This window comes from Terrapene carolina, unplaced genomic scaffold (genome assembly GCF_002925995.2).
Source record: "Terrapene carolina triunguis isolate 2854851 unplaced genomic scaffold, T_m_triunguis-2.0 Scaffold84, whole genome shotgun sequence".
In the NCBI taxonomy this organism is placed as follows: Eukaryota; Metazoa; Chordata; order Testudines; family Emydidae; genus Terrapene; species Terrapene triunguis.
Window position 1 is genome coordinate 37,342,540 of NW_020664435.1, and position 72,089 is coordinate 37,414,628.

General features: G+C 40.6%; 1 protein-coding gene across 1 annotated transcript; it reads left to right on the forward strand.

The window, feature by feature from the left end:
* Window positions 1-4,353: 4,353 nt before the first annotated feature.
* On the forward strand, window positions 4,354-39,245 carry SLC39A12 (solute carrier family 39 member 12). Its single transcript, XM_024193326.1, has 12 exons — window positions 4,354-4,626; window positions 9,297-9,578; window positions 12,245-12,452; window positions 17,941-18,128; window positions 22,829-23,000; window positions 25,756-25,928; window positions 27,645-27,797; window positions 29,061-29,171; window positions 31,458-31,518; window positions 35,410-35,568; window positions 37,564-37,751; window positions 39,027-39,245. Exons 1-12 carry the CDS (start codon window positions 4,354-4,356, stop codon window positions 39,153-39,155), a joined length of 2,097 nt encoding a protein of 698 aa, XP_024049094.1. The 3' UTR covers window positions 39,156-39,245.
* The last annotated feature ends 32,844 nt before the right edge of the window (window positions 39,246-72,089 follow it).

Genomic DNA, 72,089 nt, shown 5'->3' on the forward strand with positions numbered 1-72,089 from the left:
TTGATCCATAAGTGACATTGCCGCAACACTAGTGCAAAATTTATTTAATAAGCAGTATGACTTGCGATAGGAGTTGACTGTTCCTTTGAAAATCCCAGTCTCCATTGCCTATAACATTTATTATCCATTACTCTTTAACATATAGTAAATTTAGTCTTAGTAGCCCAATGCAAATGTTAATATAATACATTACCAGTATCTTTCTCCACATCTCCTTTCAACACCTCTCTGCTGTTATAGTTTGTCAGATCTATACCTCTAAAAATACTGGCTTCTCTGAAAGAGTTAAAAAAAATCACCCTTTGTGTGTATACTCTTATCTGGACAAAACACATTCTCAATTTTAGTTTTTAAAATATGTTCAGAACATCTGAGATCACTGAGATTTCTATGGACAAATTTGACACCTTTTCCATGTTTACTCTCCATGTGAGACTTTCCTAATATTACATTATGCAGGCTATTTACTTGTTAGCTTGTTATAGCATAGAATCATAGAACTGGAAGGGACCTTGAGAGGTCATCTAGTCCAGTCCCCTGCACTCATGGCAGGGCTAATTATCTAGACCAGGGGTCGGCAACGTTCGGCACGAGGCTCGCCAGGATAAGCACCGTAGCGGGCCGGGCCAGTTTATTTACCTGCTGACGTGGCAGGTTCGGCCGATCGCGGCCCCCACTGGCCGCAGTTCGCCGTCCCGGGCCAATGGGGGCGGCAGGAAGCCGCGGCGAGCACATCCCTCAGCAAGCGCCGCTTCCCGCCGCCCCCATTGGCCCGGAACGGCGAACCGCGGCGAGTGGGGGCCGCGATCGGCCGAACCTGCCGCGTCTGCAGGTAAATAAACTAGTCCGGCCCGCTAGGGTGCTTACCCTGGCGAGCCGCGTGCCGAACGTTGCCGACCCCTGATCTAGACCATTCCTGACAGGTGTTTGCCTAACCTGCTCTTAAAAATCTCCAATGATGGAGATTCCACAACCTCCCTAGGCAATTTAGTCCATTGCTTAATCACCCTGACAGTTAGGAAGTTTTTCCTAATGTCCAAACTAAACTTCCCTTGCTGCAATTTAAGCCCATTGCTTCTTGTCCTATCCTCAGTGGTTAAGAAAAACAATTTTTCTTCCTCCTCCTTGTAACAACCTTTTATATACTTGAAGACTGTTATCATGTCCCCTCTCAGTCTTCTTTTTTCCAAACTAAACAAATCCAATTTTTTCAATCTTCCCTCATAGGCCATGTTTTCTAGACCTTTAATCATTTTTGTTGCTCTTCTTGGACTCTCTCCAATTTGTCCACATCCTTCCTGAAATGTGGTGCCCAGAATTAGACACTATACTCCAGTTGAGGCCTAATCAAAGTTGAGTAGAGCAGAAAAATTACTTTTTGTGTCTTGCTTACAACACTCCTGCTAATACATCCCAGAATGATGTTTGCTTTTTTTGCAACAGCGTTACACTGTTGACTCATATTTAGCTTGTGGTCCACTATGACTCCAAGATCCCTTTCTGCACTAATCCTTCCTAGGCAGTCATTTCCCATTTTGTATGTGTGCAACTGATTGTTCCTTCCTAAATGGAGTATTTTCCTAAATGGAGCATCATAGTGATGATGCTGTAGGAAAGCACTGAAGGTAGAGGAAGCACTTAAAATTGTGAGTCCTTGTTTTCAGTTACTTATAAATTTCTGAAAAAAAATCTCTTTGGGTTGAAATTTCCGTTTGTTCTGAGCACACAGATGAATGTTTGTGGGTGTATGGTATAAATCTGTTCATTCATTTGTGATTTATCAAGCTTAAAATAAAATGTACTTTAATAAAAATGTCAGATATCTTTGCATTTGAATAACTAAAAATTAGGTCTGTTTTTAAAATATTAAAATGTCTAGTGAGCACACAAGTATTTGTGCATGCTCTTGTTTGCCATTACTTTATCTTATTGAAGTGGTTTGTTTGTATTTTGCTTTTCACTCAGGTTCAACTGGCCAGTTTCACTTTTGTTTATAGTTGATTTCACTTGCAGGTTCTCAGGAACTTTCACAGTGCTGTTGTTAGCTGCTTAGATACTATAGTGATAAGCACAGTATAAGAACCAATATAGAATAGAATAGAATTGTCTTTGTGTAGGAGAGGGTTTTCATTTAAAAACACATGCTTATCATTATTTATGGTAACATTTCTGTTCATATTAAGTTAAATCCATCCTCCTTCTCCAAAGGTTTTGGGGACCCTACTCAGGGAGTATGACTCACTCTACATCCCCACACAGCAGGTTTGGGAGATAGGACAAGGATGAGCTTGGTAGCTCTGCCCCTATGAAGATCCATTAGTCATTGACTTCTCCTACCCCTTTCTAGTGCAGGAACCCAGGAATGACTTGGGCTACTGAAACTGGAAGATTGCAGTTTCAGTCACAGAGCAGTGTAAGAAGGCAGGGAGGGTTTCTTTCGCCTTTTTTCCAGTTCACCATCTGCACCAAGCCCAGCTGTTCAAGTTTGGTGCAGGTGAGAGTTTTGATGCTCTCTGATTTTGTTTGTTTATTTTACCACAGATTCTGTTTGGGGCCCATTCTCCATGGAGAGAGTCCCTTTAAGAAAAAATGTGAGTTTCTACAGAGGTGCCAGAAAATATTTCTACTCTGATTTCACATTTGTGCCCAGAACAAAGATTTCAGTTAAAACAGAAATTCAGGTTTTCTTCAGATGTTATAAACCTCTTACATATTTTAATTTTGTAGAGAAAATGTTGTTCTCGTGTGTATTATCTACTATAATGAATATTGTTAAGCAGACACCATACATCCTGCCATCTGCTGATGTTAATTAGGGAATGTTTACATAAAATGATAACTACCAAAATAATTAGCTAAATACACTCAATAATGTGATGCCTAAAACCTGCCAAGAAGAACATGTACTAATTCCTATCCACCTCCATTGTTACCTTAAGAACAGCTCTCTCCATAGCAACTGAAAACTTTTCAAGGCAGCAATAAACTAATCCTCTCCAGCTTCCCGAGCACCATCAAGGAATTTTAAAAACATCGGACTTTCCAGCAGCTAAATACTTTTGGGGATTCAAAAGGCCACAAAGCTAGAGATACACAATCATTCATTTTTTTCTGCTGAAGGTAAGAACACGGTGTTAGAAATGGTTGTGTCCCTATAACTGTGATGCTTTTAAATGCTAACCTATTTCTAAATGTTAACTTAAAGCTAAAATAAATTTTGAAACATCAAAACCTTTCAGAGTGTGCTATCCCACGCTAACTTTTATCTGAATGCATGCCAAGTTATAACTCAGCAAAAGTTTTTAGTTTACTCTACTTTAGCAATCTGTTAGCACAGCATTTTTTAAAAGGAAATCAGATCTGTATTATTTTACAGTGAAAAGAAGCAGATGTTGCGTGTGGCTATTTAACATATGTATGTATATTTCCAAAGGCTTGCTCCTCAGTAAAGGGAGAACTCTTTAGTGGAAAACAAAAGTTAAACTCCTTTACAACTGGCATGCTCCTATATCAAGATAGATTACAGTAAGGACAGATCCTACAGTACGTTAGGAAAGATATGTCTAGGATAGTTTGCTTTTACTGTTTGGAACACTATCTTTGCATCTAGGATTATTGAAAGTGAGAACTAGTTACTTTTGAGACATTTCTACATTTTTCAAGTTGTATGAATGACATAATTACAGCAATTTTGCAGCTCTTTCCTCTGACCATAAAGCAGCATTAATTTCCGGTTAAAATGTTTTGGGTTTGTTTTTCCCCCCTGCTTTATAGCTAATGTTAATTAATTAAGATGAAAACTACTCTAAGTCATTGCTAGGCATCAGTACTACTGAACATGTATATCAGAATTCCTGCACAATGCTTTATTTGCTCCTCATATACAAGTACATCTACTAGCCCTTGGGAATCTGTTTCCTAATGGAGTAAAAGAGAAAGCAATTATATTTGTTCTTGTACTTACTAAAGGAGATTATAATCAAATATAGTAACATAACAGGGAAATGAAAAATGTGTATTATACTCAAAACTTTTAATGTGAAGGAAGGGCAGTCCGATTTAGCCACTTACCAGTAATTCTACAGAATTTTTAAGGCCACTGTCATCTTAGTTTCCTGCTGTTTCAGGCTGTAAAGTCCCTACAAACCCCCTGTTGTTCAGAAACAGCTTGTCACTGCAAATCAGCTTAGCCAACCAATTAATAAATCCTTTCAAACATATTGCAGTCACTCTAATTAAATGGTTTTTGTTTTTCTTTACCATACAAATTCCTCAGGGTTCAACTTTAAGCTGTGAACTACGAACCACCATTCAACTCTCAACACGGACACGCACTTACAGGAAGAAGAGGAAATGTGTTTTCTGACCAAGCATCCAGCTTTTTGGGTGGCATTTTCAGCTTTCATATTTGGTGTGGTCACTGCAGAAGCACAGTCTGGGAAAGAGCACAAGCAGGAAAGCAGCTACGCTCCCAGCCAAGGCTATCTGACGGAAGTTCTACGCATTCTCTCAGCTGACAACTACACTGAGCTCCACAAGAATCATTCAAGAAAACTTATCAAAATGTTATTGGAGAGAGCTGAATGTCCACAGTGGATTTATGGGATGCAGGAGGATTGTAATCTGGTTAGTGTATCAATTAATGAAGGGTACATTTAAAAGATGAGTTCAGAAATCATTTATTCAGGTGAAGCCATCCTAATGCATATCATGGGGACACACGACATTCATTCTTTCAAACAAAAATGAACTGCTACAATTATGTAATTGCTAATGATTTATATTGCTTATTTATTTTTGTAAAGAGGGCCCCCAAGTACTTCAAGTACACCTTAAAAACTTAGATCAATTTATCTTTCACTTATTGCCAGATATTTCAGATATTTATTTTCAAACTAATGTTTTCCTCGTTAGCTTGAATTTGAAACACAAAAAGAAATTTCCATTGTAGTTAGAGATGGATGGGGAGAAATAGGAATGGTTTTGTGAAACATCATCATTCTGGTTGTTATTTTGCAAAACTCAAACCCAACCCATGGTTTGTTCAGATCCATATGCCATTTCCCCCAAGCCTGCAAGGTTTAGGGGTGGTTTTGGAAAAAAATGTTCTGGTCAAGATAGATCAAGAGCAGATAAAGGATTCTGAAAATCCAGACTCTGGGATTGGAAGAATTCCAGGGTATTAAAATGTTTGGAATCACAGCTCCATGCGGGGGCTCAATCCCCTAGTAAATTCAGACTACTGACTGGGCTATTTCTTCCCACTGGTTTGACCATGGAAGGAAAAGGAGAATAGGATGCCAGATTCAGGTACGAGGGGGACTATGCTGTGGTCGAGGGCCCAGATGGAAGGAAATGTAGATTTGGAAGATGCTCCAAGTTTGGATTGGGACCCCAGAAAATTGATGGATTCTGGCTCCAATTAAGATTAATCCAGCTTGTTCTAGGTCTGGCTTATCTCTAACAGCAGGGCATTATACAGAGAGTATTGTGGCTTCATGTCAGAATCAAGAAGCAGCAGGTGGTGAAGGCTAATGATGGGGAAAGCTGACGTTTACTGTGAAAGTAAAATGCTCCCTGTATTCAACAGGACCAATGTGTTGGAGAGGAGATTTCAGTCCTCTGCTGTAGAGCACCTACTCATTTAAATAGCCATAGTAACAAATGCTGACATTTTTCATAACTGCCCCAGGGTGAATGAGCACTGGTAAACAATGTAGGGCTCCATGCTCTCCTACAGGGGTTATTCCTGCATAGAGGAGTGGGAACTTCCTGGGAATTCTTCCATCATGGGCCAAGGTTTTCCTTGTGTTTTGTGACCTATTTATAGAAAGCACAGGGATGATGGCAAAGGAAAGATTTTCTGAACTTTTCTCACAGTTTCAGCTAGGCTAGCCTGGGCAAATAGTAAGGTCCATGCAGTACAGTGGCTTTTTTATAAGCTTGAAATCCTGCAAGAGCTAACAAACGCCCAAAATGGAGAAAAACTCATGACAGCAATTGTTCTTGAAACATCTGCAGTCTTTAGAATTAGAAATTAGCCCTCCTCCTTGGCACTGGAGCTAACTTCCCAAACAGTGGGGATAGGGAAGCCCCAGCTCCCTCCTCCCCACCAACAAAACCAAAAAAATAGATCAATCAGACTCACATTTCCCTTCTGAATCTGGGATCCCAGCCATCACAAACCATTGCTTTTTCAGATTATTTAATTTGCAAACAAGACTCCATCCTGCATTTAAATCATTGCCCTGAAGTTCTATACCTTTATTAGACCCTTTCTTTTTTCTTTACTAATTGACCCTCCAAATCCATGGCCATGTGCTTGATGCTCCTTAAGCAGTATCTGGCATTACTCTATCTCCCAAGTGCACAAAAAAGGCATACCTTCTTCTGTATTGATGGAATCCTTACTAATAATCATTAAAAAATAGGGAGTTCAGTAAAAAACATTCTGCTCCCATATTCAGAAAGGGACTTGTTTGTTTTAGAAAATAAGCATTCTGAAAGTAAGGTCATGCAGGTGTTTGTGACTCTAACATGTTGATAACAGCAAAATAACTAGTGATGAATCAATCTATATTCCCCTGACACCTTCTTTAAGTACTCCCAGTGGAGGATCCCACATATTCTCCAATAATGGCAACTCTTTCAGTGCACCTGCTGCCCTCCCAGTAGCAATTTCCTTTTCAAACATCTTGCTTGCCAGCACCAACAACCTTAGTGATTTGAAGTTATCCTTACTAGACCTTGAGGTGTAATTATAGAAATCTCTGAAAAGCCTCCACCCCATATAGTATGTTTGTCTTATCGCCCACTGGGTAAATTTAAAAGGATAGATTGGCTTAACATGAGGCCTTTAGGGAAATGAGCTAGAAGAATTAAATGTATTCCTCCTAGTCCAAAACAATAATACAAAGACAGTCATGTTAATACATGTTATCAATTCTTTGTACACTTGGGAGATAGAGTAATGCCAGATGCTGCTTAAGGAGCATCAAGTACATGGCCATGGATTCTGAGGGTCAATTAGTAAAGACTAGTATTGTAGATGTTGAGAGCCATATTAGAAAGGAGACGGGGCCAGATCCTAATCTAATTTACTCACCAGTGTGAATGTTTAATTTGGCTATTGGCACCCACAGTGCATAACCTTTTCTAACATTCCTCTTGGTGTGGATTTAGGTTGGGAATATTTCTATTAAAATGTCTATGAAACGTCAACTCACTCACTTGCTTATAGTTGAGGGAGTATATGTAACCTGAGCTCCATAATCTGCATTTGATTCAAGTTTTTTGGGGGGTAAACATTCAAGGAATGGGTTTTGACATATACGGTGTACCAGATACACCAGTACACAATGTCTGTAGCCATAAACATAGTTTAACCCAGTAAACTAGGTTTTTTGGCTGCTTTGAATCATTGGAATGTGGCAAAATAGCTGAAGTGTGTTGGTGTATCTTGCCTAGTGACTATGATTTAGGTGCTTTTGTCTATTTTAGAGTCATAGGTACTGGAACTAGGGGCGCTGCCGCACCCCCTGGCTTGAAGTGGTTTCCATTATATACAGGGTTTAATGGCTCTCAGCACCCCTACTATGAAAATTGTTCAGCACCCCTGTTTATAGTCCTTATGATCTGCCAGGATAGTGGAGATCAACTCAAGTGCTCAAGATATGATTGGATTTAAACAGGAGGGAGCTATTAGCATCCTTCCAATGGGACTAGCTGGTATGGCCTACAAATCACAACAGGAACAGGATATTTTCAGGAAGGGACTTTCTGTTCTGGAACTTGCTCACCCACTTACCCTAGTCTGAGAGCACTTGCTGGTTTTCTAGGCCTATCTGCTCATAAAGCCTTTTGCCTGAGATGACATTGGAAGGGGTCTGAGTGTGAGGAGAGATGGTGCCTTATTGGCATTGAGCTATTTTGTTTTTAAAATATTATACCTGCCCTTAGGGGGGGAATTCACCCCTCTGTAGAGAGCAGCACAGACCCATGCATGACTTCTGTCTCTCTTGAGTCCCATTCTGACAACTTAATTGATGCAGAGGCTTTGTGCTGACCAAATGTTCTGATAGCACAATTAATAAATATAAGATACAGGGCCCAATTCTGCTCTGTTAGCCTGTAAATGTGGAGGAACTCTAGTGTTTCCTTTGACTGGGAGATGATCTAGATGACTTCTTGCAGTTCCTTCCAGCCCTACGTTTCTATGCTTTGTATGATTCTATTACTTACACTGGGATTTTTCAACCTGTGGTTCATGACCCAAAGTTGGGTCACCAGAATGTTTCAAAGGGTCATGTGGCAGCTTCTGTGGCTCTGGTCCCATGGGGCTTGCTAGGCTCAGTGCCCAGCTCCAGGCATTATGACCTCTGGGGTTGCAGTGCCAATCAGGTTTATTCCAACTGCCCCTCCATCATGATGATGGGGGACCTGACCAGGCTCAATTTGAGTAAGTGAACAAGGTCGCAACGCTACTCAGACAGATTTGGCCCAGCTGGCTCCTCATCAGGGGCTGCAGCACCACAGGATGAAAAGTCTGGAGTAGGGAGCCAAGCTGACCCCAGCCAGCCCCACAGGACCTAGCCTCTTCCAGGACTTCCCACTACCACCCCACACAGCCTATTTACTAGGTTGCAATAGGACATCACCCACCTCCCCACAACCCTCTGGAGCAGGACCCAACCCTGACCCTTGGCCTATTTACTGGGTCGTGACAGGCCATCAATGTTTACAAATAGATCCTGACCAAAAAGGTTGAGAACCACTGCCTCACACTGATATAACTCAGGTCCAAATTTGGCTTTTTCTGGCCTTCATTCTGCAAACCCACACAAATGCAAGTGGAGGCCTTGCAGCAGTTAAGGTAAGGTTAAGCGCTAGCTGTAGTCCTTTGAACTGAGGGCCAGAATTAATGCCTAGTGATGTCAATGGGGGTCTGTAAATGGACTACAACAGTCCCGAGTGGGAGTAAGTCTCAAATCCTTTGGGCATCTGCCCCCTTGCTCACAAGCAGGCACGGTTTATGAAAGGCAGCACGGAGAGTGATTTGTCAGCCATGCAGCAGCCCTCATTACTGCAAGATTGGATTTCCATGTGCTTCCCTTGCTGTCCCTATTGCTCATCACATTTTACCGTATACACACCCCACTCTGCATCTGTGTAGCCTCAAGACCAGTCTCTTCAACATAAAGTTGAATTCTCCTACTCTGTTCTCTAATCCTATTTTCAGTAGAATAATAGTGACATGTAATTTGAAATTAATTTCCATTTGTTTTAATTATTTGCAGTGCCTTGAACCAGATGCTTTGTTATTAATAGCTGGTGGAGATTTTGAAGACCATCTCAGTGAAGAAGTATTCCAGAGAATTTCCCTCATTCTTCTCTATTATATTATTCATCAAAGAGACATCTGTTCTTCAGAGCTCAGTCTGAGTAACAAGGATTATAAATTTTACCTACACAGTATGCTCAGTTTAAGGCGTGATGAAGACTGCTATTATTTCTCAAGGAATGAAACTGAAGACATTTTGGCTGCAATAAGGCACCATTTTAAAACTCCTGAAAGCCAGGTAAACACATACCCCCAGCACTCCAAAACACTTACCAAAGATCTAAAAGCTAAAACCTAGTTCTGCCATCAAATTGCAGTCAAATAATATGGTCCCTAGGGGACCATACCCGCTTGGGACAAATAAGAGCAGCCCCTTGGCTGATCTAACCTGCGCTGGAGCTGAAGCTGGAGAAGAGAATCAAGTTTCTGTAACCAGTTCCCTGCTGGTCCTTCACTGTGCTACATCCATCAGATACTGGATGTAGCAGGGACTCTGCCAAAAGATGTGGCTGTTTCTTTGACATGCCAGATACATCTGAAGCTAATCTACCTACCATAGTCAGTTCCTCCAGCAGAAAGAGTCATCCAAAGAAGACCAAACTTACGTTAGGAATGGCAAATAATGTATTCATTATATTTAGCTGTAAAGACCCTTTTAAAATCAGGAAATACATGGCAGGTATAACTCACCTAGTATTTATTGTTATTTATCTATGTCAGTGCCTAGGGACCAACCAAGAATAGGGCTCCATTGTGCCAGGCACTGTACAAACACAGAATGATAGACAGTCCCTGCCCCAAAATGTTTACAATCTAAATACATCTATTCTCCTTACAATGTACAGTAATCAAAACCACTTACCAGATTTTCAAAGTTAGAGACTTGTTATAATATATATATTGACCTGCTGTGAAAAGTTCATCAGCCCTTTGGATGCTACAGGATCAGACTCTGTCCTGGTCTGATGCTGACTCTCCAATTCTTCTTTTCTTTTCCATCTCACTGCTCTTTAATTTACACCACACAGTGGTAGCAGCAATCAAGGCAAATGAAAGATTGCTAGAAGCCACTAGCTATGCAGCATAAAGCAGAAGGCCTGCAATTCCTCTTTCTCTTCATGTGCTTTGTGTAATCTTTTCCCGTCATAAATTATTCATTGACTAGTACAGTTGGTTCTAAGTCTCACTGAAAGTGCCGATTTCCAGGAACTCAAACAGTATCTCGGCAGCTATAAAGAGGCATCGGTGGGTATTTGGCATGTCAACATGGAGTAACAATCCATACAGCGCTTTACAGTGTTGTCTATTTGTTTATACTGGCAGTGCACTCAGTATGTCTGTTTAGTGTCTGTGATTTCATCGTTCACAGAGAGGAGAGTGGGGAGACTCTTTGTCAAAGGTAGTGAAATCATTACAGCCTATCTAATGCTTTGAATCACAACATCTGTGGCTAGGAGAAAGGGTAGTGATCCAGGGGAAGAAAACCATTTTGGTCAGTTTTTAAATGTTATGATTGTTTAAAACTTGTTTCCTTCTCGCCATAGCAACTAATATATTCAATTTGGTAGGAAAGAAAAGTCTTCAGCTTGTATGGAGATATATTGGCAGTGAATTTGACATTAGAAATACTTGCTTTTCTTCATGGTGCACAGCGGGGTCCTGGTTCGGGATTGGGGCTCCTAGGTGCTATGATGATACAAATAAATAAATAATAATAATAATTAATAATAATACATGAATAATTAACCAGCTAGCCACTAGCCAAGGGGGGTTACATGTGTATGTGTCTATGGCTGCTGTCTATGTAAAATGGACACGCCACTCAGAATGGTGCGCTTATGAGGCTGCAGCACATTTAAGGCAAAATGAAAAACTGGCCTTAAAGGTCTCTCATTCACAGCTGGACATGAAGACCTGAGCTTCATGCACAAAAATGCTCACACATTTACAAAACTATGTCTGTGCACATCTCTACTGCAATGACACATGCAATTACTAGCATATTTTGATGGCTAAGTACACTTTTACTCATGCAACTGTGATAATTACATGTGCAGCTGAACTAAATGGACATGGAAACACAGGCACACAAGTGGACACTGGAAATCAATTTCTTAAAATTGATCTCATACATTTCTTCCTTCTTCATCTTCTTCTTCGATTACAGTAACTTAGAGGTCCCAGGCCAAGATCAGGGCCTCACTGTGCAAGGCACCATATACATGTGCTGTAAGAAACAGTCTCTGCCCCCAAGAGACTGCAGTGTAACTAGATAAAAGAGACAAAATGTCAGAGAAAGTGAATGTTATCACCCCTGTTCTACAGATGGGGAGCTGAAACACAAAGGTATTCGGGGAATTGCCCAAGGCTATACCTGAAAACTGTGGCAGAGCTGGGAATTAAATCTAGATCTGCAGTGTTGCAGTCCAGTGCCTTAACTACAACATCCACTTCTCTTCTTCCTCTTCTGCCACTTTTGGGGATTGTACTGGCTACACTCTAGGCAGCAAAAATCTTGAAGAAAAAAATTAAGCAGAAATTGCATGAAAACAAAAATAAATAAAAATAACTTAAAGTAGCTAATTGAATGTGGTGTTTTTAACTGTTGCCTCAAGTTCCTTCCCCTCCTTCCCAAACTGGCTTCCTCCCCATTACATGACTGAAACTGATCTCATGTTGGTCTCTAACCACCTCTTCATAGCATAATCTCAGGTCCTGCATTCCATTCTCATTCTCTTTGAGTCTCTTCTGCTTTTCATGCTGTTGATTATACACTCTGTCCTAACAACCTATCCACCCTGAGCTTCCGCAATACTGTGTTCTCTTGCTTCTTTTCCTGCCTATCTGATGATTTACACTAATGTGACCAAGAACCGCTTAACTAAATTTTTATTCTGTTTGCAGTGTGTTGATGTAACCGTTCTGGAGAAAGAAGCTGCCATATTGGACAGTGCCGGCGCTGATGAAAATACACTTCCTCGCCTGGCTGCTACAATCATTACTTTGGCTCTCCAAGGAGTCTGCCTCGGGAGAGCAAGTTTACCCACCCCAGAATTCTTTATAAAATATATTTTCAGTTCTCTAAACAGCACTAATGAACTCCAAGTAACAGGTAGGGCTCTGTATTTCAGGTTTGCCTTTTGTGTCAGTACATTTTAGGTATTCTGAAATCAGGGTTTGAATCACTATTTCATCATTTGTATTTGATAGGTAGAACTCTTCTAAATGTAAAAAGAAGGCTGTGAGACAAGCTCCTTCTTTATTTTGAAAATCATTTTGGGCACTATAAAATAAATAATAATAATCATATATAAAGTGACCTCAGTTTGCCTTCGACAGCCATTTTCTGGAGATTGTATCAGTAGATGTAGACTGGGACATGGAGAGCTTCTCAGGGCAGATGAAGTTTGTTCACCCTGTCTTGACTGGATGATTTCTGATCTTTACTCATAGCTCCTTTATGTATTATTTTTCCCTACCCACTTTCTGAAGTCACCAACCTCCAGTGAGACTGGGACATGTAAAGTCCATTTGGTATAGAAATTCCACTTCAGTTCTAAAAGATCTTTTGCCAGATGCAACTAAACTTAACTACAAATAAGTAGGCCCAAGATTTTTTTAACTGGGCCTAAAATTAAATAATCTAAACAAGTAGCCTCATTTTCAACAGTGTTGAGCATCCATCTCCCATTATGTTCACTGGGGAGCTGCAGGATGCTCAGCCCCTTTGAAAATCAAACCACTTATTTAAGTGCCTACCAGGGCTTTAGGAACTTAACTTTAGGCACCTAGTTTTCCTTGTTTGTGGTTCATTGACTAATAGTAGCTCTTTACAAGGATCTCAAAGTGCTTGAAAACATTAATTAATCTGTGTGATGCACCAGTGAGCTAAGTAAGAATTAATATCCCTATGATGTGTGTATTGAGTCACGAGGGGCCAAGTGATCCCAGGTATGGTAACACAAAAAACAAGCTGCGTGCATAAAAGAATTCAAGCATCTTGACTCTTAGACCTGTTCTCTAATTCATAGATCACACTCACTCCCATTAACCCTGGTTATGTAACAAACACTTTCCCTTAAAAAATGTCAGTGTAGAACTCATAAAATAATTGACTCATGACAATGAACAGAGCCAGTTAGAATGCAGAGAGGCACTGTGCTATTTAAGTAGCTATCAAGAGTGAAATCCAGATCGGGGCCACTGAAGTCAATCACAAAACTCCTGTTGACTTCAATGGAGTCAAAATGTCAACCACAGAATCCAGAGGATATATTTAACCAGATTGGAACAGTGCCAGCATATTTTAAACCAAAACTCATTGGCATTCCTCTTTTAAATATATTTACATTTCAAATATAAACTGGAAAAAAGGGCTAGAATTGGCAGCATATAGGAAAAAATGAAAATAAAGCTGATTACAGTGACAACTTTTAGAAAGAAGCTTTAGCTGACTTCAAAAGTATTTTCGCTCAAGAGAAAAGAAGTAAATAGAAATCTTAGCATACATTTTTCTTTAGGAAAAAGGTCTAAATTTCTTTTTTCAAGCACTGATGGGGACAATTGTTCTAAATAACAATGAAAGTTATAAAACAGGGGTCGGCAACCTCTGGCACGCGGCTCGCCAGGGTAAGCACCCTGGCGGGCTGGGCCAGTTTGTTTACCTGCCGCATCCGCAGGTTCGGCCGATCGTGGCTCCCACTGGCCGCGGTTCGCCACTCCAAGCCAATGGGGGCGGCAGGAAGCGGCGCGGGCCAAGGGATGTGCTGGCCGCGGCTTCCCACCGCCCCCATTGGCCTGGAGCGGCAAACCGCGGCCAGTGGGAGCCACAATCGGCCGAAACTGCGGACGTAGCAGGCAAACAAACTGGCCCGGGCCGCCAGGGTGCTTACCCTGGCGAGCCGCGTGCCAGAGGTTGCCGACCTCTGTCATAAAACAAAGTATTGCCATCATGTGGAAACATTCTTAACATCTGTTCGGTAGTGTGTAGCGGGGCAGTAACCCCGCTCCTGCCCTGAAGGGCTTAAACAGCCCTGGGAGAGGACTGTGGTAGGGGAAACCTGGGCTGATTGGGGAAGTAGCCACAGCTGGGCCACACCCCAATCAGGCTGCAGCTGGCCCTTATAAGAGGGCAGTGGACCAGGGAGTAGTCAGTCTCTCTCTGCTTTCAGAGAGAGAGAGGGGTGCCTAGAGTAAGACAGGGCTGGGGAAAGGCCAGAGGGGCTAGGGAGCTCCAGGCTGGCAACTCCCCAGGCTGCAGGGCCTTGTCCAAGGCCCCATAGAGGTACTGGGTTGCAGAGAAAGGCAGGAGGTCCAAAACACCCCTTGCCTGTGATGAGTGGCTTATACTGCAGTCTGCCCCAGGGAGCAGTGGCTAGTTGGTGACTGGCAGTAGCCTACGACTGAGGTGAGGTGGGGATAGGGGTTGGAGGTTCCCCGGGGAGGGGAGACCCTAAGAGTGAGGGGTTACTGTCAGGGGCAGCACCCCAGATAGCGGGGCACCGGAGTCCAGGGAGGGATGCGGGGGCCAAGCGGCAGCGGGACACCGGCCTGCCGAAGGCACTCCGGAGGCTGGAGAACTAATTCCCTGAGACGACCAGCAGGAGGAGCCACCGGGGTGAGTCCCGCACCGCTACATAGCTAAATACCCTATCTAAAATTAATTGGTGGGCTCAGCCCAGTTCTTAATGGACAAAGTCTCCATTTCACAAAAATCACCACAATGACCCTAATTCTGCAAGTTATTCCATGTTGGCCCATGGCATCCATCCACATACAATAACTTGCAGGATCATGGACACTATTTATCAGTACCTTGTTGATGATTTCAGGAGAGCTATCAATGATTATATGGCCACAAAGGGTGAACTGCCTTCTTATCTCTTAGAGATCGTCAAGAGGAAAACATTACTGTGGCAGTGTGGAGAAGTAACTGCTTACTGTATAGGTGACTTCATACTCTAGAGCTGTCAAGATGGGATCTTCGCATTTACTAGAGAAAAAAGTTATTTAAAAAATATTGTTAAATAAATCCACAATGCTGATTTTCAGTAAACATTACAGCACTGGGGAAGTTCAGAAGACTGGAAGAAAGCTAATGTGCCAATTTTTTAAAAGGGTAAATGGAATTACCCAGATAATTACAAGCCTGTCAGCAAGACCTGGGCAAGATAATGGAGCAGCTAATATGGGACGCAATTGATAACAAATTAAAGGAGTGTAATGTAATTAATGCATATTAGCGTAGGTTTATGAAAAATAGATCCTGTCAAACTAATTTGATATATTTTTTGATGAGATTACAAGTTTGGTTGATACCTTACAGAACTCTTAGTATTTTATTTTGAGTTGGTACCACACAACATTTTTTATTAAAAAAATAAAATGTATGTTAGGCAATATTTTGATTGGACCAACTTCTGTTGGTAAGAGACAAACTTTCAAGCTTACACAGAGCTCTTCTTCAGGTCTGGGAACCCGTACTCAGAGTGTCACAGCTAAATACAAGGTGGAACAGATTGTTTAGCATAACATATTTCAAGGGACCAGTCAAGGTGAAGTGGCCCATTAACACCACTCCAGTCATAGGGTGGAAAGAAAGGGAGGGGGGGAAAGGCAGCTCGGGGGATGGGATGGGGGCTACAAAAATAAACGAGCCTCTCCAAGCTCATCATTAGAAGCAAGCTCCCCAAAGACCCGGAGACACCACCTTAAAGCTGCACCAGACCCTGCCAGAATTATAGATGCAAAATCTGTAGACATATTTCCACTGGCATGATGATCAACACCCCCAACAACACACTTTCAAGATCCATGGCTCCTACACATGCCTATCATATATGGTGTACCTCATCCAGTGTGCTAAATGCCCCAATAACAACTATTTGGTCAAACCAGACAATCATTATGCTCTTGATTGAACTCACATAGGAAAATGATAAAAGACAAAAACTCCATCTCACCTGTGGGTGAACACTTTTCACAAAACATTCACTCTATATCTGACCTCTCAGTCCTCACTCTTGAAGGAACTCTGCATAAACCTTCAAATGATGAGCCTGGGAGTGTTGATTCATAACTTTGCTAGCCACTAAAAATCATGGAGTGAAGAGAGCCACTGGATTTATGGCTTATTACAACAGTGTATAACCCACTAACAGCCCCCCTGCCCTGCCTCCCAAGCTGTCTCCCTCTTTCCTCCATCTTGACAGACCTTCACTTTGAATGGTCCCTTGAAATATGTGGTAACTGCTTACGCTAAACAATCTGTTCCACCTTGTATTAGGTGTGACACTTTGAGTACATTTCCCAGATTTGAAGAAGAGCTCCGCAGAAGCTTGACAGCTTGTCTCTCTCACCAACCGAAGTTGGTCCAATCAAAGATATTACCTCACTTACCTTGTCTTTCTAATATCCTGGGACCAACATGCCTGCAACAACAATGCATGCATAAAATTTACATGGCACACAACAAATGGATTAAAAACTGGCTAAATGATAGGTCTCAAAATGTAATTGTAAATGGGGACTCATCATCAAGCAGATGTGTTTCCAATGCGGATCCACAGGGACTGATTCTTGGCACTACACTATTTAACATTTTTATCAATGACCTGGAAGAAAACACAAAATTGTCACTGACAAAGAGTGCAAATGACACAAAAATTGAGATAGTGGTAAAAATCACTCATTCAGAGCCATCTGGATTGCTAGGTAATCTGGGCACAAGCAAACAATATGTGTTTTAATATGGCTAAATAAATGTATATATCTGGGAACAATGAACGTATGCCCTATTTACAGAATGGTGGACTCTATCCCGGAAGCAGTGACTCTGAAAAAGATTTGAGCTGAACACAAACTCCCAATGTGATGCTGTGGCCAAAGAGGCTAACGTGACCCTGGTATATATAAACAGGGGAATCTTGAATAGGAGCAGAGCTATTATATTATCTCTGTATTTGGCACTGGTGCGACCACTACTGTAAAACTGTGTCCAGTTCTGGTACCACAATTCAAGAAGGACGTTAATTAATTGAAGAGGGTTCAGAGAAGAACTACAAGAATAATTAAAGGGTTGAAAAATATGCCTCACAGTGATAGACTCAAAGAGCTCAATCTATTTATTTTAACAAAGAGAAGGTTAAGGGGTGACTTGATTGCAGTCTGAAAGTATCTACATTGGGAACAAATATTTAATAATGGGCTCTTCAATCCGGCATAGGAAAGTATAACATGATCGAATGGTTGGAAGTTGAAGCTAGATAAATTCAGACTGGAAATAAGGTGTAAATTTTTGACAGTGAGGGTAATTAACTATTGGAACAATTCAGCAAGTGTCATGTTGGACTCTCCATCACTGACCATTTCGAAATCAAGATTGGGTTTTTTTTCTAAAAGATACACTCTAGGAATTTTGGGGGGAAAGTTCTATGGCCTGTGTTATACAGGAGCTCCAACTAGATGATCACAATGGTCCCTTCTGGCCTTGGAATCTATGAATATGCTATATTTTGACATTTTGAACAATTGCTATTTCATCTTTCTCTTTAATTTGTGTTTATAATGAGGTAACACCACATTTTCTAATAAATTCCTAGAAATAGACCAACTCCTAAGCATGCTGAGGGATGGAAAGACCTGCAACGCAAATGGACAAATGTACAGTCATGGCATGACAATCAGAGATGTTGGATATTTAAATATTCCACTCACATCGAGACAAAAGAATGGGGAATATACAAGTGGTTATCATGAAGATAATGAAAATACTGCTGATTGGGATCAGGTTAATTTATTTTTTACTATTCTTACCAACAGTTGGAATCGGATGTCAATTACAAAAGTTCAGGTTGGTTTGCAAATATATAGTACAAAGAATAAATCACTTCAACAGGTAACATTTATGAATTTTGTGAATTTCTAAAAGTCATATATATATATATGACTGGCCTTTGTGCTTTAGACTCAAGTCAAAGCAGCCAGGACATATCTGATGACTTAGGCTTTTCTTCTTCTTCTTTGTAACCCAGTCCTGAGGTATGGTTGCAGTCTTCTCCCTTTTCTCCTCTGGGGTTCCTGTGTTCACCTATAAGTGCACCGGGTGCCTCTACCCAAGGAAACCCCTCCTAGTGCAAAGAACACAGAGGGCCTGTTTGTTGGGAAAATTCCAACACCCAACTCACACAGAGCCATGTTAGTCACAGCACAATAAAATAAAATAGCTATCACAAATTCCACAATAATAAAACAGTAACTGGGGCTTTGTTAGGTATGGGTAACTCAAGTGAGAGGAAAATGGAAAAGAGGAGTAGGATAATAAAAGATAAAAACAACAATACATAAACTGTACCACCTTAACGTTTTTTGGACAATTTATTTAGGAAGTTTTAACAAGTTTATAAATCTTTGATATGTAAATATCAGAAACAAAATACCCCTCCTAACATTTACAGCCAATAAAAACCGCACTGTGCTCCCTCCTAGCACCTGCTTAGGCAAATAGTTTAGGCTCAGTCTTTTGGTGGGCAGTACAGCGCTGAAATCGGTGACCGGCTTAAAATGCAATATCAAATTAAATAAAGTCTTCACGCCAAGGATGGTAAGATTGTTCTTGTGGCTCTCTGGTCCAGATTCAAATGTGCAGTTAGATAGACTCTTGGTAGCTTGGCCCTGACTCTCCTCAGCCTTTTGGGTTTCTGGTCTCTACTGAGATGACACTGATCAATGTCCCAGAAATCCCAAAGTCTTTCCTTGGGAGGAATGTGGAGGGTCAAAGGGTCCTCCCTGGCTGTGTAGCTCCTTTCCCTACTACACTGTCTCCAAACAAAACCAAAAGTAATATTTCCATACTGAACCCTTTGTCTCTGATTGGTTCTCACAGTGTTCCTTTTGAGTTCTGTCTCTGGCCTGGACCCCAGGCAATCTGGGAAACGGAGTCTGAGCCTCTGTAGCCATTGCTGCTGTAGTACAGCTGCAAATCCCCTATAGGCTTAATGTGGTATTTCAGGAGTAGCCCTTCCAAAGGGGTTACATTTTTTAATAATACATTTTAAGATGATTCAAAGCCTGGTGGTTTTACTATCTTGAGTGGATAAAAGATGTACATCTGGCTTTCATTTAGTGTTCATTTTATGATATGAAGATGACACAATTGCCTTCGGAGTCAATGCCATCCTGACAGTTGTTTAGCTGAGTGATTTTATTTTTTTATTTTGAATTCATATCCCATCAGTATAATTATTTTCATTCTGGTGGACCGCAAAGGAGAGTCATGCCAATCAGCCAAGTAGATGTTTAAATCAAATGTGGCCCCAAAATAACTTAAATGAAGGTCATAGGACAGTAGTGATGCCAGGAGTACAAGGAATATAATTCCCCTGGGCAGAAGGCCAATTTACAAAACTGAGCACTTTTTTGAACTTTTCGACTTCCAAGACTGTCCTTGAATCAAAGGCTATGCATTATTCCAGGCATGGCAGTCAAGCTGAGAGCCAAAATATTTTTGTGTAGCCTTTGAAAGGTTATAAAGATACATTTGGAGAGAAGAGATTTGCCATCCTTTTCTGATATCTAGCTTCTATTTTTCATTCCATTTTTCTTCTTACTATTTACATTTTCCTTGACAGATCGTTCCTTTAGAAGAATTTGTATTTGAATGTTATTGCTAATTTTATCTTCTGTTTTCCACACGTCCCTAAGATAGCCATTGTGTTCCATTAGTAACAGATGCTGTTACGTGTAAGAAATGGACTGGTTTCTTGCTTGCTTCTGCCAGTTCAATTAAGGGCTGTAATTTAGTTTTTCAGATATTAGCTTCATATTTTGATATATAATGCCAGAAAAGTAGGTCACTGCAGTCTTTTTAAAAATCAGCTTTGTCTTCAATGATTTTTAAAGTGCATATAAAACTTAAGTAAATAGTAAGATGAACTAATAAGAGCTATAAAATTTAGTCACTTAAAACTATATAACTCATGTCTATATGTTAATGTATGGCTTCTCATTAAAGAAATCTATGTGAGGGGAAAGGAAAGTCATGCATCTATCTGGTGTTTCATAAGAGAAAATGTAAGCTCTATTTATCTTTTTCTGTATTATTCCCCTCAAAGACAGTATAGATTCCTTTCATTAATAACAAAGGCCCTTATCTTTTCGTCCTCATGTTAAAAGGCACAGAGAAGCTAGGGTTTATGGTAGAAGATTAAAAGGTTCTAGTCACCTATATTCATTTGGAAGGGATATAAACCCTCGTGCTTCAGGGCTTAAGACAACTTCTAATAAATGGGAGTTAATAAAAATTTCCCCATAGACAGGTTACGCCGGAACTGCCTGCTGCAAGGTTTCTTGTACCTTCCTCTGAAGCAGCTGGTGCTGACCACTGTCAGAGTCACCATACTAAACTAGATAGACCTCTGTTCACAGTGGGGCAGTTCCTGTATTCTCTTGGTGGCAGGACCACCTATGCTCATAGAAGACAAGGATCCTCAGGACTCGATTGATTGATTGATTGATAGTCCTTTATTCACTCAAACTGTCACTGAAGTCCAAAGAGAATGTTGCCTTGGTAAGGAATGAGCAAGGACAGAAGGATTTCTCCCATTATTTGTATTACTGAAGAATAACTAGAACCTTCTTTCATTTACATGGTAATTTTCTTCCTAAAAGAAGCCAAATAGTTTTATAAGTTTAACTTATAAATTTTAATTAATAAAACTTATATATAGGGATCATTTCATCATTAGTGATATGCAGCCACCTTTGGGGTGAAAAGAACAAGCATTTAACAATGCACAGCAATGGGGACAAGAAATGAAGAGTACCTTTACTCTCTTCAATTCGGGGTGTATATATGTAGTCAGAATACACTTTCTTGAGCTGGAATTTTGCCAAGATACTGGAATTAGCAACCATGTTCTTATGAAAAGTATCATGGGAACTTTAATAAGTACAAATGATCAGGACCTCCATTTAATGTCTCATCTGACCAATGGTGTGTTCCCCTAGCATTATACTGGGGGACTGGTTCAGTTCTTCTGCAAAATAAAGAGTGACATCAGCTAAGTAACATTTCTGCAGCATCTCATTCCCTGCCACACACAAACACAAAGTACTGACTCAGGCAGCAATATGGAAATCCATGTTGTACCTGAATTGATCCTTATTACTGTCATGTAATGAATGAGCATTAGAATGCAAAATCTTTAGTCATTGTATTAAAACATGCCCCTAAAAATAAATCTTAATACCAAAACTAGATTATCTCACTAATACTCGCCGGAGGTAAAAACAACAGGGCGTTTTCTAAAAGTAGTAGTAAACTCTATGCAATGCTTAGTATATCTGTGTTATGATTCAACTAGTAAAACTTTATAGCTTTAATTATCTCTATGTGTTATGAAGGGCACAGATATGCAGCACAAATACAGACTTCATTGCAATACTACCGCAAACTCTGGCTGCTAACTTCCAAACTTTGTTCCAAACATGCAAGTAGAAAGCCATGATGTAATGGGTGTGGTTTAATTAGGTTGCAATTTTATTCATGTAACCTATCTGGAAGTACCCAGCTATAAAACATACAGTGGGCAGGTCATCATTCCTGCCTCACTTGTTTCTACCTGTCTGGGAGAGCTGCCATCAGCTCTCCCCCTTCCCAGTTTGTCTCAGCCCGTTGCGGGGATCCTGCTGCCCTCCCCTCATATGAGGATAAAGGGAGGCTGGGGGGGGAAAGGGGGGCTATCTCCCTACTGTACCAGATGTTAGGAGCCCACACCCTTTTTCCAGCTTCTAAGTAAGGCTTTATAACTTCCATTAGCTCGATATGTAGGGTGACCAGACAGCAAGTGTGAAAAATCGGGACAGAGGATTTGGAGCCTATATAAGAAAAAGACCCCAAAATCAGGACTGTCTCAATAAAATCTGGACATCTGGTCACCCTACCTATATGTTAAGAAGGACACAGACACACAGCACAAATATAGACCTCACTGCAAATATCCGGCCTGCTAACTTCCTAACTTCTACTGACTCGTAAAGGGTCAGCAGGTGCCATCTTTGAATACTCAATAGCAGCAAATGCCCAGCTGCTGTTAATAGTTTTAGCACTAAAAATAGTCTTGGTTGAGAAATATGCTATACACATATTTAGATATAATAATGGGCCAGATCCTCAGGTGATGCAAACTGGCTTCAGTGGAAACTACACTGACTCACAGCAGCTGAGGATCTGGCCATTGAAATGTGGAAGTGAAGATGATGTATAAGGTTTTCATCAATAAATAAAAACTTCATTATCTTTTATTTTAAAAGATGTAACCAGGAAGCAGAAATGGAAAATGCAACTTTTCTTTGGATCCACTTTTCATTTTTTTTTAACGTTCATGATTCCATGTCATTTAAAAAGTCCTGCAAATCCGCATTTAACCTGAGCATCAGACACAGTTAATGGTATCTATATTTAGTAACCACATATCCTTTCCCACATAGGCTTGCTTCTCTGCCAGTGAGCTTGTGAAGATATTTTTACAAAACAGTCCTTCGTCCATTTCTAAGGAACATTTCAAGCAAATCAGCCCAGCGATCATTCAGCAACTACTGAGCTGTTCTTGTCAGCTTACAGAATCCAAGCAAACAAAGCTGCCACCAACAACTCTGGAAAGTGAGTTATGTTGCCATTGTGCAGTATTGCATTGTGCTAATTCAGCTGAAGGGTTGCAGGAGTTTAGCTTTCTGGAGCTTTTGTATTCATTAGTAACTAAAAAACAAAACACCCAGATGTTTATACACCAAAGAATTTCACCGTGTGCATGCTACACAGTACTATACAATGAGAAATTCAGGGATCCAGCTCCCAATAACTGTTTCACTCTCTTATCAAAAGAACTCTCATTTGGGCTGATTTTTCTTCCTTCTTAGATGCTTGTCAGAGATACAGACAGTAGGAATAATGGCTATGGTGCTATAAGAGGCCCTCCCAGTAGTAGAGACGGGAGCCTACTTTGACCCTGTTTCTCCAGTTTTACACTGGTATAACTTTATTGGTTTCAAGTGGGATGCTCTGGCATAAAACTGGAGTAACGCAATGATGAATCAGGCCTCGGTGCTGTAACATCTGTTATTTTACACCATGATATGCTGAATTAGTGGTGTTAAGATGCTCTCCAGAAAGTAAATGTGTATGAAAAGTGCAGATTTTCACTTTGTGAAATTTTCACAGCAAAAGTAAAGGTTTTTGTGAGATGTTGTTGTGCAAATAAAAAATAGCAGCTTTTCAAGATCATCTACTGTCCTGTGCCAAGCAAAAATGAGCTCCAGGCTTTGTACACTTTGGCCTGTAGAAAGAAACCAGTTAGAAAAATTTCTCAGGGCACATATCAATCCATTCAGTGCCTATGTCTATTGTATTGTGCCTTACTCACCTGGTAGCTTGCCAGATCCATTGGGGGCTAATAAATGTTCCGCATGCATCCTTCCAGCCAGTCATCTGTCTGGGATAGAGCTTTAACTCCCTGAACTACAATTGTTAGTCAAGATGGTCAAGGATGCAACCCCATGCTGTGGGTGTCCCTAAAGCTCTCATTGCCAGAAACTGGGACTGGATGGCAGGGGATACATCACTCGATAATGTCCCTGTTCTGTTCATTCCCTCGAAGCACCTGGCACTGGCTGCTGTCGGAAGACAGGATACTGGGCTAGATGGATCGCTGGTCTGACCCAGTATGGCCATTCTTAGGGTATGTCTTCACTACCCGCCGATCCGGCGGGTAGCAATCGGTCTATCGGGGATCGACTTACCGCGTCTCGTGAGGATGCGGTAAAATCGATCCCTGATCGCTCTGCCGTCGACTCCGGAAATCCACCTCGGCAAGAGGCGGCAGCGGAGTCGGCGGCAGCGCGGCAGCGGTCGGCTTTCCCCCGTCCTCACCGCCAGGTAAGCCGACCTAAAATACGCAACTTCAGCTACGGTATTCACGTAGCTGAAGTTGCGTATCTTAGGTCGGACCCCCGCTGTAGTGTAGACCTAGCCTTAGGTTCTTAAACTGGATTAATTAGGCTGCTGCTGGGAATGGACTGAACCACAGTTCCACATTGTACATTTGTACTATCAGTGTGCATTGATTAAACAACATGGTAGATCATTGGCTGGAAGGAGGTTTGTAGACATCCCACTAGTACTCAAAGGAGACAGGAACCTACAAAGTAGCAAGAAGTACTGAGACTCCCCAAAAAGAGTTATTTATTTTCTTCAAGCCCCTGTTACTGTAGTGTCTCACACTCTTTCAAGTATTCATCCTCAAAACATCTCCATGAGGTAGTGAAGTACTATCATCCACATTTTACAGCTGGGATACCAAGGCACAGAGGGGCTAACTGACTTTCTAAGGCCACACAGGAAGTCTTTCGCACAGCTGGGAATTGAACAACAGTCTTTTACAGCTCAGGCGAGCATCCGAACCACCAGATCATCCTTCCTCCTCTAATGGTGATCTCGTTGGAGTGAAAGAGACCATGTGTGAGAGATTAAGGCCTTTATGACCACATAGGTCTCTTTGCAGGATTAAGGCCTAAATTTGAGGAGTCTCCCAAAAGAGAAGACAGGCAAATGGCCTGATGTAAGACAAAAGTAGCCTAATGACCTGAACCTAGGACTGGGAGTTTCATTCCCAGATTTTCAGTTAGTTGCTGGTTGGTCTTGGGTAAGTCACTGAGGCCTAAGTTTTCAAAAGTGTCTGCTAATGTAGGGTGCCTTAGTGTTTGGGTATTTAACTGGCGTTACCTAGGATACGATGTTCTGAGGTGCTGAGCACTCTCCGCTCCTGGTGTGTGAAAAAAAACTTGATGCACCCAAATTAGTGGACACTTTTGAATATTTTATCTTTAATTTCTTTGTGTCTGTTCCCCATCTTGTGACTTACCTACCTCACAAGGGTGAAGGGTGTGGTATGGATTAGTTAGTTCATGTTGTACAGCAGCTTGAAAATGTAAGCGCATACATGTGAGTAACCTCCCAATCACTCTATTGAATTAGGAAAAAGAGGTTATCACTCCTGATTGCATCCCTAAAGGAAGTGTGTCCACACCACACAACAAATACAATTTGGAACAGTAAGCGTGGTGTGTTCACAGGAGGCCGATGACCTGTCTACTAAGAGCATAGTTATCTCTTTAAGGCATGAAATCCAGTGGATTGGGCTTTTTTACCTGCAGGTCCTTGGCCAATGAATGCTTTGCAGACCTTGAACCCCCTCTTCCTTCTGTTATGCTGTCTGTCCCTTATATATAGCAAGAGAATGTGGTACAACTCAAGAATTTCCCTCCTGTTTATTCACACAGTTCAGAATAAAGGGCCTCAAGTAATTAGACACTGAATTGCTAAAGCTGGACTTGGTTTTATTTTGATTCCTTTTCCGCAGAGTATGGCTACAGCACTGTTGCCGTTTTACTTATTACTATTGGATCTATGTTTGGTACAACCCTCATTTTCTTCAGCTCCTGTCAAGAAATCTATACACTCGTTTTACAGCTGTTTGTGGGTTTAGCTGTTGGGACGCTCTCTGGAGATGCTCTGCTACATCTTATTCCACAGGTAACACGCCAGTTTGTATTTTCAAAATGAAGTGTTCCTATATATATAAAGAAATGCGTACCTAGTGAAGCTGCATTCCTTTGATTCTCCCACAACTCTGATTGACAGGAGCTCAGGTGCTCTCATCTTTTTTTTTAAATAAAGCTGTCCATGAGATCTGAGAACCAGAGGGCCAGCACTCTAGTTATACTAGGAGCTGTGTAAAATCAGAAAGAGATTTCAGGTTGGGAAATAAAGCAGCAGAAGCCAAAGAATGATGAATGCTGAAGAAACACAGGTACTGTTTTAATACATAAGTACTCAGTGATTAAAAGAAATGGGGGGGAAGTATATGATAAACAAGTAAGACAGGGCTAGCTCTAGGTTTGTGTGGGGCTCTGTGTGAAGCCAATGGGTAAGGTCTCAGGCATGCTTCAGTAACCCACTCAACTGGGCTAGGGAACAATCAGGAGCAGGCTGGTAGATAGTTGGCTTGTGGTCACTTGTCAGTGGTAGGTGCCAGCGACTTTTCTCAGCTGGTGGAGTCAGGGAGGCTGGACTGTCAGGCCTCCCTCCTCCCGTCCCGGGGTTGTGGGAATGGAGTTCTGTAGCACAGAACCCATAGACAATACAGGGCCTTATGCAAGCTCCACACTCCACATATGCTTAAGGCAGGTCATGTAAGGAGAACTGATTCAGGAGAATGCTGTTCAAAGTTTTCCCTGAGCATCAGCAGCCCCACACCCAAGTTGTTCTAAAATTCCAGGGGCTTTCAGAGACATATAGTTCTGCTGTCATGAACTGCAATAAAAACGCCTCAGTGGTAGGATTTTCTTTTAAATTCAAATATATATTTTACATGCATGACAGTGTAAAAGAAAAGACAAGCCTTTGATTAGTTATTCATTTGGTTTTGCTGCTTTTTCTCTGCATTGCACAACTCGAAATAAGTAACTGAAGGGTTCTAACAAAAGGGGGTTTAACAATTTCATTTACTTGGTAAATTGGGCAAACACATTTCTGATGCTTCTCCATCTTAAAATGTTCATTCTGGATTAAGAGACAGTAAAAGTTCTTTGAGGTATTCCATATAACTAAAAATGGGAAAAACCATCAAAACCAGTAATATTTCAGGAACTAGAGCTGGGAGAGATTTTCAAAAGCACCAAAAGGATTTAGGAGCACTAGGTCTCATTAAAAGTCGGTAGAATTTGTGCTCCTAAATCCCATGTGTGCTTCTGAAATTCTCCCCCTCAACTTTTAAAGTGCTGTGTCCAGTATGTATCTCTTTTAAAGTGACAACTTTCAAATGAAGTCAGAACACTTCCAAGGAAGGTTATTATGTTCTTTCACAGCATAGAAACTGGAGCAAAGACCATGAGCAGAAGGGTTAATTGATTATTTTCTGTATGAATTTGACTTTTGAAGATGATCCGAACAATTTTTTAAACTGTAAAAGTCTAAACAAAATATACAAAGGAAAATCCTCTTGTCAATACAATTAAAGCTGCCTCTAGAAATAATATTACTTTTACCGGCAAGAGATGACAGAAGCATAATGGAGGCCATTAATAATTAATTTCATTAATCTATACTGGTTTTCCAGCACAGCAACTTAAAATACAATTAAAGTCTTGAGAGTGGTAATAAAAGGAAAGTTGAGAGATAAAGCTATTATAGCTTACTCTAGCAAAAGTCAAAACAATTTTTCCCCTTTTATTTCACCTCTTTATCTAGATTCTTGGTTTACATAAACATGAAGCTCAGGAGATGGAACACATCTATGAAGGGAAAGAATATGTTTGGAAAATGTTGGGAATGATTGGAGGAATTCATGGATTTTTTCTGATAGAAAAATGTTTCTTTCTTTTGGTATCACCAAGTGATCAGGTAGAACTTTCTTTTTACCCCTTTTAAAATCCTTTTTGTTTTTGAGATTATAAACTGCACAGTAAATTTTAAAAAAGTTTTTGGAAAAATAATTGCCTTGCTTACAAGTGAAATGAAGCATAAACTGCCTCTTCCCAAATTGCTCCCATCAGACTGATTTTGCTTTGTACCGTTTTGTTTTGGTGCATAGGTTTGATGTGTTTAACTGTAAAAAGGCCAGTTATTTTAATTATTGTATTCTATAAGCAGACTTCCGTGGCTGGCATGGGAACAGGTAAAGAGCATGTCTCTCTTTGAAAGAGTAATGAGAGTTTCTTTACCTAGGCACTGTTTGAAGAGCTCAAAGACTCACATGTTATCCAGGCTTTTTAAAATGACACTTTAAAGAATTATACTTTAAAATTTACCAAATTGCTTATAATTTTCTACCCCAAAGGATTTTGAAAATTAGTATAAATGTTGAGCTCCGTAGACTCCTGCATTATATGGGTACTGTCTCCTTGTTGGCTGCTCTGCTCTCAGTAATTCTATATTTTATCTCAGTGTGCCTTGTGTTTGAAAATGTCATTATCTACCAGATATAATGTAGCACAAAATGTGATGCTTCATTAAGTCTCTGAGCATGGGAGACTATCTTAATGCCACTTCAAATGGCATTTGCTGCTGCTGTTTTACAAAGGATGCTTAATCAGAGGCCTAATTTAGATATCTGGGTCCCAATCTTGTATTCTTCATGCACCCCAAATACCTACTACCTTTGAGGAATACAGGATTGAGCCATACAAATTATGTAAAATGAATGTAAAGTGAATATTTTGCTAACTATGTTATTATGTGGGTTTGCTTTTAAGATGTTAAGAGCAAAGTTGAAATCTACTATATAAAGAATAATGAATAAAGAGAAAGGGACTTTATAATTTTTTTGCAAGACTTTAATAAACCCATTCGGTTGGGGGCCATCTGAACACTAAACATTAAATAATTTGTTTATCCCAGCTTGTAACTCTAAAATTCAGCTTTACAAAAATAATTTCCTATAATACCCTCTGGTTCTCACATACTTTTCTGGTTCAGTTTGCAGTTTTCTGGGCTGAAAAGGCATTAGCAAATGTTTATCACAGCTAGCATTCTTTTCAATTGTTTTTATTCTCAAGTCAACAACTTTCATAGGTCAAATAAAAGCTAAATCTGAACATGAAACTGACAGAGGCTGCACCTGTGTTCATCTGGCTTCAGAACTAATTGCAAAGCATCTTCATCCAGCAGGGCCTTTCATTAGTTAATGGGCACTTGGGGCATTCCCATGATCTTCCAGTGGAATCTGAATTAAATGACCATTCAGGCAGAGGCAAATCTACTTCAACCATACAGTTGGTAGGTTACTGATATGAAATGCTTTACTGATTGATTTCCTTCTTTCTCTGTGTCTCAAAAAATAAACCCAATTAACTTCATAACTGAATAATATTTTTCAGTGTTTATTGATTTTTTCCTTACTCCATGACCTCAAAAAAGAATGTATTGTCAGAAATCTGTAGATTTGTTAGACCACAATAAGCATTTTCAGACATATTTTATTCACAAATATTTACAAAGCCAATCTATCGATATATGTCAGGTTGATGTAATAAACCTCCTTATACGCCATTTCCCCAGAAGATCTTTAAAACATCTACTGTCTTCCTGGTTTTCCAATGTAAATCACATCTCTGAGGAGCCAGATCCTTCAGTCCTTATACCAGCAATACTCCCTTCAATCTTCAAGTTGGAGTAAGGACTGCAAGATAGTGTCCAAAGAGATTACAGTGTATAAATTAGCTACCAGCTGAAAACTTGGACTATATGCAGTCATTTTTCCATTAACATGAATAATATGTAAACAAAACCAGATGGGCTGAAAATAGTGCTTTCCTATTAGCAATTCTGTAGGTTCCCATTAGACCTATGGAGAGTGCCCAAGCAGGATGTTCGATAGATACACACACACACATACTCAACTACATAAATTGATAGGTTTTAGCATTTTTGCAAGCACAGTTTGTTCTTTATATTATATGTAGTTTCAGGATATGCTAATTGTAGTCTTGTTATTTTAGTCAGAGAATCTCAAACTTTCCCATATTATGGTCCACATTTAATGAAGAGATGGTTATCAACAAAAGCAATATGAGCCAGTATTGGTTCACAGAACACAGTTTGGGAACTGTTGACTGAATGCCTGTAAGCAGACCAGTGAAGATAATTTACTAAATTTTGACCCATCTGGTCACTTCCTGTTTCTTCATTAAGTAATTAATCATTCCTTTCAGCTGACAAACTGCAAGATCATCCTAAAGTTACATATTGATAATATGAACTAGTGTGGCTTGGCTTGTTTGGATGAGAGCTACCCATTTTTTTCAGGATCATATGGGTAATAATGAGAGAAAACACTGGCTGACTATGAGGAGATATTAAAAAGACTGGGACTTTTTAGCTTGGAAAAGAGATGACTAAGGGGGGAGATAGAACAGAAGTCTATAAATCATGAATGGTGTGGATAAGGAAGTCAAATCCTCTGTCTAGACAAAGGCTGACAAAGCAGAGGAGACACTATGCCACAGTGAAGGAGATATATATCACTTCTCACTAATCATTTTATCTCCGCTTTTATTGTTTTTTGGAAGGGGTCAGGATGCTCTAGCAGTGACTGTGAATTCTGATGAAATAAAACTTGCTGTACTACAATTCTGATGCAATTAATGAATTGGATACAAGGGAGTATTCTATTTGCATCTCAAATAGGGTGACCAGATGTCCCGATTTTATAGGGACAGTCCCGATTTTGGGGTCTTTTTCCTATTTTTCACATTTGCTGTCTGGTCACCCTAATCTCAAACAGCCCTATTAGCACATTTTGAAGGATAGAAGGGGGAAATGGGAAGGGAAGAAATATGTGAGGAAGGGCTGGAAGAGGGAATAGAGTACTAAAATCAGGGACCTTTGTTACCTGATCATGTGTGCACATTTTTGCTACCTACTGTCTCAATATCCAGGTGGCCAACCATCTTAATATCTGCCTGGTTGCTATGTATTTGTTTTCATCTCCTCAAGTCTTGCAATTTCACAGAGAAACTAATAAGAATATCTTAGGCCTGGCCTACACCTAAAACTTTCTATATCACTCAGGAGTGTGAAAAATTCATTTGCCTCATGTGATGCTGTAGCATCTGTAGTGTAGACAAGCCCTTAGTTATGGACTCCAATCTTCACCAGTTTTCTTTCAAGATCCTGTAGCTGCATACACAGTCGTGCAATACAACAAAACCCATTATCCCATGAGAAACTGTACCAAAACGCTGAATTATAACTTAATCATTTTTCAGCTCTGCATTTCCAGCTCAAAAGTTTGTTTCATCCCTTGTTTCTCAGGGCACCACAATGCTACTGAATTGTTTTTGTTTGGGTCTGAATTAGACTGTAAGCTCCTGGGGGCAAGGACAATCTCTCGTGTGTGTGGAGTTCAGTAAATAATTCTAATGATAATAATGGTATATATTGTAGATGGCAGCAGCTAACTTTTCTTTAAAGAACAGTAAATCTATTTAAGTTGTCACTGTTTAATAACAGCAGATCAAAACAACCCCTCTATGCTGATCCAATATCTTTCCTTTTAATTAGAGAAGTCCCGAAGACTCTGAGTCTGAAGTTCCTCCAGACAGCAAGGCGACAAACAGAAAGAGTAAGTATTGATACAAAGATTAAACAAGCAGCATGAAAAACTTTAAGCCTGAGATGGGATTGAAAGTGTGAAACTGGCTCAGCTCTGTGTTTTCTATGTATTACGTCACCACATCTGATTCTGCCTGGCTACATAATTAAATCTCTGCTTAAAGACCTGTTTCCAGCCAACCAGACCCATAATTGTAAAGTTCATTAATCTTATACTGTCCTTGCTTCAACGTTTGTTTACCCACCCTTGCAAACTACTTTACTGAAGCCTTTTACTTAAAGGGAAACCCTCACATATTTACCACCAAACATCTTTTTATAATTGTAGATCTTGCTTGGGCCTTTCCTTATTGCAAAGATATTGAAATTGTCATCACTTCTCATTTTCTGGCTCTCCCGCCACACTATAATTTCCCTTCTGACTCTTTCTGTCTCCTTTATGGTAATGAAATCATGGTTATTAAAATCAGTGGTGACTTGTTCCTTATATGGGACTCTGGGCTCATAATACTTCTCAATCTATCAGTAGCTTTAGACTGAACTGATATCCCATTAAATAATTTTGAAATAGTTTTTACTTCTCTGCTCTGCTTTTCCTTATTTTAAAAAATAAGAAAAAATGGTGTGGACCTAATTCTGCTCTTGATTGCATGCATGTAACCCTGTTGAATTCAACAGAGCAGCAGGAATGCTACTGGGAAATAGCATTTTCCCTAAAATCTAGATATTTATCTTATTCTACTCCCCTTTGTCTAGTGACAATTAATTTCAGGACATGACCCTGAATTCTTGGTAGTCTCACTGTCTTCTGCCAGCCCTTTAGTGTTATTCTCTGATACTGTGGAATTCATTTCCATTTCAGGGCATAGATCTCATTTTTGGAAAACTGGATTTCCATTGCTTGAATCTGACCTTCCCTTCAGCATACAATCTAGTCCCAGTTTCACTGTCACTATCTACTCCATCTGTCATTGGTTCAGTGCTGTTCAGTCATCACTCTCTACTAATCATCTAAAACATATTCCACACAAGGTCAAGATTATCTGCTCCAAGTACAGCATGCCTGTATTTGGGGAAATTTCCCAATTATCTCTTTATCAGTATTCTCTGTTTGGTTTCATATTTTGGACATAACTATTAATTCTCCTCTGCATTAGAAGTTTAGGAGTAATAGTAGACTAAAAGTATGTTTTGAAAAATAACTAACTTTCAAAGGTTTTGTACTGATTTTTTTTATCATGGTCCCGTCTGTTAATATCAATAACCAATATTATGACTTTGTAGTTGTATTTCCTGATTCACATTAGACTAATCAGAAGTCCTATAGGCACTTAGTGTTAGCCCGGAAAACATTGAACTAGAGCCCTATGCATGAGCAAATGTAAGGTTTAAGCCATTACCTTGTTAGTCAGAACTTCAGAAGTGTGATCTATAGTAGAAATGCTACCCACCACTAGCTCTATGAAAATTAAAGAGCAAAATTCCAATCCTTGGTTTTATGCAAAGAATCAATTGAAATTTGCAAGTTAAATGCAAGGTTGCACAAAGAAGAAGAATTTGGATCCAAATACTCATTTTCTAAGAGGTAGTATAAGAAGTTTTACAGTCACAGCAGTAAAGTGCATTGATATAATTGCTAATAACATGATTTAGATTTAAAATAGAACTAAAATAAATGAGGTTAAAAGCACTCCAATTTTTTCATGTATGTATTTACTTAAATTTCTGTCAAGTGTGTTCACATAGGTTACATTTGCACAAGCTTTAAAATGCCTAGCACTTCATAAAGTTAACCTGACTCCCATTTTATATTATAGATAATAGGCTAGAATGAGTTCCAGCCATTATAGTATGTTTTTTTCAACAACTGTTACTTAAATAAAACAGGCTAATAACATCTTGTGCCGAGCCACAATTTCACCCTAGCCAGTGCAAATTACAAATCACAAACTTAATGTAGTGCAGCAATCTGTTATTTCTATATAATTCTTGTCCTGCACTATTGAGTATAAACTGCCTATAGTGTTTAGAAAGAGCTATGCAAGATGGGGACAGCCACGTCTGGCTCTGTGAGCTGGCAGGAAAATCTACCAAGCCTGCCAATATTACTGAATCCACAGAGCTTCCAGGCAACTGGAGAGGATTTTCTGAATACAGTTGTAAGACTTTATTTTCTGTGTGTTTTCTTTTATAATAGTTTTGAAGGCTTCAGTTCTAGCCAGTTTACGTAAGAAAAACATCTCTCCCATCTCCTTAAAAACAGTCTCCTCTACAAAAATACCACTGCAGTAAAACCTCATAATAACGACATTCAGCGGGGTCTGTGGAATGCCACATTACATCTCCAGGTTGTCATGCTGTAGCTGGGTGGGGGGAGGAAAAGTCAGGAAATAGATGAGTTTATAGGGGCAAACCCTGCCAGTGCCTTGACAGCTACAGAGGCAGACCTTGGCAGTGGGACAGAATCCGTAGAGTTCCACTCTATGTGCGGAGTGGAGGGGCAGTAGGCAGGATTCCTTGGAGGCATGCAGGTAAGCATTGTAGTCAATTGGGCAAAATGGATGTACCAAGGGAGGTGCAGGACTTGGGGAGCCAAGTATGGGTTGCAAAGTCCACTCACTAGTGGAGTAACCTCCATGGAGCAGTTCTGCAGCTGCTCTGCAGCTTGTGGAGATGGTTCCTTCCCTCATCCATCTGCTCAGCATGCAACCCAGCTACTTGGGTCAGGTGCTGGGAAGAGGATTTGCCCAACATTGCTTAACTGTATTTCAACATGCAAGCTACAAGATCACTCGTTTTCAGTGCCCCATCGCACACAAGCAATATGAGCTTCAATGCTAAAGGGAGGTCATGGAAAAATAGTGGAAAGAAAAACAGCTATCTGTATTCATGAGTGATGTTACAGACAGCAGTGCTAGGGATGAACAAAACAGCTATTAATTGATTAGAACAAAGGTCAGAATTGAATATGATGTGACACTATATCAGTGATGATGATTTGAGGTTGATTACGTTTTGGATTCTATCTCCTGTGAAATACTGTGCTTAAAGATGAGAACATGAAAACAAAATAATTTTTCCCTTATTCATGACACTAAAAGTATCGTTTACATGAGGCCTGGCAGGGATAAGGCCATGCAGATGCACCTTCTTAGTCTGTTGATGGCCCACGTGATTGACTGAGGAAGCTAGTAGACCTGTCCTTAAGCTCAGTGGCAGTGGTAGCTCCCAGGCTGCTCAATTCACATGCCTGCAGATTCTCTGCCTCCCTGTGCTCACCTTGCTCCAAGATCTGCTCCTGCCCTGCCCACAGCCTTGACCCTGCCCTGCACCTGGCCTTGTTTCAGTCCTGTTCCCGCCTTGCACTCACCTTGGAACCAGCCTTGCTTGTGCCTTCCCTGACTCCAGGTAATCTGGTTCTGACCCTTGACTCTGACTCTGTCTCTTGACAAGGCCAAATTCTTCTCTTACTTATAGATGTGCAACTCTCTGACCCCCAGTGTATAAACGCCTACCTTTTAAGACAGAAACTATTTGAGTTGGGAGGGGGAGGGAGAATATGAGCTCTAGCAGCCCAGGGTGAGGTTTATGAGATGCATTGAAGGTAAATTATTCAACTGGACTCAGACCAACTTTTTGTCTCAACAATCTATCTAGTAGAAAAGACCCAAAGGAAGCTACTTCCTAGTGTTTGCATCTCTGAACTATTCTATTAACTATTTTCTCATACTGAAAGTCTTGAAACCTCTGTAATAAGAACAAATTGGGTAGGCTGTGTAGTCCTCTGCTTGTCTTGGCTTTTTGCAACACAAAAACTAGTCCATTGAGGAAAAAATGTTTGTAGGAAGCCTAAAGCCTAGGAAGACATGTTTTTCTTTTTACTTTTGACTTTGTTCCCTAGGCAAAGGAATTAGTTTGTTGGCAATAATGGTTTTGGTGGGTGACAGTCTTCACAATTTTGCCGATGGCCTGGTAATAGGAGCAGCATTTTCATCCTCAACAGAAACGGGTGTTACCACGACGATTGCTATCTTATGCCATGAAATTCCCCATGAAATGGGTAAGCAAATATAAATACACATTTTTCCTAACTGGCTCAAGTAAAGGCGCTATGGCTCGGTGTTTCTGGATTTACGGAGACATTTAAAGCTAGATCCTGCCCTGTTCTAACACGAATGCACTGAGTGGATGGGGTAAAGAGGGCGTGTAGCTCCCTTCATCCCATCCCCGACATAAGCAGTAGAACAGGAGCTCTCCCTAGTGCTTGGTTACTACTCCAAGCCACATCCCCAAGCATGCATGGTCTGTCAGCTGGTGAGGATGGGGTTGGCACAGCCAGTGCATATGCTATGGTTTGTAGCACAATTTTTCCTGCATGTTATTTTTGATTGAAGCACTGCTGACATCACTCTGCTTCCTGCCCCTCACAGGATAGCTCCCTAATTGGGCACGGGATGTTCTTTCCACTACACGTTAAATTTGTTTCAGCCCAAAGGAAAGGAAAGAGTAAGTAAGGACAGCACAAGCCCTGATCTTTAAAGTCCTTTCATAGTGCACAGCAGGAATCCCAACAATGCTGCGCTCTAGAGCAAGTGTGAATGGAGACTATGCACGAGCACATAGGCACAATCCTCCACACAGTGGAATTGTCCTCTGTTCCCTTATTCTCAAGCACATAGGCAAAAAAAGTGGTGAGTTGTGGATGCAGAATGGGCATGTCTGAGGAAATATGGGGTCAAATGAGACACTTACCAACTCCCCCCCCACACATTGGTCTTACCATTAGGAGTAACCTAATGTGACCAGACAGCAGTGCTCTCAGTATTGAGGATGGGTTCCTGGCACTGCTCTTCCTGCTTATTACCTTTGACATTGCATATGTATGCGCAACACTCCACTTATGCACTGTAGAGAATCAAATCCTTAGTGAACAAAATATCTGGTACCAGTGATGACAAATAAATGAACTGTTTTTCTAGCAGATAGCTCTTTTTCAGATCTTCTTTCTATGTTTAGTTCAAAAGCTTGTGTCTTTCACCAAGAGAAGTTGGTCCAATAACTGACATTACCTCACCCAGCTTCTCTTACTAGCAGACAGGCCAGCAAGATAAAATAGCAGTTTCATTGGAGATAAACTTTCCCTTTTTCTCCATTGTTTCCTCATACTACGTCTTTTCAGAAGTTTGAGGCTATGCCTGGCATTGCATTGACATACATATATATGGTGGTAGGTGGATCAGAATGTTGGATTTGTTTCCTTTCTTATGGATTTACAACACAAATGTTGGTCATGTGAATAATTTACCAAAACCTGTGTGTGTAGCTGGGGATTCCTGGAAAACAGGCAGGTTTATAAAAACAAAAAAATCTGACAAAAATATTGAATGGCTGATACTGGTATCAGACCAACTGACCCAGTGGAGTTACACCAGTGTAAAACTGGTGTGAGATCAGAATCTGGTGCTCAGATACTTGTGCTATGTATTTGTCATGCAGTGGGTTCTTCTGCAAGAGAAGCATCCTGAGGGCTGATTCTGATCCAACTTAGACCAAGGAAGAAAATTAGGAGTAACTCCACTGAAAACTAGGGAATTACACAAGTGTAAAACCTGTGCTGCTGAGATCAGAATCAGCCACTGTGTTTCTCTTTCTGACATAAAGACCATATTAAAGACATAATCACATGATTTCTACTGGCAAGTTCCCAATCAAGAAAGATTTAGAAACTCTGGGAAAGCATGTGACTTCACGTTTGCATGTATCCAAGTTGGAAATGTCACAGAACATTGAGAACTAGTGGCGAGCCCTCCCTGTATACTGTATGCTATCTTTAGGAACAACTGAACAAATATGACTGGATATGTAACTTTCTGCTAGCTGCACGAATTTACAATAATTTCTACAGAAATGTAAGGGCAACCCTCCAGCTACTCTGTGTGTGTGTGTGTGTGTGTGTAATTCTGTCTAAACTATTATCATCGATGTCTTACTGCCTGCCATGCAATCTTGAAAATGCTTTATCAGATAAATAATATCTTCTATTTTCTCTATGCAGGTGATTTTGCTGTGCTGTTAAGTACAGGGCTCTCCACAAAAATTGCATTATTAATGAATTTTATAAGTGCCCTAACTGCCTTCATAGGGCTTTACATTGGCCTTTCAGTATCAACTGACTCCTGTGTTCAGAACTGGATTTTTACTGTCACAGCCGGAATGTTCTTGTATTTATCATTAGCAGAAATGGTGAGCACTGCAGTCTCTTCTATTACTTTTTTCTTTTCAGAACAGTCATATCATAAATGAATTTAAGAAAGGACTGTGAGCTCTTTGGGCAGGGATGGTTTTCTACTCCGTGTTTGTACAGTGCCTTGCACAATAAGACCCCATTTATGGTTGGTGACTAGCCACTAATGTAATAAACATGATAAATAAGAAAAAGGGAAAAATAAAGGATATAAAGTGTAAGAAATGAGATGAAATTGAGGGATCTACATTTTATAGTCCAGGAAAGAGTACAGAATAGTTCCAATTCTGGTTCAAAATTTGAACTGAAGTGTTTTAAGTATTAAGATCCCGGGCTTTTGGTTTTGCTCTTTAGTGAGATTCAGAACTTTAATTTGGAGCCAGAATTTTGAGATAGGGTTTTGATTTTGGCCCATCTCTCGTTTAAATATTTTTATCAAGTTTTGAAGCATATAACAACAAATAAAAAACCACGTAAATACAGTAAAATACCATGACTCTAGATTTATGTTCAAATGTTGATTTGGACCTACACATAAGAAGTTGACCAGAAGAGATTCATATGATACTGTTACATGAAAATAATAATAAAAAAGCTGAATGACATGCATCAGGCTCAGAGTCAAATATTTTCACAGGCTATTGTCAGACATACAATTAAGATACACTATCCTCAATATTGTGATTCGAGAGGTTCTGTAGGGTGAAAAGTCAGTGTGTAAATAGCTTTTAATCTGATGCTAAACATTTGGTGCCTTTGTATCTGATCTAAACCTTATGGAGAAAAATATAAAAGATAATTTTTAAAAGCATAGTTAATGGGTTATGCTTTTAATTTATGTACCCACTAAAGGTCACGTCAATAGGAATTTTTCCAATAATTTCAGTGGGAGAAGGATTGGTCCCTATATATAGTACAGAAACAAAATAATCAAAACTGCTTTATTCCCATAAAAAAGGAACACTAATTTTACCAAGTGTTTCCTTACATGAAGTTTCTTTAAAAATATTGAGAAATTAACACATTTTGGATCCTCATTTGGTAATTCTCTCTAATGTTGGTAAAAGATTCACGATGATAGAATTAGATCAATTGAAATATTTCACTTTGAATAGTTGTGATAACATACAGTGTGTGCTACAGATTTGCAACTATATTCATAAACTCAGGATTTAAGTCTTTTTATATGAAGTTTGTCAAGTTTTCCCATAAGACTTTTTTTCCCAGAGATGAATATATCTGGCTTTCATTCTGGTATCTTATTCTTTTTTTAGCTTCCTGAAATGACTCACATTCAGACACGGCGACCCTGGTTGATGTTTCTCCTACAGAACCTTGGATTACTATTAGGTTGGCTTTGCCTCTTTCTTTTAGCTATATATGAACAGAAAATTAAGATATAATGTTTCTACTGGAAATCTCTAAATATCAGTCATGAATTTGTATAGCATTATTTCCATTTTTTCATGCCCGCTATAGTCATTTATAAATTAAGTCAGTGGGATTTTTGTATCTAAAGTTAAGTAGGTAACAATTTCACTTTATTAACTTATTGTTCAGATTTTGTAATTTTTTTAAAACATGAATGTTTAGATTGATGTTTTATTTGTTATTGAGTTTACCAAAACTCTTATGATCAAACTCACAGGAGCTTCTCGTTAGTTTATTGAGTCCGTTCTAGTTAAATGCTTCAAGTGATCTCTGCTACTCTGATTGAAGAAAAGAATTATATACAGTAATCCAACTGAAAAGGAACATAGTTGAAGAGTTTGAAGCATAAAATCTTGTTACCTCTTAATGCCAAGAATAAATTTCTATGAAACTGAAAAGTATAGTCAAGCTGATTTACTGAGTTAAATACCACACAATCTCATTCTAATACAATGTGCATTATCTACCTTGCTGATGTACTGACAAAGTTTTGTCGTCTTGTCTTGCTGGCCCACTGTCATACAGGAAACACTGGCAAACAAGTGTTAAAGCCTGTGACAGTATTAGAACACAGTTGAGCAATGTCAGAATCAGGGCCGGCTCCAGGCACCAGCCCACCAAGCTTGTGCTTGGGGCGGCACCTGGAGGGGGGCGGCGCGGCACTCCGGCCGCCGGGGAGAGCGGGGCCACGGCCGGGCTCGCCGCCCTGCCCCCTGCGCTCTGGCCGCCGGGGGGAGAGCGGAGCCCCGGCTGGGGCTCGCTGCCCTGCCCCCGGCGCTCTGGCCACCGAGGGGAGAGCAGAGCCCCGGCCGGGGCTCGCCGCCCTCCTCCCAGGGCTCCGGTCGCCCTCCCCCCGGCCGCCGGAGGCTTTTTTGCCTGAGGCGGCAAAAAAGCCAGAGCCGGCCCTGTTCAGAATATCCATTAGTGTCTGCATTGTATAATGTGTATGTTATGCATATTGGCATCTATGGAAGCCAATCAGATCATTAGATAATGTCATCAGTCAGAAAGTAGTTTATTCATACAAATATAATATGCTTTTAATGAAAATCTGTTCCTGCTGTCTGAAGTGTACATTGATCCAGCAACCCCTCTCTCACTCGAGTGGTTTTATGCAAGTAGTCCCTATTGACTTCAGTGGGATTATTCCCCTGAGTAGACCACTCAGTTAAGTAAGGACTGCAGAATCAGGCCCTAAACACATTTTGACAATAACAGCCTGACTCTGAGGTGCTGTGTGACTTCAGTGAGGTATTTTATAATTAAACTCTGTAATTTATTTGGCATAAGAATTCCCTCCCGCATTTAATTTCTTTTCTGTAAACTACGTAACAGACTTGCTTTGTGATTGAAAATGCTTATTTCTCTTATTTGCTGAAGAGGGAGAGCCAGTTACTGAACAAAATTGTATTCTGTGTACAACCAAATGCACACCTTTCTTCTTTTCTCTGTCTTAGGTACTCATACGGCCTGCATTACCATAGTATTGGAGTGTCCCCCAGTCTTTCAGCTATTTGTTCTAACATCTCTGAAGTAGGAAAGTACTGTTATCCTCACTTTACAGATGGGGAACTGAAATACAGGGGGACTAAGGACAAGATTTGTAAAAGTATTTTAGGCTACTAGGGATGCAGACAGGCACCAAATGGGATTTTCGAAAGCACCCATGTGCCTAACTCTCATTGATTTCAATGGCTGTTAAGTATCTATGCACTTTTGAAAATCCTGCTGAGAATTTATCTACCTAAGTATCTTTTAAAAACCTCGCCCTGAGTGACCTACACAAGTTCACACAGGAAGTCTTTGTCAGTGCAGGGAACAGCACCCAGGTGTCCTGACTCCCATGCTAGCCCTGAACCACTTGTGCTCAAGGGACATAAGATTCTGATGCTGCCTATTCTGTTACATTAACTTTGAGAGATTCTAGTTTCATTGAGAAGCTGTGACTGATGGCTCTCTGTCCCACTTCACATTTTCTAGGAGTTTGTGTTTAATTTTAGTAAGGTGAGATTTCAAAAAATGGATCTCCCAATATTTCATCTGCTAGTGATGGAGCTGAGTCACTTCATGACCTTCAACAGACAGTCAGTTCAAGTAGTTGCAGGACACCACTGGATGTAAGAAAATCTATTCTTGTGAATATTGGAAACATTTGTTATTTCAAAGAGCAGAGCTACTATATTTTGAGTATGTGCATGCAGGCTGTTCAGTACCAAAGAAAGCAAAGCTACCAACTGAACAAGATTTTGCATCATGGTTTGAAGTTGAATAATGAAATGTTTTTCTACCTGTTGTCAAAAAGTTTCTGGAAAGAACAAGGTTTATATTTTTGTAGTATATTTTCCAAAATAAAATAATAATATTTGCTCAAGTACTGGTGTGTGCTAGCAAGATTTGTGCATATAAATGTACCTGCACTTGCTTAGAAAATATACTCTTTTGACTTAAATTAAAAAAAAAATCAAATACCCTGGTCTCACTGAACAACCAGCCATATTTACACACTCTCTACCAAACACAAAATCTGATTTGTCAGAATACTGGGTAGCCACCTGGTGTAGTCACTCAGATTCTATGACTGTGATATTTTCAGTAGATGAGCAATCCAGTCACCAATTTTCACAACTGTTGACTGTATCACAAGCCTACAGAAGAGGATTTGGGTACCTGTAGTACCCAAGAGAGCTGATCTACCTCACCATTTCATTAAGGCTGATCTTTCAGCGATAATCTTTTTCTCACCAAAGGAGACTTCAGTGGATTTCAGGAAACACTGAAGATGAAGTATTACTATGATGTAGAATGCTAAACTGTAGTTTTTTTAAAAAGGGTAAGTTTTCCTTGATCATGATTAATATACTGCGTAGATTGATAGGAATTTGCCACATAGACATCTACAATAAGTCAGTCTCATCAAAAAAAGAACCATTCACATTACTCTACTCTTATCTTTTTTTGTCAAGGTGACCTCCAAGAACTGAAAAAGAAATAAGAGAGTCCTGTTTCACTCTCCATTTAAGGGAGAGTATAAAACTACTGTGGAACTGAATTCATTCTTTTCTTACACAAGGGATGGAGACTTTGTTTTGTCTGGCTCAAATTTTGCAGACCTTACTCAAAGACAATGTTTATTATCTTTAATGGGCTCAATACTGATGTCCTTAGATAGTTCTTTCTCAAACAAAACTCCAGTTGAATTCAAGGGGGCAGATTCTTCTCTCTTACTCCCACTTCAAACTGACAGAGAGTAGATTCTTCCCCCCTTGACTTCTGTCAAAACATCTATCAAGGCAAATCCCAAGGAAATACTGCAGAACGTTATCATTTGTAGTCCTTAAATCAAGACTGCATAGTTTTCTAAAGGATACACAATTGCTCAAACAAAAGTTATGGACTTGATGCAGAAATTACTGGATGAAGTTCGCTGGCCTGTGTTATGCAGGAGGTCAGACTAGATGATCAGAGTGATCACATCTGCCCTTAAAATTCAAGAGTCTCTAAATCTACTAACTTTGTTAGCAGAAAGGGGTTAATATTTCTTTTGTTCTTCCATACATCCTCAGTTTTCAGCCATTCTTAGGATGAAACACAAGAGAGGCTCTTCCTCGCGCACACACACACACACACACACACACACACACACACACACACACGGAATATCTGTTTGGTAGAATTGTTTTTCCTGAAAGTTATATGGCAGAAGAACTCATAAAAAGTAGTTCCAGTTCCAAGCTCTCGAGTCTTCTAAGTGTTGGAGGGTTGACCCTGTTCATCCGTTCTTGTTTATGTTATGCATTACTCACTGGCTTCTAAGATAAATACTACCTTCCTTACAGCCAGCTTTCTTAATGCCTTTGGAACATTTCTGGAGTCTGTCCTTAAGTGTTAAACACCACTGTCTATTCCATCACTGATCTTTGTGCCTTAAACATGAACTTGGCATCTCTCCAGTGATAGAATAATGTACCAGGATGGCCTATAATGTAAGAAACAGGGTTAATTTTGATATTGTAATCCAGCAGTAATACATACAAATAGGCTGACATAACTCAGCTTTGCCACTCATTCTTAAGAAGACTCTCATGACTTCAATAGGGTTGAGTGTTCTTAGGCCTAGGAACCAATGTGCAGCAGTTTTATTTCAAAGGGCAGAGTAGAGCTGAGAACTTTATAATAAAGATGGGATGTACTTTTGTGCAGTGTCATTAGTTTTCATTGCTTTACTGTAACCTTCTCTCATCCCTTCCTCTCATCTTAAAAAGAACCTGCTTCCTATTTTGAATGTATTCTTGTGTTATCTATAGCCAGATGCCTAAGAAAAGATTACATAATGTTTTTAACCAAAACAAGAAAATGCAGTTTAGTTCAAAAGGAAAATTAATTGCCCTAGATCCTCAAAGTATTTAGGGACCTAATTTCCATTGAAATCAGTGGTAGTTGGGAGCTGAAATGCCTTTCAGGATCTGGACCTTTGCACCTAGCTCCTGTCTTGGGGCACAAAGGAGGACAAAGGTGTAAAAAGCTTCTTCCAAGATAAGTACGGTAAGAGGTGTAGCTAAGTATCTTACATAGATAGATTTCATAAGATGTAGGGAAGTAGCCTAGATGACCTACAGTGAGACACTTCCAGCCTTAATAATGAACTCCTCACCATACCAAATCCTGAGCACTCTCTCCAGGTGGATTCTGACACTTCAGTAAAGGCACATAGAAACCATAAATCAGATTTTATTCTCCAAAAGATCTTGCAGGAAACTACTTAGTGTGCTTATTTCAAGTATTTGGCTACTAGAGTATGCCTGAGACTCCTGAGTAGATCTATCCTTAGAAGCAGATGCTTGTTGACGTTGTGTGAGAAAGTGCTTGAATCTTCACTCTGGCCAAAATATTACCAGAAAGTCAGGAACATTACTATTGTGTATGCTTACTGCTCTGAAAGCAAAGGTGTGTTTTACCAAATACCAACGAGAACCGGTGTCAGTATAACATTTAGGACCTGTCTATAGATGATTTAATACTCAGCAAGCCTGTGTGCGAAGCTAGAACGCACAAGCCTGCACAGTAAGTGGCCATGTGGACCCTGCCGCTACATGTTCAAAGCTCCATAGTACATTTTGATATGATGTTGTTTCATACACAGTTTAAAACAGCAGTAGAACAAAGCACACTACGGAACTTTTAGTGAACAGCAGCAGGGTCCACATGGCCACTTATGCCTTGGCTACACTTGCAGATGTACAGCGCTGTGAGTTAAACCTGACTTCGTGCAGCTGAGTAGGGAAAGCGCTGCAGCCTGTCCACACTGACAGCTGCCCGGCGCACTGTCGTGGCCAAATTTGCAGCAATTGCAGTGCTATTGGGAGCGGTGCATTATGGGCAGCTATTCCACAGAGCACCTCTTCCCATTCTGGCGCCGTGGGTTGTGGGAAGGGGGCGTGGGTGCGGGGCATTCTGGGTCCTGTCCCAATGCCCCGTGATGCATCACTTCGCATCCCAGAAATCCCTTTGGCACCATCTTTCAACGGTTTCTGTGCAGCGCGATCTGTCTGCGGGAAATGGAGCCCGAACTGCTGAGGCGTATGCTGACTTATCTCGCCAGCACGTCACGTTTGGCTGTCGAACTATTCCTTAAGATCCAGAGTGACAGTGAGAGTGAGGAGTCCGACGATGCTATCGAGCCGCGTAACGCGTACGACACGAAATTGCTTGTGGCATTCACGGATATGCTCAGCACCGTGGAACGCCGCTTTTGGGCTCGGGAAACAAGCACCGAGTGGTGGGATCACATCATCATGGAAGTTTGGGATGACGAGCAGTGGCTGCAGAACTTTCGGATGAGAAAAGCCACTTTCATGGGACTGTGTGAGGAGCTCGCCCCCACCCTGCGGCGCACGGACACGAGATTGAGAGCTGCCCTGCCAGTGGAGAAGCGGGTGGCTATTGCAATCTGGAAGCTGGCAACTCCAGACAGCTATCGGTCGGTCGCAAACCAGTTTGGAGTGGGAAAGTCGACCATTGGAATCGTGTTGATGCAAGTTTGCAGGGCCATTAATCGCATCCTACTCAGAAGAACCGTGACTCTGGGTAACGTGCAGGACATAGTGGATGGCTTTGCACAAATGGGGTTCCCTAACTGTGGAGGGGCGATCGATGGGATGCACATTCCTATTCTGGCACCACCCCACCTAGGATCCGAGTACGTTAATCAGAAGGGGTATTTCTCTATGGTTCTCCAGGCGCTTGTGGATCACCGTGGGCATTTCATTGACATTAACACAGGCTGGCCCGGAAAGGTGCATGACGCACGCATCTTTCAGAACACTTGGCTGTTCAGGAAGATGCAGGCCGGGACTTTTTTCCCAGAGCGGAAGATCACGGTAGGGGAAGTTGAAATGCCCATTGTGATCCTTGGAGACCCCGCTTACCCGTTAATGCCGTGGCTCATGAAACCCTACACAGGGAGCCTTGACAGCAGCAAGGAATGGTTCAACTACAGGCTGAGCCGGTGCCGAATGACTGTGGAGTGTGCCTTTGGCCGTTTAAAGGGCCGCTGGCGATCTCTGTATGGGAAGCTGGACTTGGCCGAAAACAGCATCCCCGCGGTTATATCCGCGTGCTGTGCCCTCCATAATATTTGTGAAGGGAAGGGTGAAAGCATCACTCAGGCATGGACCTCTGAGGTTCAACACCTGGAGGCTGAATTTGCTCTTCTGTTTGTCCTCCACCAAGTACCGACCTCTGCGACTGGCTACCTTCCTCCTGGCTCGAGAAGAGCTCCTGGCTGCATGGCTCCAGGGATTCCGGGATGTCTCCATCCGGCCCACCACCCTCACTCCCGTTTTCCTCCTCCTCCTCCTCTCCTTCCCCCCCCACCGGCTCTGAAGTGTCCATGGTGGTGCTCGGAGTGGAGGTGGGGTTAACCCCAAGTATCGCATCCAGCTCTTTGTAGAATCGGCAGGTCACGGGGGGAGCACCCAGCGGCCGTTTGCGTCGCAGGCTTTGTGGTAGGCACGCCGCAACTCCTTCACTTTAATCCTGCACTGCAGGGCATCCTGGTCATGGCCCCTTTCCATCATGTCCTTTGATACCTTCCCGAAGGTATTGTAATTCCTACGGCTGGAGCGCAGCTGGGACTGTACAGCTTCCTCCCCCCAAACACTGATGAAGTCCAGCAACTCACCATTGCTCCATGCTGGGGCTCGCTTGGCGCGTGGAGGCATGGTCACCTGGAAAGATTTGCTGATAGCACTCCACACCACGCCGGGCTGAGCAAACAGGAAGGGGATTTTTAAAATTCCCGGGGAATGTAAAGGGTGGGTCACATGGTTGGTTACCTGAGGCCAGGGCAGTAGAGTTTGAACTGATGACCAGAGTGGCTAGAACAGGCATTGTGGGATACTGCCGAATACTTCTGGAGGCCAGTCACAGCGCATTGGGCGGCCACACTGGTGCCGAAGCGCTGCAGCGGCAGCGCAATACACGCTATTCCTCTCGGGGACGTGGAGTACATGCAGCGCTGCAACCACGGAGATACAGCGCTGCAAATGCCTTGCCAGTGTGGACGGGGAGTGAGTTACAGTGCTGGGGGCGGCTTTACAGCGCTGCAACTCGCAAGTGTAGCCAAAGCCTGTGTGTGTGGCAGGCTAAGGTGCTGTAGATTAACACCCTGACTTGCTGGACACTAAATAGAAATGCCCAGTCTACTGTTATTTTCCTGGTGGTGCCAGTTACATACCTTGGGCTGGATTCCCCAATACGTTGCAACTTGTGTAGTCATTTACATATTTGCAAACTGAATGCAGAGTGTAAAGTACTACAAAATCATTTTGCACTAACTTTGCACAAGTGGAAATGGTTTCACAAGGAGTGAGGCACTGGAGAATCCAGCCCTTTTTGTAAACTACTGGGACAATGAGTACAAGTGAAAATATATTCTAAATTGCACAGTTTTATCATTCTGTGATAGTGCAAAGGAAGTCTCATCCTACTTACAGGTAGAAAGGACAAAATCAGAGTATGCCAAGATAAGGTGTGTGACCAGCCAGAACAAAGGTGTGTCAAGGAAAAATTTTAAGCATATTGCAATAGTACAACGGGCCACAAAGAAAATAGCAAGAATATGTAAAATAAAGCTGTCCCTCCTCATTTAATTCATTCGCAGCAGCATACACAAAATCCACACACAACTTCTGCCAGTGCTGCTAAAAAATCTCCTGTCTGACCAAGCACCATTTCAATATTTTAATTATTATGAAACAGGCCCTTTTTATAACACTTAAATGAAAGACATATATTGACAATATGATCCACATGTTCATAGCCATGTATTTTGGAAAATACATATTCATGCCTGATGTAACCATAATTTTGTATATTATTTGTATTTAGTAATTAAAGATGGAAAAGATCTTGTAGGAGATATAGTTCTTCCCCCAGCACCTCCTAATATTACTAAATAAATAAAACTACTTTTTAATATGCCATTTTGTACTTGCAATTAGTAAGAGCGAATATGCCATTTCTCTAGACAGCAGAGTGTCTTACTGTCTAGCATAATGGTGTCTGGCATTATAAAAGTGAAGTGAGAAAGTACATGACTAGCCATTGTAAATTATTTACTGGTGTGTGATATTTTAACATACCATGAAAATACTTGTGTTGGATTTTAAATTACTAACTGTCCCTCTTCAATTGCAGTTCTCCCCCACAGAGCTATGTCTTTTAGAATAAGATATGGTGGGATCCTCTTAAGGTGAAATCAAGTGGGTTTTCTTTTTCTTTATGTTGTTTTTCTAACCCCCAAAATTCACTATGTGTTGAGTTTCACTATAAGTGGGGGAAAACTATCCTGCAAAAGATCTCCTTCCACGTACTCCAGCAGTGGTGACAAGGCCATTCTTCCCCACTCTTCCCCACCTTGAGTTTGCACTGACAGCTGTTGATGAAGTCGGGTAACATCTGAAAGAACAGTTCTTTGCTCCCACAGGAAAATAGCTACAGCAAGAGCAATTCCTGTTCACTTCTTGCAGGGAACACATGAAGTAAGGCCTTGTCTACACACAAAACATGCCCCAGTTTAACTAAAATTGAGTTAAAAAATTGGCACCCCTGTATTCACACCCTATACACGACTGCAATAATATTTGTACAAAATATGCTTGTGAGGTATCATAGGAAAGCTAATAATTTATTAATATCATTGTAAAATGCATGTGTTAATGTTATATGTGACGTTATTAATTCTCTTTGTATCCTGTTACTAGAACATGCTTAAGACCAGACAGCCTAGCTTAGGTAAAGGTGATAAACAGGTTTGTCCTAGACAAAGGAATGTGGGTTTACCTCAATTTACATGTTTGCAGTAAAACACAACCATCAAGCTTAACTGTAGGGGTTTAGCCTGATCCTGAACTTGAGAATCAGAGAATAAACATGGCTCCTGCACTCCAGAGACTGAATCCCCAGGAGGCCTTCTTGACTTGTAAAACAAAGGCAATGCCTTTGGGAATATGAGGAACAGAGAGAAACTCCATCTTTATCCTTTACTTAGAGGACAAGGAAACCAAATGATTTGATCTCTGTGAGGGGTCCTGGCCAGGCGGGCCAGTAAAAATCTGGTAAGGAGACTGTGGATGAAAGAAACCATCTTGAAAAAAGACTGTATCTTGCTAGATTAAGTTTTAGACTTTTAGGGGTGTGTTTTCACTTTTATTTGCTTGTAACCATCTCTACCTTTATATCTTTTCCTTGGTATCATTTAACCCATGCCTTTTGTTAATAAACTTGTTTTGCTTTCATTATAAATCATCAGTGCTGCGTAAATTCAGTAAACTATGTGCTTCTAGAAAGCTAACAGGTTGGAGTGTTTTACTGTCTCTGTAAAGGCAGTGAACCTAACACTTCCTTTGTGACTGTCCAGTGAAAGGGACTGGTCCCTGCAGTAGGACAATTCTGGGGAGAATTTGGGGCTGGAAGGGTACTAAGGTCAGCCTACAAGGAGCAACCAGGTTGGGCAAAGCCAGGGTGAGGTCAACTTGTGGGCTGCTGGCAAGCTGTTTGGATCAGAGTCCTGGACCAAACCTGCACCGCCACAAGACAACCAGGGTTACAAGGCAGATGGTGACTGACCCCCTTACTAGTCTGGATGAACCCCAAAAAGTCTCAAAAGTGAGCTTGTGGAAACCTCTTTGTTGATGCTCTTAAATCAGTTTAGTTTTGTGTATAAAGACAAGGCTTAACACAAGAAGCTAGGGATTCTTTCTCTCCCACTCTAGACTCTAGCTTGGCGGGAAAGGTGCTTTTCAAAAATGAATTTGCTGTTCGATTTTAGGTAACATTATCAAGCATGTTAATTATGGTCGTACCTAAGGGCCAGCTGAGAATGGGGCCTCATTGTGCTAGGCCCTGTGCAAACACATAGAAGTAGATGGTCCCTGCCATGAGGAGCTTACAATCTAAATCGACAAGATGGACAGGGTGGGGGAAGGAGTAGAACACACAAGTAGAGTGAACAATGCTATGACAGCAAATGTCCTGTTAGTTCCATTTGGGGAGGGGATCAGCTCAGCGGGAAGAGAAGGTGGGTGAGGGGAACAGGGCAGGTGAGAAGAAGATAAGAGGGAGAAGAGACTGTGAAGAGGGAGGAGAAGGGTTGGAGGAAACAGTCAATCAACACAGAACAGTCTAACGTTTTCACTGGAATGTCAAGAGGTCCCTGCTTTGGCTGTTTCTGGTCCTATTGGCTGGAGTCTCTGGCTGGCTGCTCTCTACAGCTCTCCCACAGGGTCACTTGGTGCAGGGAGTGGGAGAACCATCTGGTGCTCCCAGAGTCTGTGTATGGGGGTCTTCCCTACACAATTCTGGGTCCATGGGAGTGCTAGGGGGAGGGGTGTTCCCAGCTGGGCCCCGTTTTACTCCCCCCCCCATGCACCAATCACTGCTTTGTCCTATCAGCTACATAACCTGCAACACCCATTACACCTTGTGTGAATCCAGGTGAACACCTTTACAATTGTGTTAGCTGGCTGGGTTGCATGTAGACTCCCTCCTATATTTTTATTCTGTCCTCCCTTTGTGCTCCCCCTCATCACTTCACATCCATTATGGGCATTGCAGATTCAAAACACTAAGGACGAGGCAGCAGGCTCCTGGGTTTCTCAAGAGTGACAACAGGAAAGGAAAAAGAGGCAGCATGTAGCATCACATTTGGTAGACTAACAAAAGTAGCAGCTATAATATCCTTTTGGTATTATTTTTTTCTCATGTCACATTCCTGCCTTATGCTAGTCACGTTCAGCTAGGCCTGCCCCCACATTCACAGGGAGTACATTTCTGAAAAGTACATTTTAAATGGTTAATTGCACAGCAAAAGGACCCTTTACTCTTTCTGCATTCATTTATGCTACAGAAACTGCCAAATATGATGTCGGGTATTAAACTTGCCCTCCCCCATAATTCAGCTTGGTTGATGGAGTATGTTCTCCTGTGTTTAAAACCTGATGAGAAATAGACAGGTTTTGTGATGTAAACATATTCATGTTCATTTGATTATAGAACAGCATAAGATCAAGTGCCTGTTAGACTGCTCTCTACTGCTTATTTCAATCAGACATGTTTACTTCTTAACATGTAAATGCATAAATCATGAGCCAGAGTCAATTTTTCCTCACAGTTTTTTTGCTGATGTAACTCTATTGACATCAGTGGAGTTAGTCCCAATTCACACCAGTTTAAGTGGAAGTAGAATCAGGCTCCTTCATGCCTTTGCAGAGGCTCCCATCTGCCTAGGGTGTCCATTACTTTGATCTATGCTATAAGAAATTCACTCCAGTTCTGTCACATAGCTGAGGACCAGCATTGCTTATGAAGTACTGAAGGTTCTCAGGCATCAATCTGATGAAAAACATATTGCATATTCATTTATCCCCAATGACTATTTAAAACATAAAATATAAACATCTCTGAGATTAATGTACTCAGTTTAGCAAACCTGTATCTGGTTTACATCCCTCAGTCACCACACTGACATTTTGTTAGCTAATTCATTGAGCAACTGATTAGAAAGCAGCAGCAGAAACAAAAATCAGCACTTCACCATTTTCAGCAAAGTAGGAGCAAATTAAATTTGCCCAGTCTAACCGGATCATGTAATATCCCTCTGGTAAGTATAACACTCCAGTTCTAGCTGCCTCATGTTATTGTTTTCTGGTGACAGATAAGCTGGCTCAAATACTCCTGCCATAATTCATCTGTCGTAAGAGAAAAAAACAAGCTGAAAGTAAACTTGCAAATCATACACCGCCACACCTTATTATACTGTAATGTAACTGAATCCTGGTGGGCTTCAGCTTTCAGCTTTGAGAAGGTCAAATGGAACAAAACAAATGCAGCCCCAAATAACAATAGAGACAGACTAATGTCCTTCTTAAATATTTGTGGATGCTAAGGGTACGTCTATACTTACCTCCAGGTCCGGCGGTAAGCAATCGATCTTCTGGGATCGATTTATCGCGTCTTGTCTAGACGCAATAAATCGATCCCGGAAGTGCTCGCCGTAGATGCCGGTACTCCTGCTCCACGAGAGGAGTACGCGGAGTCGACGGGGGAGCCTGCCTGCCGCGTGTGGACCCACAGTAAGTTCGAACTAAGATAGTTCGACTTCAGCTACGTGAATAACGTAGCTGAAGTTGCGTATCTTAGTTCGAAGTGGGGGGTTAGTGTGGACCAGCCCTAAGTAATGACCATTGGTGGCAACATAGCATATCTGGCATTACACTACTTCTCTATACCACTGTGTATTTGCTACAATAAGAATGGTACAAAAATGTACCCACCTGCTGAATCATTGTAATTGTCCAATAGTTCCACTTATACCGAGTTACAACCATAATGTATTTTAAATAAAAAAAGGGACTGATCATCATCTCCCACAGGAAATCCAGTGAGAAAGGAAGAGTTACTCCCAAAATATTGTATCTTGCAATGACTTGTTCACCACATTACCCCATCGGTTATGCCTGATAGAAGGGGAGGCGGGTGGAGAGCCTCAGGTCAGGAAACAATGGGAAACCCAAACCCCATGGATGCCAGACCAGTTGCACAGAGCAGTTGTGCCCTCCAGGCACCCCTTATCCCTTGGCGACATAGCTAGCTCAAAGTTGCACTACTGTGGTTATACACTGCTACCCCTTTGGTCGATGGTTAGTGTCAAAGTAGAGAAGTAAATGCTGGTCCAATCAGCATTAAAATTCACTGTAAATGCATTAGACTTTTGACAAAGGGACATGAGGCACAGAGCACTCTTTCCCTGGTTCTCTTTTAGCCAACCTTGATACACACAGAGCCCCCTAAATACACAATATTCATGTAGCAGAACTGCTGCAGACTCCATGGGAGGGGTGGCACATTGCATAGGGCTATTGCTTAACCCTTCAACACAGGCCCAGCCAGCCACTTCCCAGCACATTATTGCTCCTGTTGGTATCAGAGTTGAGGAGCATTAGGACCATGTGGCCATTTACTTTTTAAATTTTAATCAAGTAAGTAAATGTTTGTGTGTGTAAATCCTATCAAATCACATTCCTGAAAAGGACATAGGAATAGAGCTGGTCAAAAAATCTGTTTAAACTGTTTTTTGATGGAAAATTGTTTTTTGATTAACTTTTTTGCTAAAAGTGTCTGCCATGGAAAATTCTGACTTCTCATAGAAAAAACAAACACCTTAAAATATACCATTTTTGTATTCAGAAAAGGTGCATCATTCCTGCATGCTCCTCTGTGAGCTGGGCTCCCCAGCCAGACTATATTTTTCATGATGCATGGCAGCCATAGACCACCTATCCTGCACCCTGGAGGTTCAGCAATAGGGGCTGCCATGGTGTATCATGGGAGATGTAGTCTGGCCTGGAAGAGCAGCTCATGAAGAATGAGGACATGAGGCACTCAAATTACAATTCCTATGAGATACTGTGGCAGCATTTCTGAATAGAAATTTTTAGTATTCAGCCACAAATTCACAAATTTTCAGTTTCTGGATGAATTTTTCAGTTTTTCCTTTTTTTTTTTTTTTTGGACAAAAAGTCAAAAATTTCTGTGGATGGGGGGAAGGGTCAGAAACATTTTCTGAACAGCTCTACACTGAAATTGTGTCTCTGTTTATTCACACCATGCAGGGATCAAGCAATAAATAATACTCCTGGTTATTTTAGGTTTTATTTCTAGGTATTGGTCGGACAATTACCAATAGTAATAGAATGATATACTAATCCAAGGCTGGCCAACCTGTGGCTCCGGAGCCGCATGTGGCTCTTCAGAGGTTAATATGCGGCTGTTTGCATAGGCTGAAGCTACAGATGCTAACTTTCCAATGTGCTGTGGGGTGCTCACTGCTCAACCCCCCACTCTACCCCAGGTCTTGCCACCACATCACCCTTCTCAGGCTCAGATGGCCACTCCTGTACTAATCAGATGCATATACTTAATTTCATTCCAAAGGAATATAGCAATATAGTGTGTGTATGATATATAATTAACATCTTATGTGGATTCAAGGTTCCCCCCAAAACTGATAGTTCTTACACCCTTCTCCGAATCTGCTATAGAACCTTCTGAAACATTCCCCTGCAAACTTTAATTCTATCTCTCAGCTCCAGTTGACTCAGATTCAGAGTCTTCTTGCTGGATATGTATGGACATGTGAAGTAGCTACACATCAGTTCACTAACAAAATTAATTGAAATTGTTAAATCCAAAGCATAAACCGTTCTCAAGGAAAATATCTGGCTTTTAAAAATAAACAATCACTTTGCAATTAGTAAGCTTCCTCACTTTCCTGCCTTCACCATATGCCTGCTACGCTTTTGTTAACCCCCAAATGTGCCCATCAGATAAAATTTTCTGCTTGAACAGGGTCGCTTCTCTTTCTAAAATTGTTCTTAGTGGAGCATGAGCTTAAAACTGCTCAGTTACTAAGATATCTGTTTATCTGAGTGACTTCTCCTTCAGTTCAAGCTGCAATACCCTCCAAGCCATAGACTGCTTCAGCTCTGATAAGAACAAAATATAAGTTATACAAGACTAATTTATTACAGCCATGAAACAAAGAGAGTCCAGTGTATATAGAATATTATGCAATTAATACAGCTTAATGATACTTGATAAGACAAAACCTTTACTATATCTGTACTCAGAGTGCTTGATTCACTTCTGTATTTACACCAGTTTTATACCTGTGAGACTCCATTGAGGTCAGTGGGGTCACACCAACATAAAACATAATATGATTCTGTACTCCAGCATTGGCTCATAGGACCATTGTTAATAAAGGCACAAACTAGGGCAGGCCGTATTCTAGTCTTTGCCAATGGCCAAATGCAAGAAATAATCTGGCCCCCTCAAAGGGAGCTAATTGGGTATACATAGATTATATGCACAGGACAACAGTGCTAGTTAGCTGTAAGAACACCGGACAGGCTGCTGTGTTCTCAGGAAACAAACAAATTAGCTGTTGTATGTAGGATTTCAATTAAACTGTAATTATATAAACACTAACAGAAATGTACAATGAAGGAACTGGAGTGGACTGCAAAAGGGAAGCAGAGATAAAATCATGATGAGATGTAGTTTTCCCAGTGGTCAAAACCTACCAAACTACTCTAATGTCAACAAACAACTTCTCTCTGCTAGCTTGGAAACTTAGTTTAAAATAAATTCCGATTTCTATTGTATGTTTTTATACATCAGACTACCCACACTAAGGCACCTATAGCACCTTAAATTAGCCACAGCTGGGCTGGCTGGGGTCTAATGAGAGCTAATTATCAGAAAGCTCCTGACAGAGTCAGGATCCTGCTGGCTCAAGCTAGAGTGAGAACTCCTACTATTTCTCTTCCTCAAAGAAGGGCTTGCATTTTATAAAGTGGAGAAGAAAAGGACTAAACTAGATTTAGTTCTTTCTTTTATTAGGAGACAGTAGTCTCTTCTCTTAGCTCTAGCTTAACTGTCTCTCAGTCAACTCATAATTTTTTAAAGAAGGTAAAGAAAAATGTTTCTTGTTTTGCTCTAGAAAAGAGTTAGAACAATAAACTGGTGCTGTAATTGAATAGGAAGAAGAGAAACTCTCTTGCCAATCTGCATCAAGTTCACTCATATGCATATCCCAAAACATGTGGAAGGTAGTTGAGGTGAATGAAAAAAGCTCCTAGTCTCTGCCTTCAGGACTTACGATCTCAAGGATCCCTTAACAGAGAGAGAGAAGGAAAAGCTCACAGTGACAGCAAAAAGAGCGAGGAGTACTTGTGGCACCTTAGAGACTAACAAATTTATTTGAGCATAAGCTTTCGTGGGCTAAAACCCACTTCATCAGATGCATGCAGTGGAAAATACAGGAGGAAGATATATATACACAGGAGACATGAAAAAAATGGGTATTGCCATACTAACTATAATGAGAGTAATCAGTTAAGGTGGGATATTATCAGGAGGAGAAAAAAAACTTTTGTAGTGATAATCAGGATGGCACATTTCCAACAGTTGACAAGAAGGCGTGACTAACAGTAGGGGGAAAAATAGCGTGGGGAAATAGGTTTTACTTTGTGTAATGAGCCATCCACTCCCAGTCTTTATTCAAGCCTAATTTAATGGTGTCCAGTTTGCAAATTAATTCCAATTCTGCAGTTTCTCATTGGAGTCTGGTTTTGAAGGTTTTTTTGTGGGAGTATTGCGACTTTGAGGTCTGTAATCGAGTGACCAGGGAGGTTGATGTGTTCTCCGACTAGTTTTTGAATGTTATAATTCTTGAAGTCTGATTTGTGTCCATTTATTCTTTTGCATAGAAACTGTCCGGTTTGGCCAATGTACATGGCAGAGGGGCATTGCTGGGAATGACAGCAATGCTGGGAGTGACAGCAAGGAATCTTGTTCTTTGCTCTGCAACTTACTGACAACCCTTCTTTTCCAGGTAAACTAAAATACAAACAGTTTCTTTAACAATCAGATGACTTGATTGGAGGCCTATAATGAAACCCTGGCTTGTACATCAATAAGTTTTCTTCCACTCTATTTTAGGTGTCTCTCATTTGGAGCACGTACTTCCCACAGGATTCCCAGGTGACTAAAGCCAGCCAGGCATGCTTTATGGGAATGGTAAAACAGAAAGGTGTGCTTATATTTCTATGTGCTCCTAATTACTCATCTGTTCAAAACTCAGAGTTACTGTTAGGAAAATCCATTTTTCATCTCAACATTGATCATGCTTTACTGTGGTATAAGAATAAAAGATGATCTCTCTCACATGGTATAAACAGCTATTGAAGTGCAAACCATTCCAATCCAACCCTGGAATACTGTGTTATATTAATGTCTAAATCCCAAAGAAATATGTCAAAGGAATTGTTTAATATCAAACCTCTAATACATTTTCTCCTTAAGACTAGAACATTTTTCTTCCCCACAGTGTTTAGTGAGTTTAGCATAAAATGTATTATAATCACACCGACTTTCAGTTTACAGTGAAATTATTCAAACTTTGTTACTTGAAATCTGTAAAATAATAACAAAATGAAAATTGGGACTACTAAAGATCTCCCTACCTTTTCAACATTGTTATTTCTTCTTCATTGTCAGCTGCAAATTATTAATACTTTCAGTTAAAATATTTGATATATTTTAAGTATTTTGCATGGTTTATGTTTTCAAATGCACTTGCCCCTCACTAACAATACATAGTGAGAGAGAGAGAGACCTCAAAACACATTTATGCTCAGAAAAATGCTGGAGGTAATAAAAATGCTAGTAAATGTGCACTTAGAAATACTGTACACGTTGTACTAGCTATTTATTTAAGTTATGGGTCAGCTCCAAGATAGTAGAATAGAAAATTAATAGCTATTTTCTGGCAGGAGAGTTAATGTCATTATTATATGCACTGGATAACACATCAAAGACAGATTGTTTCTTTTTGGGATCTCCCAATGAATTAGCGAGACATTTGGCTGTCATCCTCAGGATTTTTGGAATATACAGAACCCTCCTTTTCAGTAAATATTTACATTTGTTGTTTTATATAAAACACAGTGCCAAGCCCAAATGAGAAAAAGGATTCAGAGCTTCAGAAATACTGGAATAACATTTTACTATTTATCCCACTGTTAAACATTCTTTTCTTTTAACTGTATTTCTGTATCCCTTGTAAGTCTCAATCATCTCTGGCTCTTAAGATAATATCTTAGGACATCTGGAAGCTGTTGGGCTATTACCTAGTGAATTCATTTTCTACCTTTAATATATATTCAACTGCAGCTAAGATTTTAGGGCTAGAACCTTCAACTCGACCCTTGTAATAACTTCAGCGAGGTTCTGCGTGGATGAAGATATCCAGTTGCAGGCTCTGGCCCTTAAATAGGGCCTGATCCAAAACCTATTGCCATCACTGGCAGTCTTTCCTGGACTTCAATAGGCCTTGGCTCAGACTCATATTGCTTAAGTTGCACCACGGATGGAGGTAAGTGCAGCTAGGAAATCTCCCACTTGGAAATGTTTTCAGCAGCATACAGTGCTGTCAAAGTAACCAAGAGTAGCATGGTGATAGTGCTGGACTTGAATGGGGGATCCACTCCTGGGAGATGTACGGTTTCTTTCACAGACTTCAGAACCTTTCAACAGAAAGTTACATCTGGCCTGGAGTGAAATAAAGGCATGACTCCAAACTAGCTACCTAAAAGCCACTTTGGGAGTCTATCAATGGGGTTAAGATATGAAACTATGTATCATATGTGCCTGCAAACTATATGCACTCTGTGCTGTAATATGCTTCCTGTGTTATATGAAGAGGGCTATTTAGCAACATTGTGCATGTATTAAGCATTATATTAAGCTCTCTGAAAAACAATACTTCAAACAAATTCAGACAATCATAATACACCAGCTACATTTTATTGCAGTTTTAATAAAGGTTTTTCTGCCTGATCGCCCAATAGCTGCCAAGAGCCTTAGAACAATAACACGGGAAACATCTAATCACCCTCTTGAGAGGCATACCTGGCCACGTTCATAGTACCCTGAGCTACGTTCCGCTCCTCCCCTGTATACTCTCACCATTCTGAAATAGCACAAGACCATTCAAAAGCCACCCCTAATAAAGTCTTAGAAACAAAAGATGGTACAGAGCTGTATCCATCTCACCACCTTAGGGTAGAGTAAAATTGATATATTGATCCATATTTGCTTGAATCTAAGCAATCCCATTTCTTAAAGGCTGACTACAATATTCAGCACAGATTTAAAGTGTGCATAGTGTACTAATTCTAATGTTTTGCTGTGGTCGCTAAATATGAAGAGTGCTGTAAGTATAGAATTGTTTACACTCAATTCTTGCCAGTTTCTTATAGGAAAGAAAAAAGATGGTATCTGACCCAAAAAAATTCCCTTGGGAAAAAATTAAGTTATAAAAAGGATCTTTCAGCCATATAAAATGTGTTCTCTATAACAAGAGCTGTGTCAGAAAAGGGTTAGCTGTTTAAATGGTCATTAAAACATACATAACTAGGGCTAGCTTGGTCTCCTTAATTCAAAGCTCCCAGGTTTATCAATCCAAGCAGTTAGGATTATCAATCCTAATTGTATCTTATTCAGCTTGACCATGTCAATGACTAAGCCTTTTCTAATATGCCTGTTTTTAGATAATTTTATAAAGATAGATAATTCATATAAAGGTCTTATTTTCTATTTTTTTTTTGTATACTAGTATCTTGGATCAGATCTAATTCACTAGATTCCTTTAGTATGAAGTTGCAAGAAATAGCCATACATTCAAGAATCTCAACATGATGAGTCTAGAATTGGTCTGGCTAAATGCAAGTGCCAATCCACCTCAAACCTTGTGGGAGGTTTGGAAATGTCATCACTGATAACATGGGCATATTGCTTCCTGGCCTCCTGGATAGTGTTTAGTTTCTCAGAAGTACTGATGCTGAAATATTATTTCTGGGAATGGCATCACAAGTTCGGACAAATGTGATGCTGTGAACACCCTCCTTGAAGCACTATCACCAATCTGTAGATCCTCCAAGACAGCTACACTCCATAGGGATGCTAAGAAAGCTGCAACTCAAACCACATCAGGCTATATTGAATGAAGTCAATATGTTGAACCGCATCCTTAATCCAAATGAAAGTCAGTATAGACACTGGTACACATGTGTGTTGCGTTCCCTGCAGGAAATGGCACTAAGCAAGAGAGCAGCAACATTCTGCTCTGGTGGAAGTTCACTTAGCCTTCAAACTTAGCCCAGCGAGAGCACCACTGCAGTAATCCAGTCTTGAAATGATATTCAGAATAACTAGACATGAAACTATTCCATTTATTTTGCTTCCATTTACTTCAGTGGGAGTTGGAGAAGGCACTAAGTTTCAAGGATAGACACTCTTAACTGGTTTTTACAGAAGCTTAAATATATCTACTGTTTCTTTCTTAGGCAGACATGATTTAAAACAACTAAAGGGAAAACCATACAGAAACCTGTCAGAGGACCATGGTCCTGTTCATGCTGCCACTGGTTATTTATCTAAGGTTTTTCTATAGCACCTGTCAGCACAGTATAGCTTTTCAACATTTTACCTTTCCTGTTAAGTAGACTTAAATCTCTAGTCTGTTTCTTCTTTTAAAGCTTGCATGAGGAATCTGGGGAACAGTAGAGGCAAAGATCTCTTGGCGAGTATACTATTTTACATTTTACAACAGTGAAAGAGAATTAGTTACTTCAGCCAACATTTTAAAATACTCCCCAAACTAAGATTAATTACCAGATCTTCCAGGAAGCTTATCATCATCACCCCCACTCAGTCCCACTGTCCTTGCCTTGCGGTACACGCTGTAGTTGCCCTTTTGACATTTTATACAATTGCTTGGACCGTTTCAAGGAGTAACACTTAGATTGCTCTTTGAATTAATTGGTTTTACAGTGCAACAAAAAACTGAATACCATTTCAGGCTGCAGGAAAGATGAGAACTCTGTATAGTTTCTCTTGATTACAGTGCAGATTCCCTCAATCTGGATTTCAGCTGGAAAGCAGCACCACAGGATTCTAATCTTCCTTTGCTCTCAATGCACAGGGATTAGTGTTAATGGAAATGATATGTGAGACTCTCTCACAATGTCCAGAGAATAGTTTCCTTTACAAACATCACCTCCCCTATTCATGAAATCCTTCTGTGTTTATTTTGAGACATTTTGAAACATACAGTTCCCATGAATATAGCCATAAACAGGTTTTTAGTTAAACCATCTTCCATCAGAAATAATAAGTAAATTAGAGAGTGGAAACTACAGGAATATTCTGCAACACTTATGTGTTGTGTAACTCATCTGTAAATTTCTCATTTAACTAAATAGCAACACCACAGGACAGTCACTGTGTCTGCCACACTGGGGTTCCAGTTACTTTGCCTCCACAAACGTGACTACTCTTGCACACATTTATGTGAAGACAGTATCCCATCCACCTTCATGAGTTACAAACTGCTTCTCCAAATTGCCCTTTAAAAATATAGCTCAGACTCCCAGCTTGCAGCAGCAGCTCTCTCAGCAACTTCAGCTAATGGTCAGCAACAAACCATTGATTGGCGAGCACTTGGCAATTCACGTTTTCTGTTCATGTGTGTCCCCTCATGCCCCTAATTATGTCTGTATACTGACACACACATCTCTTGGGGTATTTTAAAAGAAAACAATTTAAGTGAGTTTAGTGCTCATGAAAAATACCTGACTCATAGCTCTGTAAATTGAAATCCTCCCTAGGGCATATAATTTGGACAGTGGCACTACAAATTTTCCCCCACTTCCTGGAATGACTGTGTCTAAGCTGAAAGGACACTTCACTCTCAAAATTCATTCAGTCCTTGGCCTGCCTGCTGAGAATGACATCAAGGGTGCAAGCTGTGATACTGGGTCACAATATTCTTAGAAGCACATCTTTCAGAAGGTAATGTTTTCAGTAATAATGTTATGTAACCTGTGAAGTTTGGACAATTCATTATCGTGTCAGATCCGTTGGGTATATGCTGTTGAGCCAGGAGACCAGTTCACATGTTCTCCCAGTGTTATCAGTGAAATATCCTGGGAACATATTATTCCTACATTATTTCTATTAATGGTCTGATACACAGTCTCTGCTCCTCAGGTACCTTTGGTAATTACTAGAGCTGGAAAATGTTTTTCCCCCAACCCCCCCCCCCCGAAAAATTTCAACTTTCCATCAAATAAGCACAAATTTGTGACTGTAAATTGAACATTTTTCACAATTTTTTTTTCATGTTTTGGACAAAAAGTAGAATTTTCCACACTGGAAAAAAATCTTTTTATTGAAAACCCAATTTTCTATCAAAAATCAGGCTCAACATAAAATTTTGATTAGCCTTAGTTATTACTAAAAACTGAAAATTGAGGGAAAATTAGATATTGGGATAAATTGTTTTATGCTCTGTTTATTCCCTCTAGTACAAGTTGATTGAAAAAAACTCAGGAATTTCTTAACACAATAGTGGTGGTTGATGGAAGTTTTCCTTCATCACTGATATCCTTGGACCCACTGGATGCTATTAATCATAATGTTCTTGTGATACAATTGTTTTCTGTACTGGAGTTATCTGGAAAGGTTTCAGGGAGCTTTCACTCCCTATCTCTCACAGTGATCTCTAGTGGTGTTTTTGCTTTGTTATTTTGACTTTTCTTTTTCACATCTCATCCATTTGGTCCTTTGTCAAGCATATTACAAGATTTAATTTTAGAATCTTTGCTTTTTTATGTGCATATATTGCCATTTAGATCTTGCTGACAGATATTATTACTTCTAATGTTCCATTGTTGTACAGATGATACAGACTTGCCTAGTGCTTGCATCCAATCATACCTGAGCTGTCTCAATCCTGATGGTTTGGTTGTATTAAGGTTTATGCAGCCAATCTCTCTCTCTCTCTCGTATATAAAAGAAGTTTATAAAAATTCAATCTTTATATATACATAAATACATATATACATATACATTATATATATATACATATACTATATATATATATATACACATATACTATATATATATATATATATAAAGATTGAATTTTTATAAACTTCTTTTAGACAGTTGTTGCATATGACTCCCAATCTGACAATTAACTTTGAGTATAATGCAGTTCTACCTTATTCAACTTTAAGGGCGTTGGAGGGTTAATATCTAATCTCAGTAAACTTTCATAATCATTTTGTATCTGTTACCTTGTCTACACTAGATAGGGTTTGCTGTTATAGCTATACCAGCAAAACCTCCTAGTGGAGACTCAGCTTATACTGGCAAAAGAGCATTTTTGCTGGTACAACTTATATTAGTTCCTCAAGTGAAATAACCAGTGAAAGGATTTTTTTTCCTGGTATAACTGCATTTACACAAGGATTTTTCTGGCATATCTATGTTGATGGGTTGTTGTTGTTTTTTCACACTCTGACATAGCTATACTGACAACAAAATTTTAAGTGTAGACCAAGTCATAGTAAGCAGTTTTATTATGCTAAACTACTTTAACCCAATGTTTTCAAATATGTTATTTTCTTATGAACCATGCCATCCTGGTTTGGAGAGAATGAATTGATTTTGAGCTCTTGACACAAAACTTGGAGAAATACCAAGCTAAAGAAGGAGCTTTTCAGAGACAAAAATGGCAGTTAGGCATTCTACTCCTATTGGCTCTCAGTGGGAAATTAGCCCCAAACTGACCTTTGTACTTTTGAACCTCTCCCCAAAATTGTCTAGTACCAAGGCTATTTGCTTCAAAAGCAAGACCTGCACACTAAAAATATATATTATAATTGGGAAGCAAGTTTTAAAACTGATGAGATTAATAAAGCATAAAGTTTGGTCACAAACTGCTAAAATGTTGGTCTATACCAACCATCTTCCTGTGGTTACCTGCCATTTTGGTTTCTTAGTTGTTGTTTTAAGATGGGTTTCTTTACCTTCCAGTCAAGGCCTTTTACTCTTCATACGAAGATGCTGGTACAATATAAATCAGTAGCAGAGTGAAAAGAAAAACTTTTTGGGGGGAAAGTGTGACAAAGTCACTAAGGGCAACATTGCAAACCTCTTGCTCACATTGGAAAAAGTAACTCATATTGGTACAAGTAACTCATATGAATAGTCCATGTGAAATCAGTGGTGCTACACATATAAGTAGCTACTCACCAAAGTGAGCAATTGGTTTACAATCTGGTACTAAATATTTAAGCAGTTGTTAGGGTCCCTAATTTGAGCTAATAGAGAAAATATTTCTGTGTACATCTGTTTTTTATTTTACATATTTTGGGTCAGTCCATAGCCAGGAGTTTCTTCTTTTTGTTACATGGGTCCTTGCAAATGTTTTAGGTTAAACTGTAATAGCAGATGGTCTTTCTGAAGGCCTCAGAATAGAACATTTTTACAATGGTATTTGTTAATGAATGTTTGATAAGTGCTTTGAGATCCTTGTATAAAAGGTAATATGGAAGTGAAAATTGCTTTATTGCAATAAATTAATGTTGAGGTGTACAGTTGAGGTGTATCTGATTTGAAAAAAGTGGCAGCTGTGTTTTGGGATGAGAACTATGGAGCTGAATACCATGGAACCTAATTAAAATTAGTTTAGAAAGTCTAATAACGTGCATGGGACTCATGTCTAAGGACTGAGCCCTATACTTGTAGCATTAATTTATTATAGACTTCATTCACTAATCCAGGACAAACACAACTGGAGAGATGTCATGTCAAATGCTAAAGTAACAGGAGAATATCTCTCTTGACAAAGTGTCTGGTCCTGCTTTCTTTACATCAGTCTTTACTGTGGATAGCCCTTACTTACACAAATAGTGCCATTGAATTCAAAAGGACTACTTACAAGGGTAAGGGTTTCAGGATTGGGTCCAAAGTCCCCATTCCTCGCAGTGAATGCAGTTTGCTTTTTTTTCCCTTTTCTCCACACAGTCTGGACAACAGGGCACAACAGTGGTCATGTGAAAATAGGACCCTGCTGAGATAATTCTACTCAGATTCTACTCAAAAGCTAACAATATTAAAGATTTAGTTAGTTAGCAGTTAGAAGAACACCTGCTATCATCAGCAATTTTTAGATATGCCTTTGATGTGATTTTACTAAGTGAATTTAAGTTAACAATTTCAATGAGATATTGTCAAGCATCTTAGGACTCAAACAAGATGCACCTTAAATTGCCTTTGACTAGTTAGAATGTCCCCTGGGTCCTTTTTAAAAAATCTACTGGTTTGAAGCCAAGTTGAAACAAAATAATAGCTGCGGTGTTGTGGGCTCTGCAATGGCTGTGTCACTGGGGAGCACCGATTACCAAATGCTGTTTTCAAAGCTGTGATAATTGCTTTAAAAGTGACTTTTCTCATGGCAAGTTTTACAAAGTAGACAAGGTGTCAATGTAAAAATTGTAAAAGTTTTCAGAAATGAGGTAGTTTAAAAATTATTGGTGGTGGTTGGTACTCAACTAATCATTGACCCCCTTCCCACCAATCTTTAATGTATACATTAAGAACAATATATATGCACTGTAACAATAAATAGTTTTGAAAATAGGCTTCATTATGGCAACTGCTCTCTTAAGGACTTATTAAAATGTGTACTGATGGCCTGGCAGTTCTTACCCATATAAAAAGCAATTATGAAATCAGTGGGAGTTTTGCATGAATATGGGCTACCAGATCTGACCCTGAATTTGTAAGAGGAGCTTGATAAAAATCAACCAGTATATGGAACAAACACTGGAAGTTCATCCCGCTCAGTGCTCCTGTCCAGAATCAGCATTATATTCTCCATTAGGTAAAACATTTCAAGCCTGGCCCATCCTGGCTATCTAAAATTTATATTTTTCTTGTCTTTCATGCTATAATGAGGGAAGTAATATATTATCTCCTTTGGAGAATTAAAGCTCTCACTGAGCGTCTGCTCTCCCGGTCCTTGTTGCCATGGAGCTCTTGCTCTCTATTAGCCTCACATGCAGCCCAGGATTTAGCTTTGCATTTCACACTCAACTTTATCCAATTTGTCACTAACACATGTACTTAGTGACCTGCTCATACATATAAATCCTCAAATGTTAAACATGGATGTAAATAAAAAACAAACAAAACCCCTACTATTAGACACTCCTTGTTAAGAGTATCTTAAGATGCTTGATAAGTTTTCAATTTGTTTTCCATTAAAAGTTTGTGAAAGAGCTGCAGTTCTAACATTCTTTCATTATGAGGTTGAACATTTTGGTTGAATTATTATTTTTTTGCACACCTATTCAGGAAATTGTGCTGAGGGTATCATATTATGGTTCACAGCATTGGCACCAATTCACGTGCTACCCAGTAGGTGTAGCACTGTATTATTTGTTTTTTATATCTTACCTATGACAGCTGGGATGGCAAGAAAATAGGTGGTGTTCAAAGTCAACAAATAAATACATTTTTTTTAAATGGGAAAATAGGCAATCCATGCCAGAAGTTTGTTCTTATTTGCCCATTAGTGTAATCAAATAAGTTAGTAAACAAGTACTATATTTATTTTAAGCTTTGTTATAAGCAGTGAAAACACAAAACTTACAAAATGGACAAGGACAAAACTGGACAGCAAAAACTTTTTTTCAAGCTTCTAAAAGAGGATTTTATGTAATGCAGACTTCAGAAATATGCTATAAAGAGTACTTGCCAGTGTAGTTTTAAGTACATGCAAGTCAAAATAATGCTAAGGAGCCCTTTTAACCTCCAAAAGAAAGGCAGTTCTGATTGAAGGTTAAGACAACTTCCTTACTGTGCATGTGCCTGGGTACATAATATATATCACTAATTTTATGATCCACAGAGAATCATACTGTATGTTTTGTTATAGGTAAAGCTAAGGTCTGAATCCAAACCATAGCTCCCTACTGTTTGAGGGCAGGGTAACTGAGAAGTAAGTACAAGCATCCTAACCAAACAATTCTACTCATATTAAAGTCCAGGGGAGTTTTACCATTGACTTTAATATTACAAGGATAGACCACCATCCCCTCCCCCCATAGCTAATTAGCTCATGACTGCAAGGATTTGTAGGGGAGGGAGGCAAAGAGCTGAACTAAATCTTCATGCACCAACTTTTTAATGTATCTAGAAGGCCAAACTTTCCTTTTTTTTTTTTTTTTCTAAAAGCTTTTATTTTATCTTGCAGGGACAGAGGTTTTTTGTGGCATATAAGTAACTTTATGTCAGGGGTCACACTGGGCTATACACTAGTACCTCTGAACTGCTATCTTCTCCAGAATTTCAGTTATGAATTTTTTTTTTAAAGTAAGTGTCTAACTGTTATGGTTGTGAAGAAAATCTCAAAAATGTGAACACAGAAGAGTTGGTTGAAATTTGTCATCAAAAGATTGTTTTAAATAAAAAATGGCATTCTGAACAACGTTAAATTGTTCATTTTGGTCAAAATTTTATATTTTTTGGTTAAAAAAAAATTGAAACCAAAATCCAAACATCTTTCAGTCAGAATTATTGGTTTTTGAAAACTGAAAATGTTGACCAAAAACAGCTTTCAAAAATGTATGCAGAAAAACTAAACTTTTCATAGGAAATTTGGTTTTTTTTTTTAAAAAAGAATGTTTTCTAAATTTCCTGTGGAAAAATAATTGACATTTCGTGAACTGCTCTAGAACTGAATGTAACTGATGCTCTTATAGATGAGAATTGTTCCATTCAGCTCAGTCAGGTGTTAACTGAGACACCCAGTGATGATGAGTTAAATGTCAACAGCATTAACTATTGCATTTCTCATGTAAGAAAGGAGAGCAAGGATCACCAATATATACAAATCATTGTGATTGAGGTCTCATTTTGGTTCCACAAGTGGGTAACATTTGGGAGATATCACCGCTTATTTTTTCTCCAGTCAAGAAGGAACCAAGCTGGGTATGTCTACACAGGCCACGGCAGGGAGTCTCAGAGCCTGGGTTGATAGACTCAGGCTCACAGGGCTTGTGCTACCACACTAAAAATAGCTGCATAGCCATTGCCACTCAGGATGGATCTCAGGCTCTGAAGCCCACCCCCATCCCTAGGCTTCAGAGCCCAAGTCCCAGCCTGAGCCACAATGGTTACACAGCTATTTTTAGTGTGCTAGTGTGAGCCCAAGTCTGTCGACCTGGGCTCTGAGACTCTGCTGTTCTCTGTGTAGACATCCCCCACTGTGAGGGGGATCCAAGGTCAAGTTGTTGAGGGGAGTACACCGAGCATGCTTGACAACACTTTGAACATCTGGATAATCTACTGTGAGTTGTCTCTCATGTTGGTGATTCACGTGGGCAAAGCATATTTTGTGGGCAGACCATAGAAGAAAGCCATCAGTGTATTTTCCCCCCATTTGACTCCTACTGTAAGCTTTTTGGGGGGAGGAATCCCTTCTTAAGTTTGTACAGCACCTAGCACAATGACACCCAAGTCTGGCAGCACTGCGCTATTGTGAATCAAATATTACTATAAATTGTTATATTATTACTATAAATTGGAAGACCCGAGTCAGTAAGGACTGGGGCATACAAAGGGAAATGTTTAGGCTCAATTATGAAGAGAACAGAAATATACTGAGTCAAAATGTAAATCTCTGAATATAGTCAACCTAACAATTTAAAATTCCCTCTGGGCAACGTGAACTGTATGCAATCAGGAATATTTCTTTTTGTGTGTGTGTGTGTCACATTTGAAAGGGGATGAAAAGGTGCTTAGTGCCTGCTATGGATTTGCGGTAACATCCACCTTTCTGTCTGCTAAAATTACATTTTTTGTCAGTATTTTTGCCATCACACAGTATGCTTACTCTCTTAAACCCACCAGTCTCTCCTTCACAGAATCAGTCATAAGTCTAGGCCAGAACCCTTACTGTATCTCATCAATGCTCTGTAGATTAAAGTGAACAGAGGATACAATAAACAAAAGTTGAAAGTACAGGTCAGTTTATTAAAAGCAGTCTGTGCTGCTTTCAATTTTACAGTGTGATAACAGATTTATAAGTAAGGTTGCCTGACTGTCTACAGAGTGTTTTTGTTCAGTTGTGTAATGTGAAAGATTAAGTAAGGAGAAAAGTATTAAATACAAAAGTAAGGGAAACATCTCTTTACTTCTCACTTGTCAGCTAGTACAGAAACAGTAATCAAGGAAGAAAATGTATTATCTGAAATCTGAGACACAAAACCCAGGTGATTATTAGTGATTTTTTTGTTTTTCACTGTATTGCATTTATTAGCTATAAAACATTTTAAGAGGTATTTGGCACAGCGACTTTGATAATTAGCCCTTCATTTCTGCAGACCTCCCAAGACCCTGATCTAGCAAGGTCCTTCATTAAGCTTTGGATTAATTTTAAGCATGATGTTAGTTCCATGGAAATCAATGGTTAAAGTTAGGCACATGCTTAATGGTCTTGTTCAACCGGAGCCCAAATGTTAAACTCTTGGCTTTATTCACATATGAAAATGAGTTGGGTATTCTCCTCCTCACCCTTTCTGCACAACAAAAAACAGGTTGTAATAAATCCTGTACTTCTTCTTAGCATATTAGCAATGTGCCTCAGGTGGCATGTGACCAGGATTCATCACCGCATTTGGTCCACTGCTTGAATCATTAGCTTCCCTGGCTTGGGCTGGGTACTGACGGGGAGTGTGATGTGAACACTGATCCATGCCCCCCAATCCTGCACTGACCAGAAAAAGATGGAAGATTTACATATGCACAAAGGATCACATACTTTGCTGGACAAAGAGACTCTCCACTGGCTGCCTTTGTTACACTACCTGCCTTACTCCTCTAAGGATATGTCTACACTACAATGTAAGCATAGGGTTAGTAGGACTTGGGTCAGCTGACTTGTGTTAGGGAACCCTGGGCTTGATCATCAACATTGTATTTTAACCCTAGGTTAAGAATTTTCTGATCCATGCTCGAACCTAAGGCTCTGGCATCCACACTTCACTGCGGAGACCTGAGTCAAAGTAGCCATATCCCAGAGTCCCTAGTGCTCCCTTCCCCCCCCCCCCAAATGTGGCCACTCTATACCTAGGAACGTGGTGCACTGTGCAAAAACTCTACTGCTCACTCTGCACATTACAGGAAGCTTGATCTGCCTGCCAACACAGTCTGTTGAGCAGACATTTTGTTCTGTGCACTCCCAGACACCAGAGCCAGCAACATGGACAAGGCATGTCTTGATGAACTTCTGTTGCTTGCGCTTTCTCTCATGTGTCAGGAAACTGGCAGAGTATCCATGAGGCATTGGTGGACATTTTGGCGGCATTTTCTGTCCCACCAAAGGTACCTGATAGATTTCCTGATGGATCTGCAGGAGGAGGAGGAGGCGGAGAAGGAGGAGTATCCTGGTATTGGAGACTCTCACTGGTAGATGCTGCTCAGTGTAATTGGAATACCTGCTGATGATTCCTAGATACACTGCTGCTTCTGGAGCAAAGCCATGAGCATAGACTGGTGGGACCACATTGTCATGCAGACCTGGGATGACCATCACTCGATTCAGAACTTTCACATGAAGAAAACAACATTTCTGGACCTTTGTGAGCAGCTTGCCCTGACCCTCCAGGTTAAAGAGACACATCTGAGATCACCTTTGCCAGTCCAGAAGAGGGTTGATATAGCTGTCTGGAAGCTGGCTATCCTGAACTGCTCCAGGTCCATTGCTAACCAGTTTGGGGTTGGAAAGTCAACTGTGGGTGAAGTGGTGTCAGAAGTAACTGAAGTAATCAGGCATGTGGTTTACCTGAATGTGGCAGACATTAAAGATATTCCAGAGATATTTTCAGATATTCCAATGTCTTTGAGAGAGCGGGGATTCCTAATTGTGGCAAGGCTATTGATGGGACTCATCTGTCCATAGTTTGCCCACCTCAAGGAGCAATGAGTACATAAACCACAAATGGTACTACTCCATAGTTATGCAGGCCCTTGTGGACTACAGAGGAAGATTTATGAATGTCAGTATTCGCTGTACAGGAAAAGTTCCTGATGTCAGAGTTTCTTACTGCTTGGGAGTCTACATTCATGATAGTCTGGGAAACCATTCCCACCAAATGACATTGACATAAACTGAGTTACTGTCCTCCGCTGTTATTCTCAGAGACACCACATACCCCCTTTTGCCTTGGTTTATGAAACTATACCCTGATTTCAGAGACCCTGGCCAAAAAAAAAAAAGGTTTAATTACACTCTCAGCAGGTGTAGAATGGTTGTTGAACGTGCTTTTGGCAGATTGAAATCACTTTGGAAATGTCTACAAACCTCTTTGGATGCCAGAGAATCAATGCTGTCCACATTACTGTAGATTGCTGTGCTCTTCACAACATTTTTGAAGTCAGAAGTGAGCCATTTCCCCTTGAATGGACCTATGACAGTGAGGGGATGCTGGATTAGTACCCTCAGACAGAACATGCAGCAACCACTGTGGGAGCTGCTTGCACCCAGGCAACAGAAGTAAGGGATGCTCTCTATTCTCATGTTATGGACTTGCATGACCCAGTGGCAGATTAAGGTCTCCTGGGTCCCTGGGCCAGAGCAAATGGGCGGACCCCAGCGCCAGAACCATGGCCCTGCCCCACCCCTTCCACCTACAGTCCTGCCCCCGTTTTGCCCCTTCTGCCTGCGGCAATGCCCATGGCCCAACCCTGTTCTGCTCTTTCCCCCACAGCCCCGCCTCTGTTCCACCCACAGCCCTACCCCATTCTGCCCTGTTCCCCTATGGCTCTGCCCCCATTTCACCCATGGTCATGCCCCATTCCTTCCCACTCACTGCAGCCCCACTCTCTGTTCATTCTTTTCCACCCCCAACCCTCGCAGTCCCAAAACCGGAGAAGCTATATCCCCCAACCATGGCCCCAGGGCCACAGAGGGGATTGAGAGCTCCTCCAGCCCTGAGGCCACAGCAGGGAGGGAGAGCTCCGCCAGTGCCGGGGCTGAAGTGGAGGGTCCAGGCACTGGGGCTTCCCCCACCACCCTGCACTTCTGCAAGGCACCGGGGTCGGGTGCTGGGGCTTCCCCTGTCTGCCCTGCAGCTTCTGCCAGAGCTCCAAGCTTCTGCCACCATGTGGCGGATTTCTGCTGTGGTGCCCATTTTTTCTGTGACCCCTGGGCATGGGCCCTGTGGGCCCATTGGATAATCCACCACTGACATGACCCAGTGGAAGAGGGGGAACAGTACCTCTATAAATGTGCTACGGGGGGGAAGTGGCTCATTTATTTTGGGGGGCAGGCAGTGCTTGGGAGTGGGGTAGCCTTGATTGCCATGCAATGTAAGCTTGAATGACATGATGAACATGATGAAAAATGAATTTGGTTGTGTTTACGGGGTGGGAGGCACAATGGCTGTACAGATGGAATTTATTGAAATTAGAATTGCTGTATCTAGGTAAATAGAGGAATACTGTTTGCTTTATAATGCTTAATTACTTCTTAACACGTTTTTAACTTTATTATCTCAAATCATGATTGTATGATGTGATGCACTGATAGCAACAAGCTTTCTTGAAAACATAACATGCTTTATTTGCAATCAGGTCTTAAAACTGTAAAGCACTCACACAGACTAGGGAAGGCCAGCTGCTATTACAAAACCACACACCCAAAAGGAAAGGGCAGGAAATAATTAATACCCAGCACAATCCCCCTATTGCTGCATGTCCCCTGGGCCGAAGTTCTCCTTTCCCTTCTTTACACCTTTACCCCTCACTTGGCGGCAAGGGTGGGAGATTTACACCAGAAATGGGTGGAAGAAAAAAGGCTGCATTGTGTTTAGTTGCCATGCCCAGCCGCTCATCAGTCCTGAATGTATACGCTGCCCCAACAT

Coding starts and splice junctions, on each gene's coding strand:
- SLC39A12 (XM_024193326.1), top strand. CDS start 4,354: ATGTGTTTTCTGACCAAGCATCCAGCTTTTTGGGTGGCATTTTCAGCT. Junction 18,129..22,828: donor ATACTGCTGATTGGGATCAG/GTTAATTTATTT, acceptor TTTCCCACATAG/GCTTGCTTCTCTGCCAGTGA. Junction 31,519..35,409: donor CAAGGCGACAAACAGAAAGA/GTAAGTATTGAT, acceptor TTTGTTCCCTAG/GCAAAGGAATTAGTTTGTTG.